This window comes from Lissotriton vulgaris, chromosome 5 (assembly GCF_964263255.1).
Source record: "Lissotriton vulgaris chromosome 5, aLisVul1.2, whole genome shotgun sequence".
Lineage (NCBI taxonomy): Eukaryota > Metazoa > Chordata > Amphibia > Caudata > Salamandridae > Lissotriton > Lissotriton vulgaris.
In genome coordinates this window covers 387761623-387833711 of record NC_141693.1, presented here as the reverse complement: position 1 = coordinate 387833711, position 72089 = coordinate 387761623, and positions in this window count along the sequence as shown.

Here is a 72089-nt window from a genome sequence, read left to right as displayed (position 1 = left end):
AGGTATACTATTTTTTGTCTAGAGTCACACTCTGAGTCTGTGTGCAATTAGGAATCGTTCTGAGAAAAGTTTTTTTGTACGTTTTGTGTTTGCAGACACATAACTGCTCAAAAAAAACTATCCTTTTTTGAAGTGTTGATAGAATTAGAAACCATTTATTTGTTTTGTATTTGCAAAATGAGTCATGGTTGTACACTAAAATGCAGTATGCACATTTCTGGAATGTGTGCAGTCATTATAGCCCTTCAAGAGTAATTAATAGTGCTGATTGTCTAGAATCAGACTTGTGTTTCAAATCTACAATTCCCCCGTCAGTATACATACACTGCTGCAAACATTTTGGGGCAGATTAACAAGCCCCTTGCGCCTCTTTGTGGTTATATTGTGTCACTTTTTTGCAGTAATGTTGGTGTAAATAGTGCAGCAAATTGCTTATATATTTGCAAAATCAGTCCGGGTTGTGCATGGAAATGTAGTAATTATATCCATGGAATGTGTGCAGTCACCTTACAGTTTCTAGACTAGTAATGTGTTTTGGTAAAATGCAAGGTCTAATATTTTTTTCTAGAATCACACTGTGAGTCTGTGTGCATTTAGGAATCATTCTGAGAGAAGCTTTTTTGTTCGTTTTGTGTTTGCAGACACATAACTGCTTAAAAACCTATCCTTTTTCAAGTTTTGATAGAATTAGAAACCAGTTATTGCTTTTGTATTTGCAAAATGACTCATGGTTGTACACTAAAATGCAGTATTTACATTTCTGGAATGTGTTCAGTCATTTTAGCCCTTCCACAGTAATTAATAGTGTTGCTTGTCTAGAATCGGACTTGTGTTTCAAATCTTCAATTTTCAGTCAGTATACATACACTGCTGCAAACACTGGGGCAGATTTACAAGCCCCTTGCGCCTCTTTGTTATTCTATTGTGTCACTTTTGCACTGTTGTAGTGACCCATTCACCAGTATGTACTAATCCATTCACTGTGCTAAAACTGAAACACTTATAAATTCAGCCAGGCACTCTCCTTGCAGAACTGTAATCCTTCAGTCAGTACCCAAGTACTGATGCAGCGCCGTAGGTCTTATGGCATGGACTGCTTCCAACCCCTATGCGGTATGCATGCAGTCTTGAATCCACCTGCACACTTGTCTTTCACACCTTCTATTCCCCAGTCTGTATCCTTACACTTTCACCAAGCACTCTGTCACTGCTGTTGCACTGTTGTAGTGACGAATTCAGCAGTATGTACTAATCCATTCACTGTGCTAAAACTCAAGCACTTATAAATTCAGTCAGGCACTCTCCTTGCAGAACTGTAATCATTCAGCAGTATGTACTAATTCATTTACTGCGCTAAAACTCAAGCACTTATATATTCACTTAGACACTCTCCTTACAGTACTCTAATCATTCAGTCAGTACCCAAGTACTCATGCAGCAAAGTAGGCCTTAGCACATGGACTGCTTCAAACGCGTATGCACTATGCATTCAGGCTTCTATCCACCTCACACTTGTCTTTCACATTTTCAATTCCCCAGTCTGCATCTTTACACTTCCACCAAACACTCTGTCACTGCTGTTGCACTGTTGTAGTGACTAATTCAGCAGTATGTACTAATCCATTCACTGTGCTAAAACTCAAGAACTTATAAATTCAATCAGGCACTCTCCTTGCAGAACTGTAATCATTCAGCAGTATGTACTAAATCATTTACTGCGCTAAAACTCAAGCACTTATAAATTCAGTCAGTGACTGTTCTTGAAGAACTGTAATCATTCAGTCAGTACCCAAGTACTTATGCAGTGAGCCAGGCCTTAGCAGATGGACTGCTTCAAACTCCTATGCATTATGCATGCAGTCTTCTATGCACCTGCACACTTGTCTTTCATATCTTCAATTCTCCAGTCTGTATCCTTACACTTTCACCAAGCACTCTGTCACTGCCCTTGCACTGTTGTGGTGACCCATTCATCACTATGTACTAATCCATTCACTGTGCTAAAACTCAAACACTTATAAATTCAGTCAGCCACTCTTCTTGCAGAACTGTAATCATTCAGTCAGTACCCAAGTACTTATGCAGCGAAGTAGGCCTTAGGACATGGACTACTTGAATCCCCTATGCTGTATGCATGCAATCTTCTATCCACATGCACACTTGTCTTTGTCACATTCAATTCCCCAGTTAGTATCCATGATGTTGCAGCAAATACTCTGTGTCTCCCCTTGTACTGCTCTAGTGATGCTTTCAGCACCTTGTACTAATCCATTCACTGCTCCAAAATCCAACACCTTAAAAATTAATTCAGGTACTCTTCTTGCAGATGTAGTTCTTGAAAACCCTATGCAGTATGTGTGCACTTCTATTATCACTTACACACTTGTTATTTATACTTAGTCATTGTAGATTGCATGTGTTTAGTAATAGAATAGTATATTTTATAGTTTTATTTTTATAACATTAAATATATTTTTCTAACAGATTCCATTTATCAACACTAAAATAAATTCATCATGCCTTCAAAAAGTGAAAAGAGGAAAGAACATAAAAAAGCTTATCATTTCAAGAAAAGACATCCACAAGATTTACCTGAACAACAATGTGTGGTGAAAAAGAAATAAACACCTGGTAAGAGAACAAAGGATTTTCTAAAAAAAAACTATCAAACACTAGGAATAGTGTGGAGAATATGAAAAATAAAAAGAATGTATCTGCAACAAAAAAGAAAAAGAAGAGAAAAAAACATAAATGATGGGAAATCATGTTCTAAAGAAACACTAAATAGTAAAAGAAGGAAAAATCAATTTTAGGAAATTAGAAAAAATAATGTTTTACAATGAGTTGTCTTAAACTTATTAAAGGATATGAAGAAATGTAAAAGAAAATCAGCATTTCATAAGAAGATGAAACATATTAAAAATTAAAAAGGGAAACATTTATTTTAATAATCAATAGAATTCGATCACTAGATAAACCGATCCATTTACTGAAGGCCGAAAGTAAGTGGAGAAGACTAATTAACAGAACTAATTTTTCGGATGTTTTTTTGAGTAAATGGAAACACAGTTCAAGGTCTGAGCCTTTTTTAATGAAGAGAGTTATCTTCAGAGTAATGATTTGTTGCATGCAGTTTACACCACTGGTCAAGCTTATGAGGTTAGAAATGGTTGTCCTATTGAGAAAGAGAAAATTATTCCCAGAAATGCAGAAGAGGTGTTAGCTGATGAAGTTTAAGGGAGACGTCCTAAAGCTCCAGTGTACACTTTGAATTGCTGTAGTATTTGTTGTCTATGACAGGAATCTATTGATTTTTTATGCAATTTCTTACGTGAGTATACTAAGTAAAGTGGTAAACAAAAGATTAAGATGTTGCAAGGACTATACCCTTGCAGAGTGACAGAAAATGCTGTTTTGCAAGGTCATTCTCTGGCTTGTTTTTCTAGAAAAGTGTGACAAAGCGCTTTTAACCATTTCAGGATGTTAGCAGTACATCATAATCAAATGAGGAAATTAGTCTGAACATTGTAGTAAGCAAAAAGTCCAGCACTAATGTTAAAAAAGTTGAACAGTGCTCTTTTGCGTGGATCAGTATCAGATGTGAAGAAACTGAGTTTAGTTACTTTGGTCCTGAGCAAGACAGTGCAGAAACTGATATATTATTAGAAGGAAATGTGGAATAATATGTACAACATTCTAGTACAAATAATTTTGAGCAAGAAATTACGAAGTTTAAGGTGATTTCTGGTGAAAGGCCAAATTATTCTAGTATTTGTTGTGGACAAACTCATTATAAAAATCCGACTAGGACTGTTGATCTGTATTTAAAAAGTGAAAGAGAAAATAATAATGAGTGGAAGAAATTTGAAACTTATTTGATGGTAGAGAAATGTTTTGATTTGGGTTCTGATCAAAATATTTGTAAATATTGTTATAACAAATTAGACAAGAATAAAATGCCTGCAAGAGCTGTGCTTAATAATCTTGAGTTGGTAAATATTCATTCTGAACTGATAGATTTAAATACCTATGAATCTATTTGTAATCAATGTGTGCATCCATTTCAGGCTATTGTTCGTATGGAGCCTAAGAGAAATTGGCTCCTTCAGATTTACAGAGAGGATTAAAAGGAAGAGTTGCATATTTGCCTCTAGATTTAAAGAAAAATATTTAAACCATTGGTGTAGAAAATGTACAAGATGAAACTTGAGTTATTCTTGTTAATGGCGTTCCTACTAAGAGTAAGAAAATCTGGGAAGAATTAGTGGATGTTAGGAAAGTGCAAAAGGCAACGTTGTATCTGGTAAAAAATATTCAGTACTATAATGTATGTGGGAGAAGAAGAAATAACTTTAGAAGAAGATACTAACTCGTCAACTGGACAAATTGAAAAAAAGTGGATATGTCCAGAACTGAAGAAATCTATGAACATTACAGTGTTCATCCACTTCATTTCAAAGATGTGATAGGGAATACTACTGAGTTATTCCAAATGAAGGAAGCAAAGGGAAGTCCCATGAGGGATGGGAAGAAAGCTTGGAAACTCGTTGTTTCCCTCAGTTGCTTCCAACAGGAAAAGGTGGACGATATGATGAATGACCTGTGCAGATTCCTGCATCTGAATACCGGACATCAAGATTGTATGCAGACGATCCAAGATTTCGACAATGTATTCCGTATATGTTTCATCTTTTGTTTGAGAGTGACTTGTCTGGACTTTCTTATGCAGTCAACCATATATTGAAAACAGGTGTACATCTGCAAAATGTTTTGGCAAAGGAATTTATGGATAAAGTACACCAGAAAGATAACGTTTTGGAATCTCAGCTGATTAATCTCATGGCATGTCTGCGTGGTACTAATGAGTACTGGTACCATCATCATGGAGAACTTAAATGTATGCTAAGGAACTTAGGAACTCCAACATGGTTCCTTACTCTAAGCTGTGCTGAATATGCTTGGGATGATTTACTTCAATTTCTTCGAGAGGCAAATCCAAATATTGTAAATATTGAATATAAGACACCTGGAGAATTGTGCTCTTTGGATCCAGTTAATGTATGCAGATATTTCAACCATAGATTTGAAGGTATGATGTCTTTTATCAACAATAAAAAAAATCCTCCTCTTGGAGAGGTTGTTGATTTCTTTTGGAGAAAGGAGTATCAAGCAAGAGATGCTCCTCACATGTATATGCTAATGTGGATCAAAGATGCCCCCAAATTCAGAACAGTTTCGGATGATACTGTGCTGTCTTTTATTGAAGAATATGCTGCAAGTGCTATACTCAAAAGCACAGAAGAAAAGAACTAAAGACATTAAGTCTTACGATTCCAAGCCATCGTTGTGGAAAATACTGTCGTCAAAAGTACAAGTCAAAGGAAAAGTTTTCTACCAAATGTCGTTTTGGTTTTCCACGTCCTGTAATATCCAAAGGAAGAGTAAACAGTTTTATGTCAGCTGTGCGACATACCTTAATAAGAAAGTCTCCAAAGAATACCTATAATTTGAGAAGAAGTAAAGAGTCAAAATATATAAATGATTAGAATCCAGTTATTCTGTCCATGTGGAATGCTAACTTGGATATTCAATACGTTGCGGACAATTCCATTGCTGTTGCTTGATATGTAACATCCTACATAACAAAATCAAAAAGACGGAATTGAAGTAAATGTGGGAAGAGATTTCCCACAAGAAGAGTCTAAGTAAGAAATTATACAGTTACAGTTTGAAGATGTTATCTCATCGAGAAATCGGAGAGATCAAATGCTCAGATAGCCTATCATCTGCAAGTCTATACTCCAAATCTAGAAGAGTCATTTGGGTGAGTCTAGGTCTTGCTGCAACACGAAATGCAGTACTTAAATCTGTACAAGAAATTGAATATTTACCTGAAAAAGAGCTAGAAAGTAGAGATATTGTGAAAACAAATATGTTGGATACATATTCATATTATCCAAATAGAAGTCATCATCTTGAGAACATTTGTCTCTATGAATTGCTGCAAAACTATACTTTTAAACGGAATATTAGAGAAAACATACATAATGGAATATATGCTGTGGATGGTTCTTAAGGATGTTTGATGAAACAAAGAAAATGGACATTTGATTAATCACCGAAAACTGAGTTGCGATAGTCCTGACAAAAGGGAATTTTACTATTTAGTTCTTTTGCAACTCTTCAAGCCGTGGCGTTCAGAATTGGAATTACTTGGAGATTTTCAGAGCTATGAAGATTTGTTCAACGCAACTAAAGATACTATAGAATATCCTGTTTAAGCTAATTATGTGAAAATGTTGAACGACGAAATTGAGCAAGAAGCTACAATTGCAGCTGAGATTGCTAGAGACAGTTCTCAAGACAGTCAAACTTCTGCTCCGTTGAGTCAGGATCCACAAGGAGAACCAATGGATCAAAATGAAACAGCAATTGCCGTGGATGAGGTGGAAACAGCAATGTATCAAGCTCAAGAAGATATTATGGACTTAGCAAACTTGGAGGAGCAACTAAATCTTGAACGGAAAGAAATATATCAACAAGTGAAAGAACAGATTGACCATGGGTTACTTCATTAAAAGAAAGAGTGCACATGTACAACGTTTCAACCAATGCAAATGTATGTGAGTGGACAAGCTGGAACAGGAAAACGTTTCTTAATTAAAGTAATCACTAGTTATCTACAGAAAAAAACAGAGTCTCATTTGTTTTGTGTTGTAACTGCCCCAATTGGGTTGGCAGAACACAACATTAAAGGAATTACATTGCATCGTTTACTTATGCTGCCTGTGGAGCATGAAAACAAATTGGAATATCACAAGCTATCTGGAGAAGCTTGATGTGAAGTTTCAAGAGTGCTTAAACTTCTGATTATTGATGAGGTAAGCATGGTCTCAAACTTAATGCTTGCTTTTGTGCATTTACGAATGAAGCAAATTCTTAAAACAGACTATAATGTGTTGTTTGGAGCAAAAAATGTCATAGTTTTTGGAGATCTACTACAACTTACTCCTGTAAAAGGACAACCAGTATTTAAAACACTTGCGCATGAAGATACCAGAAAGTCTTTGGGTAGCATTGGAAATGTTAACATTTGGTCATATTTTGAATATAAGGAACTTATTACAAATATGCGACAGGCAAATGATGCTGATTATGGAACTATCCTTCAAGATATAAGAATTGGAAAAGTGACTGAACATGGCAAACAAGCTTTACAGAGACGATTACTTTCCAATTTGTTTCCAAAATTAAAATATCGTTCCTGAGAAAATATATGTGAGAATTGCAGAAAACAAATCTGTAATCTGCTTAATGCCAACACTGTGTGAATGTTCTATATTCAATGAGGAAATTTTAAAGTTGGAAAATGAAGAAATCATAAAAGTGGAAGCTATTGATAAAATGGAGCATGAAGGAATCACTATTATTTTGACAGAAAAGTTGTAGATAAAAATTGGATTCTTTAGAGAAATCGATATCTAAAACTGCTGGTTTAGAAAAGAATCTATATGCATGTATAAACTGTCGGGTAATTTTACGATGTAATTTGAATGTGGAAAAACATTTAGTAAATGGAGCAATGGGTAATGTTGTTGAATTCCTGTGCAATGGTTTGAGGCCCATCACACTTTCTCCACCATTCTGCAAACGTGACAATTTGTTAAAGTAGCATATTTCTGCACCTCTGACTTAGAGGTAGGTTTAATCCCTTTGCCCTACTGTGTACTAAGCCCTTATAGAGGAGGTCATGCTAATCACAGGGGTACCCCAAGGCATAGTGTTCCCTAGTGTATGTAGGTGTTTTCACTGAATGGTGTCTTTTAGTATAGCACCTGCTCTAGGACTGGTTAGTCAAAGTCAGTTACCAGTTACCACCAGTATCTCTCTGAAAAAGTTGTGGGCACAAGATGGTTTTGCAAGGAGGCCTCTTTCTGCTCCTCTGTTGGTTCTTTCTGCACAGGTTTTGCTTCTTCCTGCACTTTTCTTCGTCTTTGTGGACTTCTGTTGCTTCTTTCTGCATTTCTTTTGTTTCTTTCTGCGCGTTGTTTCTTCTTTCATCACCTGTCCTAACTCTGTAGGCATAGTTAGAAAATAGCATTTATCAAAACCTTTGAAATTCACTTTAAAAACCATAAGTTTCAGGCACGTTATAGTTAGAAAGTAGCATTTAAAATACCCTTGACATTCACTGAAAAAAACATATGTTTGAGACATGTTATAGTTAGAAATTAGCATTTAAAAAACGTTGGAAATTCACAGAGGAAACCATAGGTTTCAGGGAAGTTATAGTTAGAAATTGGCATTTAAAAAAACCTTAGAAATTCACTGAAAAAAACATAAGTTTCAGGGGTGTTATAGTTAGCTGGACATCTCACTCGTACAAAACTATAGAAATTCCTCCATTATAGTTAGTTCTGCTAACTATAACTTGTGCGCCGCAATGCACTGCTGATGATGTCACATATTACTTCATTCATGACATGGTCAGCGACATCACCGATGACATCTCAAATGACATCACTGTCATCTGTGGAGTTCTTTGGCTTCAAGTTTTGCATTGGTCGAGGTGGTGGGGGCTTTGTGGTCGAGGGTGGATTTGAGCTTCACCTCAGTTCAATTCATTAGCTTTGCAATCTTTTTTTATCCTTCCTGTCCAGAACCTCAACAAATTTTACCTTTGTGCTACATTTGCAGGCTTTGCACCGCGTAGAAGGGTAAAAGCCTGTTATCAGTATTTCAAGGGAGTTTCTCCTAAAAGTGACTGTGGACCAAAATGTCCTTCATAGAGACACTTTTCCTGGAAGTTATATTTGGCTTCTCATGCAGTTTCTTTCCCAACACCTGGTTTATTTGAAGGATGCCCCAGTTCCTTTCAATTATCCCTGAAAAATGTCTAGATTCAATCAAGAATTTGAGCATGAACCTTGCTCTCTCATTTGTATTCCCTTCAGCTTTACTTGTTTCTTTCCTTCCCCCATTTTAGCAGAGTTCCCATCTATCCTTTTTCTTTGCTTTCTCACTGGCATTTCTGAGTACCGTTTAGGCATAACCCCTCTCTCTAAACCTTATCAGGGTCTAGCTTTCAACTTTCTTATAATTTGAGCGAAAGAACAGTTCCATCTAGATCTTAAAAGTTCCCCATAGGGTATACTGTTTATCCAACATTTTGGATGCTGATTGTGTTCATGTAAAGCAGTATTTCCTGCCATAGGCTTTCTGAATAGTTTGGCGCATAACTTGTTGCTATTGACAAAATCCATTAGATCTAAAAAGGGCACGTCCATGACACCTCATTTTGGACCCAGCCATATGCAAACCAATGTTTACTGTGCTCTTCTTGGGACCACTCCAGCCCGAACTACAAAGGTAGGTCCGCTCTGAACAGGAGCAGAGGCAACACAGAACTTTTTTTTGCCCTATTATGGGGTCATCAGCTGGGCACACTTTGGTTGTATTGACACAGTGCGCACATGAGCCTCGTCTGGGCATGCCCGTCCAACTTAGGGCTAAATTTGAAACACACATAAGGTGATGGGAGACTGGTTACATAGTGGTTATGGCTTAGTTCTGGGCTCTTCAGATGGGTACAACTTGGTTACAGTGACACAGTGAGCATTGGAGTGCTGTCTGGCCATACACATCCTACTTCAAGCGGGATATAAAACAAAAAATTATGGGAGGCAGCTTACCGTAAGCATAACCACTGAAAAAGCTCAGGTAGCACATCAAACCATCATTATTATGCCCACCATTCCACCTCAGTTTGTTCCCGGCATATGCAAATCAGCCTTCACCCTCTTCCTCCTTTATCACCCAGAAGCATGCAGATAAATATTGTGCTTCTTCAACTATGAGTTGTAGTTTAAGTCTACAAGTAATTCATTATTTATGACTAACTACATGTAAAATCCTCCAGTTGGTCTTTCAATGTGTTTTGGTTCCTTAATACTGTCAAATATTTCAATAACAAATTGATTGTCATCATTAGGGTTACATTTGTATCTCCAAAGTGCGTTGTAAAATGACACTGCATTTTTTCAAATAATGTAAATACTGTTTCCATAACTCGAGCAGTATTAGTTTGTATCATAATTTAAAAAATAATGCAATAGCAATGTGTGTTACAACTCAAATGTGCTTATTAGGTTGCATACTATTTTTTTGATGTATTCATATGATTATAGTTAATCTCTGACATATGGTATCAAGAAAGGACCCACTACATAACAACATATTTGTGTTTTTCCCTTTCTAATCCTATCCTGTATTGCCTTACAGGATTGTAGATTGTAATATCCTTAAAGTTTACAGTTTTGTCGATTTCTTATATACTGTTCTTCTTTACTGTTGGTTGGGCTATGTTAGTAGACCAATCGTACATATAACCAGTCACATTGTCTCTTTCTTCTAACATGTAATATCTTAAATATTATGTAATTGGATAGGGCTGTAGGACAGTACATCCATGTTTCACTTTCCTAGAATCAGTCAGTGTTTTTGAAGGTTTGCATTGTACTTCAAAGAAGTTGGTTTGTGCGTGGATCATTGGACACAGTTATAACTTATGGGTAATACTATGCCAAGAAGCGGTTTGCCAAATGTAGTGGCTGAATGAGGATTAAGGTGGAAACACATCACACCTTTTATTTCCGCTAATTGTGAGCATTCCCATTTTAAAATTATCCATTGTGGAGGCAATGTTAGTGGTCACCTTATAGGTGTTAGAATTGAGAAAGAGTTGAAAGGAAAGTTTACATCATTAATGACTATTTCCGCACACCCATTGTGTACTTTCCATTTATTTGCTAAAGGATAAAATGGAAGTACTCATTTCTAATTGTGGGAAAGTTTGAGAAAATGTGCAGACATAAAACAGAAATGGTGTCTGCCTTACTAAGAGATCACAGCATGTCTTCAACACATCACCTAAACATTGTCTTTTCACAAGCTGACTTATATCATGCTGATGGTGTAAATTTTACCTCTGATTGCAATAATAAATCAATTAATAATATCTAGCAAATCCAAGTATATCTAAATTCAAAGTACACACTTGTAGTCAATGGTTCTTTTAAGAGTCAACCTAAGAGGAAGATGAGTAAACTTAAAACAGTATGGCACCTTTTAAAAAAAAAATACGGTTGGGGTAATGCGGTACTCTCTAGAGACATGTTTGATAGTATTGCGGTACTCCATATTTAAAAAAAATAGCATAAAGCCATTTGTACATGTTATTCCCTTCATTTCTGTACTATAGGGAACTAATGCTACTTAACAGTACAACACAGATGTTGGTTTTAAAGTGGTGGTGGAGGTTTTTTGCAAAACAAAGGCAAACTGCAATGTAAAACAACATGACTGCCTTCTTGGTTTGGATAATAACACATTAGCCTATCAGTTAATCCCTTGTCATCGTAAAGTACAAATGGCAACAAGGTACTACTACATCTACAGATATCAAAATAACAAATACCTTATAACTTAACATTTACATACTCCAGTTCCCTGCACTTCCCTATGGAATCATCTTGTCCCCCTACAAAATAATACTGCCAAATTTAGCAAAGATCCAGCTGACAGTATTCATTCTATGTGAAACACACAAGTATACGTAAAATGCACTGGATTTGAAGCCTGTTTTGGGACCCCATTCTTTCTTTGCACCCACTTGACCAAATGCTGAAAAATGTTAGTCTTCAAAAAAAGAAATGGGGGTAGCACGTCCGCAAACTTTCCTGCACATTTATCAAACGGGTGCAGATATATTAAGGGGCTAAAATCTGAGAAACCTCTATTTCTGATCCCATTTGCTACAACTACAGAGTGGCTACTATAAATATGAATATATATATATATATATATATATATATATATATATATATATATATATATATATTCAGTGAAAAAACCATTGGTTATAGAACATATATAGTTAGGAATTTTCATTTACAAAACCTTATTTTACTCGCATAAAACCATTGAAATTCCATATATAGTTAGATGCGCTAACTATATATCGCGCACCCGCAATCCACTGCTGATGATGTCACATATTACATCATTCATGACATGGTCAGTGACATCACTGATGACATCACTGATGACATCTCAAATGACATCACTGATGACATCACTGATGACATCTCAAATGACATCACTGATGACATCACTGATGACATCACTGATGACATCTGAAATGACATCACTGATGACATCACTGATGACATCTCAAATGACATCACTGATGACATCTCATTTGACATTACTGATCACATCACTGATGACATCATTCATGTGATAATACGATGAACCTCTTCAGACTCTAATATAACCTTAGATACACTCAGTGTAAACAGACACTCACAGACTGTCACTCATCCATGGAGTTACTCACACACCTAGTCAGTCATGCAAAGAATCAATCACACCTCCATTTCCTCAACTATACAGTTATACACACCTTACTTATTCAAACATATACTAACACATATTTACTCTCTTATTCAATCCCTGATACAAGTTCACAATGATCCATACAGCCACTCACACATTCACTGGCTCTTAGGCACAGTTATTTATATATGTCAACTTTCATATGTACTGTGTTTTACATATGTACTTACTTTGACATGTAGCACTGAGATATCCATTCACTCACCAATACACTTATGCACACAGTCAACTGCCCATACAGCTGTTTCCACATGCACTTTTGAACCCATACATCTAGTGAATCAACTGCTCACACATCTATGCACAGAGTCATACACCTCCCAGCCACACACACTCAGTCCCCCATACAAATACTTGGGCAACCAATCAATAACCCATATAGTTACACATATAGCTACTGAACAACACATGCAGCAGTTTACAGAACAACAGACATAATGATGCACAAATTAAGACAGTTTAGTCACTAACCCATGCACTCAGTGAGACACATTTAATCACTCACTCATACAGTCAGTCATGCACCTACTAAATCCTTCATCCAGACACTTATACATCCACTCATTCTTCAATATGTAAGACATATTTTAACTTTACAGAAACATACAGTCACTGGATGTTGTCATCAGTGATGTCATCAGTGATGTCATTTGAGATGTCATCAGTGATGTCATCAGTGATGTCACTGACCATGTCATGAATGATGTAATATGTGACATCATCAGCAGTGGATTGCGGGTGCGCGATATATAGTTAGCGCATCTAACTATATATGGAATTTCAATGGTTTTATGCGAGTAAAATAAGGTTTTGTAAATGAAAATTCCTAACTATATATGTTCTATAACCAATGGTTTTTTCATTGAATTTTCAAGGTTTTGTAAATGCAAATTCCTAACTATATATGTTCTATAACCAATGGTTTTTTCATTGAATTTTCAAGGTTTTATAAATGCAAATTCCTAACTATATATGGACTATAACCTATGGTTTTTTCTGTGAATTTCATTGGTTTTTTAAAAGCTAACATCTGTAGCTGTAAAATGTATTCTACTTTAAAAACCAAAATATTTTTTAGATGTTTATTGATAATTTTAATTGAAATTTTTTTTTTCTTCGCTTCCGGTAAGCGAACCGGGAAGCTTTCCGTTAGCTCATCTTGATGCCGCGATCTAGTACGCGAACCGGTAAACGTTACGTTAGCGGGACTGTGACGCGTCGCGGAAGCGCGACGTATAATTGTCGCGAATGCGTCTTATGACGCGCCGCTTTAGCGCTCCCAAAAGTGCTCGGGACCGCGAACCGGAAACGATGCGGAACGCGGCGCGCACCGCGTAACGTGAGCGGAACAAGTCATGTGACTTGTTTATCGAAGTTTTCATTGGTTCATTTCACTTTTGGTTTCCAAATGATGTATGACTAGGTCACGTGACCTAAAAATAACACTTTTCATTGGTTCCAAACTTTTGCTTTTCCAAAATCACGTAAACCCCTTCTTCTTTCCTCACTCTGACTTTCATCTTGGTGAGAGAAAGACCATTTTCCATTTTGATTACAATGGCTTCTATCTTTGCTTCAGCTGGTGGACCCCCACCACCACCTCAACCTCCTCATGACAAGAGAGGACCACCATCTCAATTCATCTCAAACAGAGAGGAAGAAGAAGACGACTTAGAAGAAGAGGACACTGATGAACCTGAATTTATTCCGGAGTTGCCCCGTGTTTCCAGAAGGAAAACAAGTTTCATTTGGCAATTTTTCTCAATTCCTCGAGGGGAGAAGAAAGTTAATGCCAAATATGCCACCTGCCTAATTTGCAAAAAAAGATTATCTCGAGGCACAGAGAAAAAGTATAGTATGGGCAACTATACTATGCATCGCCATATGGTCAGGTGGCATCCATTAAATTACAGCCGGGCAGAGTTAAGGGATCTGCAAGATAATCCCCCGACAACTCCTGTGGCCAAATCAACTTCTAATATAAATTTGACTGTAAGAGAGGCACAGGAAACTGTGCCAAACATACAGCCAAACTTCAAGCACATGAAGTTTACGTGCATTCATTGTGGTGCTATGCTCTCATGTGGCAACATGAGCGTAAACTTAATAAACTTGGTGTATGATAACCATAACTGCCCTAACCCACCCAAGCAGTAATTTTTTCTTTGCTCCTGTTGAGCCCTTTTCGATGCCTGTTTTTTTGTTGTTTCCCCTCCATGAAAAACACAAAAAAAACATAAAACTGTTCTAAAAATACAAAAAAAACAAAAAATGTTCAGAAAATAAAAAAAAATTAAAAAAACAACAAAAACATTAAAAAAAAGTTCTTTTCAGAACTACCTCCCCTTTCAAATATAATTGCTAGAATGTTTAACACTCTAGCAAGCTCTATTTCTTTTGGTTCGCTTCAAGTTCGCTGACCGGTTCGCGAACTTGAAGCGAACCAAAAAAATATTTTTTTTTAAAAAAAGAAGAGTTAGTATAAGGGAAGTAAACAAAGAGTAATGTTAAAAGAAAGACAGCTATAGAGAGTAAATCAGAGATAGTGTCAGTGACATCATCAGTAGTGCATTGCGGGTAAAAAGAGTAGAAAACATTTACCTTATAATTCTTGTTACCTTTTTTAAATATTTTTTCATACTTTCAATCTGTAAAAGAGAAAACATACATTTCCAAAAATATTACTACATGTATTTAAAAATTACAAAAGAAAAGGGAAAAGGTTGAAGAAGAAACACTTTTTCAACAATTTTGACATTTACAGAAGCCTCTGCTTCTTTACGTCCCCTACACAATCCTAAAGATATATATTTTAAATAAACAGTTTCTTCATGCTGATGAACTGAGACCTATTTTTGAACATGGTACTTCTTTTGCACTGCTGATGTCTCACAATAGTAATGCAATAGCAGCGCAAAAAAGATGTAAAGCCATCATGAACATTTTTCTAATATTTTAAATGATAGTTTCAGGATGCAAATAAGATGTGTGCTTTGAAGAGCTTTCTTTGAGGTGAGGCCTATTCCTTTTTTTAAAAAAAACTGTACCCGGAAATACAGCACTATAAGCATTAAAATTGACACTTACAGAAGACTCAGTTTTTCCATATCTACCTCACATTTCTAAATGTATATCATAAGTACAAACAGAAGAACATTAATTATACATGTTTTATGGTTTATTTTTGCTGTTCTCAGAATGTATCAAATTTCACTTAAATCAGTGACTTGAACGTATTCATCATGTAACAGCGGGGAAAAAAACACAATCAAAATGACTGTGTTTAAAAAACCCATACAACCTAAGAAATCTGATTTCAAAACTCCTTAAAATTAACTTACTTTCAATGACGTCGAAGGATCTCCTATGAACAGCATTCACTCTGTTGTGCTATAAATATTTTCAGCCCGCCACTTTCTGAAAGAAAACCTCCATCGATACGAAAAATATGTTACATAGAACAAAACACTTCTCTCATTCTATCACATGTTTCCACTAGGCCAAATCATGTTGCCGCGATTCGCTACTCTTGTAATTCTTCCAATCAAATCCCGACATTTTCTATTTTCGCAACTTTCTAAAAAAAAAACATTTGAGATTATTTTCACAATCCTGGACTACTAATATCTTACCCTTCTTTGTCACTCATGTTCTCCTTTTCCTATGACACTGATACTGCTTTCCATGAAGCAGACTTACTTGCATCAGGTTTATATAGTTGGATTTTTAAATTGACATTATAATTAAAAGTTTTGGACCAATAATCTAGACAGCATTGCAGACTTACATTCCCTCTACTTCATGAACCTTTTGCAATTCTTCACAGGAAATCCCGAGATTCTTTCATTAAAATTTTGGTTTTAAAAACACCAGGTAAGAATTTTTAAGGTCAAACGGCAATTTTTTTTTGAAAGTTACAACGGAATCATTGCAGAATGACCAGCCGTTTCGAGGCTTTAAATAAGCAGTATAATGTCCTGATGTTGTTGAAGGACCATCGTGATAGATAATTGCTACAGTTACAAAAGTCCTTCCAGATATTGAAAGCTGAGAAGCCACAAATTTTTTTATTAAAGTTGACAATTTTGATCCATCAGGCCTACATCGTTGAATCATTAAAATGACATACTGTCCATATCTCCGTATAAATAATGTTGACATCATTTCAGAATTACATTGGCTACACTCCATGTTGTGATCAGCTGCTTTTACTAGCTTATTAAAGGACACTGATTTACTGTCTGGCAAAGTTAAATATATAAATCTTTCTGAGTCTACACTAGTAGTACTTGATACCCTACAATTCTCGCAGTCATGCTGCCATTGATAAGAAAGCCCAAACAAGTGATCTACATCTACACCCTCATCTTGCAATACATCAAGCATATACATTAAAAACTCCTGACAATCTTGCTGATTATTTTCAGAGAAGTCTGTTTGCCCTGAACATTCATCTAACAGATAACGAACTTCAGACACACTTTCTACTTTTGTTCGATCACTGCTACATTTCTCGAAAACAGAATTCAATAAACAGCATAAAATTTGTTCTGAATTCAACAGAATCTGTTCTTTTAAACTCTCTAGTGAAAAGAGAACATTAACCACTACATTTGCATAGCAGTTGACACCAGAACTGTTTTCAAATTGAAAACCGACAACATCTTCAACAGAATCCACTTTCTTTCTGCTAACAATTTTCGGTTCATTAACTTTTAGTCTTTTTGCAACAACCTCCCTACTATTACTGATATTTCTACGTTTGCGGCCTACCACACGTTTCTCAAACAAAGGATATTGAGGCAAATGTGGCGCATACTCTCTTCTTAACCTATTGTATTCCTTAACACAATCTAGATCCGCACAAATGTTTGTGACATCACAGTCAATCAAGTACAATCCTGATAAAGTTCTTACTCGTGACAATGCCACATATGCTATACCCTCCTTGAACACAGAACTGCCAATATTCACCAATGCACTGTCTACACTTAAACCTTGCGATTTATGAATTGTTACCGCATATGCCAAGCAAACAGGAAACTGTTTACGGCGAACATATAAGTCTTTAACAAGCAAAAACCTAGCAGAACAACGACCAATTAGCTGTACTTCCTCAATGCCATCAAATTTAATTTTTAAAAATTCTATTCCATCTCTATTTCTGTACTTCTGAAAATCAACAACATTACCCATTGATCCATTTACCAGACCTCTTTCAACATGTAAATTTCTTCTCAAAATGATTCGGCAATTTAAACACACATTCAAAGTCTTTTCAAAACCCGCTGTTTTAGATATAGTCTTCTCTAATGAATCCAATTTTGATTTCAAATTTTCTGACAAAATAATTGTTGATCCCATGTGCTCTATTTTGTCAATAGCTTCAAGTTTCACAATCTCTTGCTTTTCTAAATTCAACATTTTGTTGTTGAAGATGGCACATTCTGCAAGAGTTGGCATCAAACATATTCCGGATTTCTTCTCAGTAATTTTCTGAAAAATATTCTCAGCCACAATCTCTTGTTCGGGATATAAATTTGAAAGTAATCGTGCATTCAAAGCTTCTTTTCCATGCTCGGTCACTTTTCCAATTCTAATATCTTGTAGAATATTCTTGTAATCTTCATCTTTTGCCTGACGCATATTTTCATGCAGTTCAGCATAATTGAAGTTTAACCATATATTGACGTTGCCAATGCTCCCTGGGCACTTCCTGGTATCTTCATGTGTGAGTATTTTGAACACAGGTTCTCCTTTTACTGGTGTCAGCTGCAGAAGATCTCCGAAAACAATGATGTGTTTGCCACCAAATAACACATCATATTCAGTTTTAAGTACTTCTTGCATTCTCAAATGCACAAAGGCAAGCATGATATTGGAAACCATGCTTACTTCGTCAATGATAAGTAGTTTCATTTTCCTCAAGACTCTTGAAACTTCAAAGCAAGCATCCCCAGATAACTTGTGATATTGTAATTTGTTGTCATGCTCCACCGGCAGCATCAGTAGACGATGCAAAGTAATACCTTTAATGTTATGTGCTGCAAGTCCAGTAGGAGCGGTGACAACACAAGACAGCGATGACTCAGTCCTTTCCTGCAAATAGCATGAAATTGCTTTAATAAGGAAACTTTTTCCAGTTCCCGCTTCTCCACTCACATACAGTCGGACAGGCTTCAACGATGTACATGAGCACTCTTTCTTCTCATGACTTAATCCATGCTCAATTTGCTTGGTAACTTCTTCATATATTTTCCTCTGCTCAACATTGAGTTGTTTTTCCAAGTCTTCTAAGTTAACTGAATCCTCCTGAGCATGTGCCATGGCTCTTTCCACTTCATTCATAGCAGTGGCAGCTTCATTTTCGATAATAGGTCCTCCAAGTGGATCTTGACTCAATGAAACAGAACTCTGACTGTCCTGAGAACTGTCTCTGGCAATCTCGGCTGCAATCGTTGCTTCCTGCTCAATTTCCAAAGTTAGCATTTCTTGATATTTAGGAAAAGCAGGACATTCTATGGACTCCTTGGCTGCATTGAAAGAGTCTTCGTAACAGAGGAAATCTCCAAGCAGTTCCTCTTCTGCATGCCAAGGCTTGAAAAGTTGCAAAAGTGCTAAATAGAAAAACTCCTTTGTTTCTGAAGATTCGCCACTCAATTTTCGATGGTTTACTAATTGGCATTTTCTTTGCTTGACCAGGCATCCCTCACTTCCAATTACAGCATACACTCCTTTCTCAATATCTTCTTTGATGTTCCTCTTGAATATATAATTTTGTAGAACCTCATATAGACAAACATTCTCAAGGTGACTGCTTCGATTTGGATAATATGTATCCAACATGTTGGTCTTCAAAATGTCGGTACTGTTTGGTTCCTTTTCTGCCAAATATTCAATTTCCCGGACAGGTTTTAGAACCCGATTTCGCGTTGCAGCAAGACCAAGACTCGCCCAAACAATACTCCTGGATTTGGCATAGAGACTTGCTGAAGACAATCGATCTGAACATTCGTAAGCTCCGATTTCTCGATGCAACAACATCTTCAGACTGAAACTGTACAACTTCTTGCTGAGGCTCTTTTCATGGGAAATGTCCTCCCACATATCCTTCAGTTCTGTCTTTTCTTTTTTGGTGATGTAAGATGTCACATACCGAGCCACAGCCATACAGTTGTCACCCACAAACTGTATATCCATGTTAGCATTCCACATGGACAAAATCACTGGGTTGTAGTCGTTTATGTACTTGGACTCTTCGTTCCTTTTCAAATTGTATGTATTTTTGGGTGATTTCCTCGTCACATTATGTCGCAGTGAAGACATCAAACTGTTCACTTTTCCTTTAGAAATCACCGGTCGTGGAAAGTTGAAACGACATTTGGTGTAGAACTTGTCCTTGTTTCTGAATTTACGACGACAGTACTTTCCACAACGATGGCTTTGGAAACGTAAAACTTGTTCTCTTAGGCTTTTCTTCTCCGTTGCGTTTGGAACAGCACACGTAGAATACTGTTCTATGAAATTCATCACTAAGTCATCCGGATCTGTTCCAAATTTAGGTGCATCCTTGATCCACAACAACATATGTGTATGAGGAGCACCTCTTGCTTGGTACTCCTTTCTCCAGAAGAAATCCAACACCTCTCCAAGAGGTGGATTCTTCTTATTTGTGATGAAAGACATCATAGCTTCAAATCTATGATTGAAGTACCTGCATACATTCACAGGATCCAAAGAACACAGTTCTCCAGGTGTCTTGAATTCAATGTTTTCAATATTTCCATTTGCCTCTCGTAGAAATTCAAGTAAGTCTTCCCAGCCATACTCGGCACAGCTCAGAGTGAGGAACCATGTCGGAGTTCCTAAGTTCCTCAGCATACATTTTAAATCACCATGACGACGGTACCAGTACTCATTAGTACCACGCTGATACGCCATGAGATTAATTAAGTGAGAATCCAAAATACTGTCTTGGACATTGACTTTATGCATAAAGTCCCTTGCCGAGATATTTCGCATCTGTATACCACTTTTTAAGATGTGGTTAACTGCATATGACAGTCCAGACAGATCGCTTTCAAACAGGAGATGAAACAAATATGGAATGCATTGACGAAACCTAGGATCGTCTGCATACAATCGTAAAGTCCGGTATTCAGACGCAGGAATTTGATGAGGTCGCTCATCATATCTTCCTCCTCGACCTGTGGGAAATAGCTGTGGGAAACACCGAGCTTCCAAACTTTCCTCCCAAACACTAATGGGACTCCCTTTAGCTTGTTTCATTTGAAACAACTCAATAGCATTCCCCATGACTTCCTTGGAATGCAAAGGATGAACACTATAATGTTCATATATTTCTTCACTTTTAGAGGCCTCTACTTTCTCAATTTGGCCAGCACACAAATCGCTATCCTCTTCATCACTTACTTCCTCTTCTGCAACATATACATTCTTATAGTACTTATTATTTGTCTTCAAATACACTGTTGCTTTTTTGACTTTCCTAACATCCACTAAATCTTGCCATATTTTCTTATTCTTTGTCGGAACCCCATTAACTAAGATAACCAGAGGTTCCTCTTCCACTTTTTCTATTCCAATTGTGTTAATGTTTTTGTTCAAATCTAGAGGCAAATAAACAACTCTTCCCTTTAATCCTCGCTGTAAATCTGCTGGAGGCAACTTCCCTGTCTCTGGCTCCATTCTTACAATAGCCTGAAAGGGATGGATACTTTGAATCAAAATACATTCATAAGTATTTAAATCCTTCAATTCAGAAGGAACCTCAACCAATTCCAGATTATTATGTACTGCCCTAGCAGGCATCTGGTTTTGGTTTAATTTATTACAACAATAAGTACACACTCGTTGATCCGATCCTAAATCAAAATAATTTTCTACCATCAAGTATGTGGCAAAATCCTTCCATTCACTATTATTTTCCCTTTCACTTTTTGCATATAAATCCACTACTTTAGTCTGATTCTTATAATAAGTGCGTCGACAACATACACAAGTGAAATTAGGCCTCTCACTTGATTTCATCTGAAAAGTGGCAATTTCCTTCAGAAAATTATCTGTACTGGAAACCTGTACATTATCTTCAACATTACCCTCTACTTCAGGGTCAATTTGAACATTCTCATCTTTACTACTAAAGTAACAAAACTCAATTTCTTCACAAATATTCTTCACATCTATTTCTGAACCATGCAAAAGAGCAGCACATAATTGTTTAAGCATAATTGCTGGACTCTTAGCATAATACAACATTCTCACTAATTTTCTTACTTTATTATGATGCACTGCTACCATCCTGAAATGATGAAAAACACTCTGGCATACTCTCCTGGAAAGACAAGCCAGTGAATGACCACGCAAACCTGTCATTTGTCTCACTCTGCAAGGATCTAAATTTTGCAACAACTTCATTTTCTGCTTCAAACTTTTCTTATTAAATGTCCGTATAAAATCACAAAGCAAATTGATGGAAACCTGTCGCACACTGCAAATAGAACTACACTTCCAAATGTACACAGGACCCTTAGGACGTCTTCCTAAAACCTCATCACTTAGCACCTCTTCTGTCTCTGTTGTCACAAGTTTTTCCTTTTCAACTGGACAACCATCCTTCACTTCATAAGCTCGACCACTGGTGTCAACTGCAAACATCAAATCATTATCCTGAAAATAACTCTCCTCATTAAAAAATGCCTCAGAACTTGAACTATGCATCCATTCTCCGGAAAAAACTTCACAAAAGTTACTACGATTTACTACTCTCTTCCATCTACTGTTTGTTTTGAAATCAGAAATTACCTTGCTTAGTTTCCTAATTCTATTGATTACCAAAATAAACAACTTCCGCTTAATTTCAAAAGCATGATCAATAATTTTCTCTACATTTTTCTTCTTCTTATAAAATGCCGCTTTCTGTTGGCCTTTTTTAATATTTCTTAATAAATTAACTATTATCCTGTTACGGAACATTCGATGTCGAATGTCCCTAAACTGTTGTTTCCTTCTACTATCATGCACAGAGTTATCTCTTCCTCTACCAATAACATTTTTGATGGGTCTTTCCTTTCCATTTAAATTACTCTTCTTTTTCTGAACTGAAACATTTTGGCGAAAAATACTTTTTTTACTAAAAATACTTTTTAAGAATGATTTTGTGCTCTTACCCGGAGCTTTCTTGGTGTTTTGATAAGTATTTGGGGAAGAGGACTGCTGCAATAAAACATCATCCTGCTGTCTTTGACGTTTTCTAGCTTTTCTTATTCTATTTTTTGTAGGCATTTTTCAAATTTAAAAAAGATCTGCAGTTGAATCTGTGGAAAAATATAATAAAAAATGTTATTAAGCACTATTACCAAACAGTAAATGAATAACAGTCATCAAAAACTTAACGTCCTACTTATTATTTAACATAGAAAATCTTTTGCACCAGCACTGCATCACAAGGACATTTTCAGTCATTTCCTCTTGAATGCAGATAAACAATTGATTTATGTGCCGTGTTTATAAACGATTTTTTGAAATCAATTACATTTCTGGATATGTACTGCTAGAGCTTTATAGGTTGCTTTGGGTCATATTTATAAGGCATATGAGTGTCTATAATGTTATTTTTCCTTTTTAAATGGAAAGCGTTGTTCATGGTGCAAGTTTCTTATAAATACGCTCCCACCTGCGAAACGGAACTTTGCGCGCAGAAAGCTGATTGGCTCTCCGGTGTCTGTCAACATTCTAAACAGACCGGAGCGGCCGCCATCTTATCTCTCGGTAGGATCGAGAGAGAAGAAGAGGTGAAAAACGAAGGGGGAATTTAATGAAAGGGGGCAAGGTATACCCCTCTTGACCCCCTAGGAATGATGTTGGGGGTTTTAAAGGGTCCCGTGGGGAAAATAAAAAAAATATATTTTTCACGGTAGAAGCGCTTTCCGAACACCGAACTGGGCCGCAAACTGCTGGCAAAACGGGAATAGGTATAAGGGGGTGCGGGAGACCATTTTGTGCTTCGTTTTAATTAAATTACTAAGTATAAGGGGGTGCGGGAGACGTATCCTAATCCCTTATATTTTCTGAGGGTGGCTGAGAAGGCTCATATATGTTGATACATGTGTTCCAGCGGCTCTGCGTGAACTTTTTTTTTTCTTTGCTGCGTCACGTCTGTTAACGTTCGATTGGAAGGAAATCGGGAAGTGTTGACAACCAATTTGTCAGTGCGATAAAATATTTCGTTATAAATGAATCCTTATTGATAAACATTGTCTGCGCAATCTTGTCTTTTTTACAATGCCACAATTTTGTCGTGCACGGCAGCCATTTTAGATGCCAGGCCGGTCCCAGGCTATCACCTAGCCCCAGCTGTAGAGAATCCACACATGCCAACCCTCCCGATTCAGGCGTCAGACTACTGATTTCAGTGCTACTCTCCCGCCTCCCGATTCCTGCAACCAAAAACGCGGGGGTATATTACGAACCACTAGCGATAACTTCTTTAGAGACAAAAATTATCGCCGCACATCGCCGATTTTTATCGCAGATAAACCTTGCTATTAGCAAGGTTTATCGCAAATGCGATAAAAAACGGCCGCAATGCATGAATATTGCTGAAAAGTCAGCAATATTCATGCATTATCCAGCAAATGCTCTTAGCCATGTTATCCACCTCTCATTAGATAACATGGCTAAGAACTGCTCGCAAATGCGATAAGAAGCGGCCGCAATGCATCAATATTGCTGAAAAGTCAGCGATATTCATGCATTATCCAGCATATGCTTTTAGCCATGTTATCCACCTCCCATTGGATAACATGGCTAAGAACTGCTCATGGTCCCATGAGGAACGCTTTCCATTTAAAAAGGAAAAAATAACATTATAGAAAAGAATCGTTTTTAAACACAACATATAAATCAATTGTATACCTGCATTCAAGAGGAAATGACTGAAAATATCCTTGAGACACATGAAAGCGTTTTCTGGAATGCCCTAGCACCATTTTTTGGACATTATTAACATGGCTATGTAACTCCCATAATCAAAATCTAAATTTGCCAAGCACAGGTGGGAGCGTATTTACAAGACACTTGCCCCATGAGGAATGCTTTCCATTTAAAAAGGAAAAAAATAACATCAATTACACTCAAATGCCTTATAAATATGACCCAAAGCTCTAGCAGTACATATCCAGAAATGTAATTGATTTCAAAAATGGATTTTAAAAACAACATATCTGTTTCAGCTTACATAAGAGACCATGGAATGGGCTTCATATACAACAATAACTTGTATTACTGCATGCCAGAATGCTACACCGATTATGCAATTACAATTTCTCAAAGTAACAAAATCTATTTCTATATCACTACAGACAAAGCCACAGTTTAAAAACACATCTTTCTTCATCATTTTCTCCTTAGCAAGGTTTATCGCAAATGCGAAAAAAACGGCCGCAATGCATAAATATCGCTGAAAAGTGAACGATATTCATGCATTATCCAACAGATGCTCTTAGCCATGTTATCCACCTCCCATTGGATAACATGGCGAAGAACTGCTCGCAAATGCGAAAAAAAACGGCCGCAATGCATGAATATCGTTGAAAAGTCAGCGATATTCATGCATTGTCCAGCAAATGCTCTGAGCCATGTTATCCACTTCCCATTAAATAACATGGCTAAGAACTGCTCAGAGCCCCATGAGGAACGCTTTCCATTTAAAAAGGAAAAATAACATCAAAGACACTCAAATGCCTTATAAATATGACCCAAAACAACCTATGAAGCTCTAGCAGTACATATGCAGAAATGTAATTGATTTCAAAAACTATTTTTATAAACAACATATCTGTTTCAGCTTACATAAGAGACCATGGACTGGGCTTCATATACAACAATAACTTGTATAACTGCATTCCAGAATGCTACACCGAATATGCAATTACAATTTCTCTAAGTAACACAATCTATTTCTATATCACTACAGACAAAGCCACAGTTTAAAAACACTGCTTTCTTCATTATTTTCTCCTTAATTCATACTATTCTCTATCTAAAATAAATAAATCTTTTCTCACCTTAGCAAATACTTTTTGAGTTTTGAAAACAGTCTCAGAAATACACCAAATTGTCTTCAGCAGAAGAAAAACGATGCACTCCAGAAGCTGCAGCTATTGAAAGCACAGAAATACAGATATTCATTTCACATATCTCTCATATTAGCCAATCATAACTCTTCCCTCACTTTTTTCAAATCAAAACCCTTCCCCCCTCTGCCCTCTCTGCCTTTTTTCCATAGCAACCACCTCCTGGAAGACCTCTCATGTTTGCAAATTCACACAACAATGTTTCAATTGAACTCTGAACTCTCAGTGCACCTGCGTATCCAGTGCAATCTTTCATTAAAAGTTTCTTCCTTGACCATTCAAATTACATCTTTCAAAGAACACATCCATGCACCCTAACTTTATGTTTTCAGAAATGGAAATACACCAATCACTCCTAATGAATCATTAGCATTGGAAATCCACAGTTTTTTTTCTTTACAAACTCCTACTGTTTCAACTGCCCTTTCATTACCACACTTCATCTGACTGCAGCACAACCTTCTCCCACCATGTTTAACGTCTGGATTGTTGGACATAGTTACATCCACTGGGCCCAAAGGTATGCCGAGAACAGAAATTTACACAACCTCAATTTACAAGATGTGGAAATTAAGTGGTTGGGCCAAAGAGGATTAAAATGTCACCAATTGATACCATTGGTGAAAACCTTTAAGCATTTGCCAAAACCTGACCTGTTAATTGTGCACTGTGGAGGTAATGATTTGGGCACTGTGACAGGAGTAGGTCTGGAAATGCTATTAAAGCACACCTTTGAGCAATTAATGGCACTTTTTCCTCAAACTGCCTTGGTATATTCCAATATATGCCAAAGACAGAAATGGAGGTGGTCCAACCAATTTTGTCCACAAATTGAGAAATCGAGGAAGCATGTAAACAAATCTGTTTCAGCTTACATGAGAGACCATGGAATGGGCTCCCTGTACAACAATAACTTGCGTTACTACATGCAAGATATCTACAGAGGAGATGGAGTTCACTTCTCAGATGAGGGCAACAGAATTTTCATTCTGAATTTAAGAATGTGCATTGGTACCTACTTATAAGTACCTAAATGTACCATAAACCCAAAAGCTCTTCTCAGAGCTACCCTTCATCTAATCACTCACAATTATTATTTTTTTCTAACTTTTTTCGCTAATTTTCCACAAAATACGCTCCCCGGTTCGCTAACCGAAAGCTAACCTCGCGGAATTTTTTAAAAAAATGTTTTTTTTCCGCACATTTAAACCTCCTCAGCCACCCTCAGAAAACCTAGGGGGTCAAGATAAGTCTACCGTGCCCCCTTCTACACATTCTGAACATTATTTGCCCTCCACCTTGTATCTTAATGCGACCGAAACACAAAATGGTGGACTCCCGTGACGCTTAAGGTTCGCTAACCGGGCCGCTTTCCGGAAAGCGGTCCTAAAAAAAGGTGGGAAAGTAATTAGCAGAAAAACGACTAGAGACACTCTCACCAAATATAGATTACCTCATACTACATAACAATCCCTTTCATTCTCACAAATTTGATTGAAATTTCATTTAGCCATTTAGCCTGTACACCTATCTAAATACCCTGAGGTAAATTACTTCACAAAACACATCTAAACTATTAGAATTGACAACCAATGAAAACTTTACTTTCATTTACAATTTTTATTACCTGACAGTTGATTGGTTATATACCTGAATATATATAAAGGAAGAGAACGAAACACAGCCATTTTCACTGCTACTTCCTGAACTACATTTCAAGAGCCTTTTCACCTCCCTGTAAAGTTATTTGATAATTTGTAAGTGGCACTTTAAATTAATTTGTAAAAATGTTTATTGATAATTATTTACTGACCCCCTGCTATAGTTAAAGATACAGATAACCTCCTCTGTTACATTTATTGATTGACTTACACTTCTCTGCTATAATTATGAATTTACTTACTTTAACTTCACTGTTAAAAAAACAGAACGACATGTCTGAACTTAAACCCAACAGTGCCCTAAGTCTTCTAATATAATTTTTTTTTATGCAATTTACAGCAAAAAAATGGAAGGGGAGCAAGAAGAAACTAATGTTTCCTTTGAGATTACATCTGAAGACATTGTAACTGAAGAAAATGTGGATGAAGATTTTATGGATCAATCTTTTGACGAACAATTTATTCAAACCTTACAAGAGACAGAAACATCCATGTTCGACGAGATACCAGATGATATAATGCTGGAAGTTTTAATGAACTATGAAAATAATAAATAATTTTTTTTTAAATCAAAATAAATAAATAAATAAATAAAACGAACAAAAACAACAAATAATTAACATACAGTATTAGAAAAGTCTATCATTCTTTTATCCTTAAAGTACGTTGCCCAGAACGCTTTCCGGTTCGCGAACTTGGCGCTTACCACGCAAAAAAAAAAATATATATATTTTTTTTTTGGGACCCTCCTAGGCCCTTTTAAAACCTCCACATAAAACCTAGGGGGTCAACAAGGATCTACTATGCCCCCTTATGGTAATTTCCCCCTTTGTTTTTGCCTCCTCTTGTCTCTCGATCCTACCGAGAGACAAGATGGCGGCCGCTCCGGACTGTTTAGAATGTTGACAGACACCGAAGGGCCAATCAGCTTCGCTTCGCAAAGTTCCGATACGCGAAAAGTTCGCTAACCGGATCGCTGCCCGGAGCGCTGTTACAGATATATATCTTGATTTAAACGGTAATTTCTCAAAATCCACTGAAGCACATATATTGAGACCTAGCAAAGGCACATCGGGCTAACAGTCCCTACAATTTTGCCAAGTTTCGTGAAAATCCATTCAGCCGTTCGGCCTAAAAGTGAGTCCAACCGCCCTATGGAAATTAACATGGGAAAAACGCGTTTTGGGACCCCCCTTTTTTCTCGGCCCCCCCTTGACGACCCCCCCCCAAATTTTCAGGGGCTGCTCAGAAACAAAATGTGCCATTTTCCTGAAAATTTCAGCCGATTCCGTCCACAAACGCTAAAGGTATTAGACATAGAATTTTCAGAAATGCCATAGGGAAAAAATCCTAACTATATATACCTACTGGCGACCGCCAGTAGGTAATATATATATATATATATATATATATATATATATATATATATATATATATATATATATATATATATATATAAAATAAAGGATTCAGGGAGTCATCTGTTTGTTAAGTACATCCTCAATGTGGGGCAAAGAGGGAGAACAAACTACATTACATAATATTTGGACAGTTGGGCTTGCAAAGGCTCACGAGCGGCCCGCGAGATTACGTTTTAAAAAATGGAGCCCTGTGACTGGTGAAGAGGTTAGATTTTCCTGTGCGCCTTCACCATCTTATTGAGCAAGATTCTGCTGTGATTCCTGATAAAGCGAGCGTTCTGAGTGGCAGGCTGTTGGAATTTTAGAAACAAAATTGCCGCCTTTATTTTAGCGCTGGGACACCCCCGTCGGGGGTAGCCTAGTGCTTAACAAATATCAATTTAAATATTAATACAGTTTACTGCGAAAAATTGTAGGTGTTTTTTGAAATAAAGTAAAAAATCTATATAAGAAAAACATGATTTAGAGAGGAGGTCTCTAAGGGATAACTACTGTGATAAAAATAAATGTATATTGTCCTTAAAAATGTTTTATGATCAAGCGGGACTCTCTTAGAATTGGGAGTAGTAAAAAGGAGAAGGTGAGTTCTCAATACTGTCTTCTTGTAGAAATGCATATTATGTTCCTTGTTATTGAGAGGCTGCCCGGGTTAGTAAAAAGTGTCCACCGCCATCTGTGCAAGAAGTACTGTAAAGGTGAGGCGGTGGGACTATAAAAAGGAGGAGTGACTGATCAGAAGGAAATTGTTTGTGACTAGGAATTAGCAGAGGGCAGTGGTTGGGTCTGGGAGCAGAGTGTGCAAAGAGGTTGCTGTGACTGGATCAGATGAGAAGATAATGTTTCTAAGGGTCAGGGGATGTCTGGGTTAGAAGTAGTAAGTGATGTGAAGGCAGGTAGGAACCCTCAGAATCCCCAATTTCAGTTGGCCCACAGAATTTTCTCAGAGCTACTACCTGCCTGCCAGTAACATCTTGTTTTATGTAGCGCTTCATACCTTATTTCGAATAGGGTGGAGTGGAACTGCATGAAATTACATGAAGATTTTAAGCAACTACGTGGAAGTCTGTGTAGTGCATCTCAATGAGCTCTGCCCACCCCTACATTTATCAGATTCTGCTATTTACACCCATTAACTTGGGAAGAGTTGTGAGTAGAGTTAAGGCTCTTCCCACACCCTACTATGCACACCCACCATCAAAGAGAGGGGCATTAGCAGGGAGGATAGTCCTTCGACACAACATCCTATACACCCCCATTTCCCTAGACAGAGGTTTTAGCAGAGAGCTCAGTCTCTCTCCACACACCATACTATGCACACCCATCATCTGAGGCAAAGGTCTGAAAGAGAGTCCAGTTTATCCACACATCCTACTATGCACACCTGTCACCTGAGAGAGAGTTCTGAAAGCAGACACCAATCTAAACAAACAATGTACTCTGCATTCCCTTCATCTGAGAAGGATATCTGTAAAGGAGAGTCCAGCCCATCCACATCCTCTACTATACACACCTGTTATCTGAGAGAGACGACTGAAAGGAGAGTCTGCTTCAGACACACACCGTACTAGGCACACCCATCATCTGAGAGAGAGGTAGGAAAGGAGACGCCAGTCCCTCCCCACTCACTATTACGCACATCCATTATCTGAGAGAGATGTCTGAGTGGACAGGCCAGTCACTTTTATAAACTGTTATGAAACAAGGGTTGATGGCATGTTATCATTAATTTGCGAAAAATTGTACTGGTTGAGGGTTTGGATAAATGTGACTGTGGGTGAAAGATGTAGAAACGTTTAGAGAAAATAGTGAAGAATCATTGTTAGCAATTCTTGACCAGTATGTGAGTTTTCCTTTTCTGGTTACTTTGTCTTTTTGTTGGAAGAAAATAGAAAACACAGATTGTGAAAAAAGAAATCTACCATGTAAAAAACTATATGAAGGAGAAAAAGAAAATGTGTTCACTTTTGAAGAAATATGAAACAATAATGAAATCAGCAAAAAACTGATGTTAATTGGGGAAGTGATTATGTACTTATTGCCTACGGGTTTTTTGTTGTCTTGCACAACCTTGTTCTGAGCAGGTCTACTTGTCTCTACTGAAAATATTATCTGCTTACATAAGCAGTAAAAAAAGCCTTTACTAAGTGAAACAGGATTATGGTCTTGTTTAGCATTAAGTACCTGAGCAGGCAGAGTGTATCCAGGTTGAAATGGTGTGGAAGCACATGAAGAGCTCTCCAGTTCAGCAGCACAAACTAACTCTGCCTAAGCTATTTTTTGTGAACTACTTTCATTAAACTGTATGCATGAGAAACTTTACTGAGGCTTTTTTGCCATCTGGCCTCAACACAAAAAAAACTGCTCAATGTAAGGTTCTTTGGCAGCCTGAGATGGCTGCGGTGCTAGAACTACTCCAGCCTGCTTATCATAATAGATGAAGACATTGTAAGTTAGTGAATTTGTTTGCGCAATAGTTTATTAATATAGATGTTCCTGTTTTGTGATGTTACATTTTTTTGTCATAAAAACGTTTAAAGTTAGCAATGATTTCTTTGCTGATTAGTTTTTCAATGGTACACATAACTGGCAGGCCATTTTGAGGGATTGCAGAAGTGTTCCTGCATGTATATGAATTCATACAATATTATGCACTTGTTTTATGCTACACATACTTGGTAATGGAGAAGCCAATTATTTGAAAACCCTACTATGCTGATTTGTCATGCAAGACTGGGGTCTGAGTAGATATATCTGTCCTTGCCCACACAGTAATATAGAGCCCTCTCATATAAGAGAGAGGTGTTGGCATAGAAAACATTACATACATACTGTACGATGAATTGCTGTCAACTGCTGGAGATGTGGTAGTGAAGAGGGGAGTTCTTTTGCGCATCACTATATATGTTTATCACTTTGATGAAGAAGTTTATGTGGAGAGGTGTGCCCATGTGCACACCCTGCTACATATGCCTTTCTCCATTGGGAGAAGCTGAGGGAGAGATGAGTATGTCCCCACATTTAAATACGCACAGCTGTTGACCAAGACACAGTTGTCATTAAAGAGGATACGCTATTTCTATACATTGCTATAGACATTTATCACTATGAACAAAGTTTTGAGCAGAGACAGCAGTCTCTATCCACAGACTACTACACACATGTTTTGATCCCGAGAGGGTTTGAGGTGACCTAGCAGTCTCTCGCCATACCCTAGTCTCCACGATTGTCATCAAAGACAGACCTCTCAGCATATAGGTCATTTCCCCCCCCCCCAAAGCCTAGTTGTAGATTTCTCATTTAATAGCGATGTCTCGGTGAAGAGGCCACTGCCTCCCTACACCCAACTACTCAAAAACCAAGGAGAGAAGTCTAAGGATAGTTTTTGTCATTTTACAGCTCGGTGTGGATGACACTGTGCTAATCCTATTCTTAAATAATTTTCTATACAAATGGAAAAGACATTGTCCCTTTCTATATTGGAATTGATGGCACTGTGCTAAACGTTTGCTTAAAACTTGATAGCAAAGCAAACATTTGAGGTGAACAAGTTCAGAGTGTCACTAGAGTTGTAGGTTGCTCTATACAGGATCTGCTCTCCACCTAACCAGGGTAACTATCCACAGTTCTCTGCTCCTTTTTTGAATATTTTATGTGGTTATCTATTATTAAAAGGGTATTGTTTTGACTTATACTTGGAGCTTCCTTGTGTCTTGACAAAGGTAAACATCTCTGAAGAGCTATAATGATAGCAAAACATGTATCAGGGGGTGCATTTATTCATTCCAGGTTTGTTTTGCTGGTATTTACCAATAACGAACTGTAATGCTGTGCCTGGAGTTGTGAAAGGCTTTTGTCATTTCAATATGGTTGGCACTGTGCTAATATTATGCTTAAAAACTTTATATAAAAGAAGACATTTGAGGTGAGCAAATTCATAGTGTGTCAGCCAGACAAACTCCTCAGGATTAAGGCAATGCTCACTCGGGTCCACCTCCTGATCTTCCCAACTGCTTCTTGCTGGTAAAATACAGACAGTTGGAAGGATCAAGCAAGGGAAGAAAAGGAAGGAGACATCTGGGAGGGTGATCTGAAAGACCCAAAAAAGTCACTGTATAAGTCCCTGCTATTACGATATTAATAATTACGTAGTATCCAGAAATGTGATCAAAACCAACTTACCTGAAAAGAAAGTGAGTTCAGCTGAACCTGTTCTAGGAGCCTTTAATGGGATGGATTCTCCCTTTGACTCTTAATCGCTGAAAAGGCAAGAAAAAAATATTTTTCTCTCCCTTTTCCATTTTAGCTACAGAAAAACGCAGGTCACCTGAAAACAAGTATTATTCTTTATTCCTGTATGCTAACTCACTCCGTATTACTGTTATATGCACAGTCTACAGGATTGTACAATCTTTGATTGAAGCAAAGTTTCCTCACTCCACACTAATCTTTTGTTTATTTTGAACAACATTAAGCAAGTCTTTAGCGGATCCCGCCTGCTCTTTGGCAACAAAATTTGTACGAACGCTTAGACCACCTGCATTCCAAACTTACCCACACTTGCCCTTTGTTTGTTGTGCAAGCGTGGGTTGTCGCTGTTTGAACTGCACCAACTGTGCAGGCTCAACTGCTGTAGACTCTCCCACTGCTCCGACTGAAGTGACGTTCTTGGTAAAATCGTGGAGCCGTGTTGGATTTCTCTATCACTTCTGATGTTACAGCTGACAGGACCCTTCTCACTTTGTCTTGTGCTTATATCAGGACTTGCGAGTTCTCCATGGCTTCAACTGGTTCTGCTGATGTTGGAGAATAACAAGCAAGGAAGTTAGGGCACGTTCATATTTATAAAGCAGTTTTACCTAATGTTGTACCTCCTGTGAGTCAGAAATCACAGCAATCATGGTGGAACTTCCTACAAGTCATATATCACTGTGGCAATCACTACGTAACTTTCTATGAGTCATCAGTCACTGAGGCATCACAGTGTAATTTCCTATGAGTCATTAACCATTGTGGCAATAATGGTGTACCTTCGGATTAGTCATTAATAACAATGGCAGGACACTGTTCGGACTATAAGTCAGTGGCCTAAAATGTTGGTGAAATGAATGAACCAGCTTAATTATAAATTAATCAATGGTTCTCACCATACGTTAACATATAGAAGAGTAATATAAGGTATATCTATCTAGTGAATTATCGACATACCAGCACAAAGAGCTCTTAGGATGATACGTTTTTTAGAGCTAAATCGTCAAGAGATTTACTTACTACAAACAATTATGGTAATGTGCGACCATGAGTATGCTACAATACTGTAATGGTAGTTTCAGAGAGGAGCAATGAGTGCTATTTGTGATGGTAAAAAGTCTGGAAACAAGAATGGAATCTTTTTAATATGGCTTGTTCTTTTGTTTATTTATTATCAAATGCATATGCATAGTGATAATATGGCCAGAAAACGTACTGTATAAGCGTCACTCCATATTGTTATTATTGACACACGAGGTTCTGTAGAGGAGTGGTTAGAACGATGATTTGTACAAATGCTGGATGAGTGGAAATCGTTCTTAATAGGACGGTGTAAGATAGCCCCCAAAAACTAGATGAATCTATGAAAAGAATCATAATATGGACATGACATGAATAACCCTGACGATATGTGTCATGCGATAGCTAGTTTAATTTGATCAGGGCGAGGTGCTTACTTTTAACGGTCTACAAGGGCGCTTACATCGTATTCACACTGTGTTTCACCAAAGCAAGTATAATCTGAAGAAACAAGCATTTGCAATGCAATAGGTCTCGCATTAATTACGTTTGAGCTATTGGCATTGCTAAATATTGCAACACCAATTGCAATAAAAGTCTATAAATTGTAGGTCAAAGAAATGTGTATTTATTTTTGTACCAATCGTGTCATGCTGCACTTTAGATTAATATGTTTAAAAGTAAAGTGCACCATACTGCGTTTGCTGCAATAGTTAATTGTGGATGCTTTAAGAATTGATGTGTGTACTGATGGCTGGTGGTGTGTGTGCCTGTAGAAATTGTGCACTGATGGCTGCTGATGGTGTGTGCCTGGGTAAAGCGTGCACTGACGGCTGGTGGTGTGTGGGTGCCTGGTGAAAGCGTGCACTGATAGCTGGTGGTGTGTGTCTGCATGGTGAAAACGTGCACTGACGTCTGGTGGTGTGTGCCTGGTGGAAGCGTGCACCGACGGCTGGTGGTGTTTGTGCCCAGTGAAAGCATGCACTGATGGCTTATGGTGTCTGAGCCTGGTGAAAGTGTGCACTGACGGTGTAGTTGTGTGTGCCTGGTGAAAGCATGCACTGACGGCTGGTGGTGTTTGTGCCCGGTGAATGCGTGCACTGACGACTGATGGTGTCTGTGCCTGGTGAAAATGTGCACTGGCGACTGGATGTGTTTGTGCCCGGTGAAAGCATACTCTGACGACTGATGGTGTCTGTGCCTGGTGAAAGAGTGCACTGACGGTGCAGTTGTGTGTGCCTGGTAAAATTCTGCACTGACGGCTGATGGTAGTTGTGCCCGAAGAAAGCGTGCCCTGACAACTGATGGTGTCTATGCCTGGTGAAAGCATGCACTGACGGCTGGTGGTGTGTGCCTGGGGAAAGCATGCACTGACAGCTGGTCGTATGTGTGTGTGCCCGGTGAAAGCGTGCACTGACGTCTTGTGGTGTGTGCCTGGTGGAAGCGTGCACTGACAGCTGGTGTTGTTTGTGCCCGGTGAAATAGTGCACTGACGATGATGGTGTCTGTGCCTGGTGAAAGTGTGCACTGACGGTGTGGTTGTGTGTGATGTTGTGTGTATGGTTGTGTGTGTGTGGTTGTATGTGTGGTTGTGGTGTTGTGTGTGTAGTGTTGTGTGTGTGTGTGGTGTTGTGTGTGTGTGGTGTTGTGTGTGGTGTTGTGTGAGTGCTGTTGTGTGTGTGGTGTTGTGTGTGGTTGTGTGTGTGGTTGAACAGAAATGCTGAATCAGAAGAAAAGGGCAACGTGGCAAAAGGGTGCCAAAGAAAAGAAAGCGATTTTATTACCCTACTCATTGAGCGCATTTGCCTAATCCCAATAAGTAGTGCCACAAAAAGGGATGTAAGCTGAAAGGTGGAGGTTGGAAGGGCACCTGGGAGGTATGATATTATAATAAGGGGTGTTGTAAAGAGGGCCAGAAGGAGGGAACAGTGAGGCGAACTAATGAGACAGTCCGGTGGGCACGGGAGGGAGCAGGAAAGAGGCAACATTTAGGGGAAAGAACTGAGATAAGAATAAGAGAGAATAGAATAAAACTGTTAGGACAGTGAAAAGGACATTTAAGAACAGCCGAGTGAGAAAGAGTCAAGAAACAGGGTCCAAACTTTAGAACAAGGAGGGGCTGAAGGATGAAAAAAAGTATATACCTATTTAGAAGCCATTCTAGGGAAAGACTCATAATTACAGCGGAATCCACAACGAGGCACATCATTAATGAGCTAGAAGGATTATACATTTAGCAAAATATGACATAATGAGGCAGAACCATCCTGCAATGAGGCTACAATAGGCACAAATCGAAAGGAGGCTCTGATGGCCGTTTGTGTGAGGCAGAGAGAGGTAGAGGGTGGAACAAATACACACAAATATGTACAAGGCGGTGTAGGAAAGCATTTAGAACCGGAAGGAGGCACAATACCCAAAGAGTCCGATAAACCTTTTAAGTGGGCAGACAGAGTTAGAAGGGGGTACAGAGAGCCACAACAAGACACATACCCTCAAGGAGGTACAGCGAGCCATGAGGAAAATCAGAGAGCCACAAAGCATCAAGGAGGTACAGAGAGTAGCACAAAGGCATAAAGACCCCAAGGTGAAGCACACAGACCCTCAAGGAGGTACAGCGAGCCATAAGGAAAAAAATCAGAGAGCCACAAAGCATCAAGGAGGTACAGAGCGCAAAGGCATAAAGACTCCTAGGTGAAGCACTGAGAGCCATAAGGAACAAGTGTTGCATGAGTAAACACTTATAAGTTTTTAAAGGCGAGACCGATTGGCTACGCCAATGCTTGTTTAACTACATGTGAATGACATTCCCAACTATCACAGTCTGTGTTTTTTTTATGGGTTTTATACTTGGTGTACAAAAAGGTATAGATACTGTCTTTTAAAAATAAAAAAAAGAATTGTAAATTCACGGGGTCCTACCTTGATGTCTCCAGGGAAACATACGGTATGATGAGTGCAACTATAAGTAAAGTAAGTATGAGCGGAAAATCCGTTCCGCTCGCGGATTTTGCGAATTTTCGGTAAATTTGCGATCCGCAAACTCCCGCGAATTTACCGAGAATTCGCAAATCCGCGAGCGGCGGATTATTCCGGGGGCAAAAGTTGAAGCCTGGCCTGTTGTAACTATTTACGATGGCGCCGGCAAGCTGCCAGCGCCATCCTAAAATAGTTACTAAGTTAGCTTCAACAGGAAGCTCTAATAGCTAAAATAAAGCAGGTGCTCGATTTTATCTATTAGAGCTTCCTGTTGAAGCTAATTTAGTAAGTATTTTAGGATGGCGCTGGCAGCTTGCCGGCGCCATCGTAAAATATTTACAACATGCCCTTCCTGTGAGCCCAAAAACAATCGTGAGCGTTGTCGAGGCAGGTGTGCCTTCTTCACAAATCTACCGTGGAAAATCAGCTGTGATGCTGGATAGAGGCTTTTGCATCCTTGACTTTCACAAGCGCAATACCCGTGCTGTTTCTGTGACCAGGAGCTTATTTCTCTTCATCTGCTGAACTGATCTTTCTCTGACCTTTTACACACACAAGAAGCATGTGTGAACTCGCATGGTAGCCCTGCCCGTTTGGCCCCGCCCACACACTCGCGGTTTGCACCGTCTTCCCGCCATTCACCCACTATGATGGACAGCTCACTCAAGGGACCCCTGCGCCCTTCTGGGCGATTGCATAGTAACACACACATGGTCGCTCGAACTAGTTGATGCTCAAATTCAGTGACTCATTCATCAGCCAAAAAACAATCGTGAGCATCGTCGAGGCAGGACAGGTGTGCCTTCTTCCCAACTCTACCGTGGAAAATCAGCTGTGATGCTGGATAGAGAGAGCCCTTTGCATCCTTGACTTTCACGAGCACAATACCCGTGCTGTTCTTGTGACCAGGGGTTTCTTTCTCTTCATCTGCTGAACTGATCTTTCTCAGACCTTTCAAACACACAAGAGGCATGTGCACTTGCATGGAAGCCCCGCCCCAAATCCGCGGATCCGCAAATCCGCAAAATCCACGGATTTTGCGGATCCACGATCCGCAAATCCGCGGATCGTGGATCCGCAAAATCCGCCCATGCTTAAAGTAAAGTATGAGTTGGTTGTGAGATCGATTAACACATACCCAAAGGGAGCTGTTTATATGACTGGATAGTCTAATTGTGGTACCCTGTGCCTTTCAATTGTGGGGTCCCGCTCTGTTTTTACAGATTCACCAGTCAGGTGACCTTGCTACTAAAAAGTTCTGGGAGCACATGCCCTGAGCCCGATATTCACCTTGTAACCAGTGTCCGGGCCGCTCTGTATCTCAGCATGCAGGCCTGGGGCAACTTTACATGTGCCTCACACTCATGTACCACTGTGCCACTGCACCTGCAGTAATAATGATAGAGTACTTCGACACAGGTAGACAGCTCCTGGTGTCACACAATGCCGGAGAGGCGCTATAACCTGCTTTAAAGCCAAACTGTACTCTTGTCAGAGGCCGGGAGTGGAGAGTGCAAGGGGCGGGAGTGGCAGACCTGTGATGAGATGGCCTGGAGTCTATAGGAGGAGGCTGCTAGAAGCGGAGCAGGGGCAGGTGGTGTGGGAGGAGGCATGAGGCAGGATTGAGTGGTAGTGCTTGGAGATAGCTGGAAGCGGTCTGGGAGGAGGTGCTAGAGGATGTCTCGAGGCGCAACTCAAGAAGGGCCAGTGCAGAGGCCGATGTGAGAGTCAGAGCAAGGCAGGCCGGGGGGTGATGTTATTAGTGCCTCGAAACTCCCAGAGGCAGTAGTTTGGCAGTCTCAGTTGCTGAAGAAAGCTACCCCAGAAGATGGAGGGGGCGGTGAAGTGGCAAGTGTGGGTGGCTGGGTGAAGCAGCCTGGCAACTTATGCGATAGGTGCCGCAGGGCAGTGTTTAGACGGCGGTGCCGGGGCAGGTGTGTCAGCAGCATATGTGTGAGGCAGTGCTGGGGCGCCTCGTAGTTCCCCGATGCGGTGTCCAGGTGGTCTAGAGAGGTTAAGGAAGGCTACATCATAGCCTGAAGGGGCAAGTGTGGCAACTGCAAGCCGAGGTCTGGGAAGAGGTACCTGAGGCGCCTCGAAGCCAATCGAGGCAGTGATGAGGCGGTCTCTGAGTTAAAGGAAGGTTACCTCAGAGCCTGCAGGTGTGACTGCTTCATGAAGCGATCTGCGATGCGGCACTGGAGGTGCCTCAAAGCCCCATGAGGCAGTGGTGAGGTGGTCTCCGAGGCTAAGGAAGGTTACCTCAGAGCTGGCTGCTTCGTGGAGCAAGTGAGTAAAGACAGCACTGTGCTTCATGCAATGCAAACCCGAGCACAGCATGGATGCTACAGGGGGATTCTCGCAGTCTATAGGCACGACCCATGCACACTAACATTACAAACCAGACACAGGCTGGATGGAGGCGTCCGGCGAGTGGCGCGCTGAAAGTTAAACCATTGGCAGAATCAGGAGCACAGGCAATCCGGAAACTCGGAACAGGATCAGAAGAGGCAGGACCATAGAGAACAGCTTAGATGGAGAGAGTAGCCGTCATCATAGAGAGCAGAATAGAGGATGAGCAGCACACTGCTCAGTAGTTCGAGAAACAGTGCCCATAGAGATATAACACGCGAGCAAAGCATTGTGTCTACAGAGATTGTATTGGGAGTCGAGAATCACATCATTAATGTGCTTATCATGATTGAAAGGAATATTGATAAAAATGCAGCTATCCTTAGATATGAACAGAGGGGGACAACCCAGCAAATTTTAGAGCCGAGTCAAGGTCAGACTTGGTATGTAAATAACTCGACGGTCATGGACTGGGTATGGGGAAAGTTGGGCTGGGCAGCAGCTCTTTCAAAGAAATCTGGAGGTTAAAAGTTGTAGCGCCTAGCGACTGCAGCAGCGGCTGGGGGGGGCAGAGGACAGGGAGGGGGGAGTGCAAGCAAACCAGCATGAGTCACAGCAATTAAATTAATGAGCCGTTACAGAGGCAGCTGTGGCCACGAAATGAAAAAACAAGCAGTTGTTGCTTAAATGCTTTCCTTTGCCTTGAGCTTCGAGCTAGGTGCGTTGAGACCCATTATTAAAAGTGCAAAGAGAGCACAGTCAGGCTGACAAATGGTGCGCATACCTGTGATCACTTTCGTGGCCGCTTTGATGTTCTCAGTGGCCGCGCAGCTCACTGAGAACAGCAAGGTGCCTGCGAAAGTCCTCCCAAAGGCTTCAGGCGGACTAATGGTGCACGCGCCCGGCGCACATGCACTGTGCCCGATCCGCCTGCAGACTTTGAGAGCATTTTTGAAAGCCCTTACTTAACTCTCGCAGAGCAACGCATAGGCGTTGGCCCAGCGAGACCTACAAAGGATTGGAACATAGTATCACTCTCCACAATTTTCTAATGGATACTTTTTTTTAAAAATAGGCGAAGAGTCGCTTTGGTACTTACTTTCTATCTTTCAAGGGGACTCCTTCCCATATTGAAACTGTGGCCAACCAAAAGGATAACTGCCTTAAGAGTGAGGGACTTCCATGCTGATAATATAACATAAGAGTTGTTAAATATAATGGCTGTATCTAAGGATGAAGTTTAAAGTAAACTTACTAGCCCTGTACGAGTTTCCCACTTACCTGTAGATAACAGCAAGATTGTCTGTAATATGGCATCCGCTCGGTCAAAGTGTGTTTTACTAGCAGATCTAATTATACCATCCGCGTTTTGGCGCGCGTTTCGCCAGAATAGACGATGAGTATTAGAAAGCGGACTTCCTACGCAAATAGGGAAGAAAACGGACTACATCCGTAGATGGGTATCGCAAATGGAGAAGAAAACAGACTACATCCATGAATGTATATCGCCATTTATGAATTGGGATATACATTTATTTACAACCAAATACAGACTAAAACACCTTGATACTCTGCGTTGTCCCAAAATATACGGTTTGGGGGTGATTCGTCAAGCGGGCCTGAGAAAAAAGGGGGGTCCCAGAAGTCGTTTTCTCCATGTTAATTTTCATATGAAAATTTGCGACGAGCTACAGCTCAAGCTGCTGAATGAAATTACCCCAAATTTGGCAGAAGAGTAGAGCTTGGTTCAGAAAGCTACCTCTATTTTAAATGGTGTAAATCCTTTCAGTAGTTTTTGAGAAATTCAAAAAATAAGAGTGAAAAAATCGATTTCCTATAGGAAAATGTATGCAAGGCTACAGCCTACACTACTGCACAGAATTACTCCAAATTTGGCAGAAAGGTAGTGCTTGGGTCAGAAAGTGACCTTTAAAAAATGGTGTAAATCCTTTTCGATATTTGCTGAGAAATTAGAAAAATAAAAGTTTCGATATCTGGGTGGAGCCTAAGTCACGTGCGCAAGCTTAACTGTGATTGGCTGCTAGCACTCCAAACCAGGAAGTGTTGGCAGCCATCTTGTGGCTCAGTAGAAGTGAGTCACCAAAAATGGAGAAACAAAGGTATAAAACAAGAGAAGGGGGCAGGGTAGAAAATCCCTGACCCTCTAGGTCAGCTCAGGGGGTCCCAGAAGGACCCCCAGGGCCCAAAGAATCATTAAAAAAATAAAAATCGGCAAAAAATTCACACTGGGATCGCGGTTCTTGCGTTTTATTTAAATGAGGTCTTTGGGTGGGCTTGGTTCCGGGGGTATATCTTAAAAAATAATAGCAGGGGCTCGCAGGGGTTGCGGGGGTCTGTGCAGCCCCTGGGCTTCACTTATGTTGGGAGGGAGTTTGCGCTGACCCACTCGTGGAGTCTTCAATGTGCTTGTAACTTTGGCGTCGTTTGACGAATCTTTATGAAATTATCCAAAAAGTTTTTCTTTTTTTGATTAGCTCCTATGTTGAAAGTTTGGAGGTGAATGGTGTAGGAAGGGCTGTCCCTTTGCGAGTTAAATCCGAGCTCTCCGTCTGCAAGCCATCATGCTGGTGTGCGTTTGTGTGGTGACGGTGGGTAGCTCTCCCTGTACGAGCTGAGCCGACGGCCTGTAGGTGTCCCTCAGCGAGGCTGCTCAAAAGCCCACTGGTCTCCGTGGGCTAGCCGGATCACAGCTGTCACTCTGTGAACCAATATTGGTAATATAAGGCGGCTCTAAAAGAGCCCTTGTGTTTATTAGTTGGAGCTATATATAAGTGTGGATGCACAGCTTCAGGTTATTCAGAAAAACTCAAAATCCCTGTTCTGGGAAGTGTACTCCATCACTTCTGTAGATATCAGCCATATCAAAACATATGTTGTTGTTGTAGATTGACCCCATTCTATGGTCTCAATCTGAGGACAACATTGGTTTGACCATTTCCACTTCTATCTTTGGCATATATTGGAGTATACAAAGATAGTTTGAGGCAAAAGCAACATCATTTGTTGAAAGGTGTACTTCATTAGCATTTCCAAACCTACCCCAGTCAATGTGCCTAGGTCGTTTCTAGCACAGTGTACAATCATGAGGTAAGGCTTTTGGAGAAGCAAACAGGTTTTAACCTAAAGCAACAATTTGTGCCACTTAAATCCTCTCCGTTCAAACCTTTTAATGTCCACATTTTATAAACCTAGGTCTAAGTCAATGCATTTCTGATCTGCATACCTCTTACACCAGAAAACAAAGCGATGTCCTACGATCCACACTAGCATTTTGAGGGTATGGCTGGGAGGAATGGATAGATGTCTGTAGCTCATGCAGTTCATTCGTAGAGTAAGAGATATGTTTAAAGATGGGGAACTATTTTTTTTTTGCCATTCAAAACGATACCTGATTGGGAGATGAAAAGCATAGTTTTTTAATAGTGGGGTGCACATTCGTTTTGTGGAAAAGGATCTTGGTGATTGGTTAAGAAAAAGCAGTTTAAACGTGGAGTACATATCATAGGATAAAATTTGCTCAACTCAACCACACCTGCTACTTGCATTTGGAAGGCACTGTTCGAACTTAAAACAATCATGAACTTTTAACCTGCACGTGCCGTTAAATGTTCGAGAAAATGTTGCAAAAAAATATAGTTAGGTTTAAAAAAATTATGAACCTTTAGCCTGCACGTGTTGTAGAATGTTCTAGAAAGTGTATTGATAGAATACGTTGCACTTCTCACTTCTATGTGTCCTTGAATATTAAAAAAACTGTTTACATGGAAAAATTTTAAAAAACAATAGAGAGAAGTTTTGAAACCTAAAAGAATCAAGGAACTATTCTAATTTGTTCATTACATGTATTTATGTGTGGAGCTGCAAAATTACAGACACAACAGCACCAGGAAGAGGAAGAAGAAGAGAGTGGGGGGACAGGGGGAGATGGGCACAATGGCACACATGCACAATTAAGTACAGCACAACTATAGACAAACCATGGCCAAAATGAAACACATCGACAAGGAGGACAAGTCACACAACCCGCCAACATCACACTACTGAACGAGCATAGAAGTGAAAACCACACTGCCTGAAAGGGAGAAGGGTGAACAAAATCTCACATGAAGGGACATCTTACTATCTCACACATAATGCAGCAAACACACATAGGAAGCAGAGTACACCAACATCTAACAGAATGTTGTCCAAACACAAACATTCGCACAATCGAACACATGACACAAATGCACTTGCCTGCGGAGGATAAACGTCCAAAAGCATCAGTACGAAAGAGGCACATGAGAATGCATAAGTACAAACCCACAGTCTTGATGGGGTAGCAACTCACGTATGGAAGGCAGCCAGAGAGTGCGTGACACACACATTGGCATACCAATGAAGACACAGCACATTTGGAGACAAGTGAAAATGTCGAAACTTTATAAAAAAAACTGTGTGTCAGTACGACCAAGGGTAGTGCCACGATATGCAGACAAATGCAGCAGCATGCCTGAATAAGAAACGTAGGAAAACGTCCATGTTCACCTCGGGGCAGTCCATCACCAACACACGTGTCAAGCAGCGTTGGTTGTCAGCCCCTCTGACATAATTTAACGCCAATGCAGCCAGGTGCTCTGTTGTTTTGGGACATGTGACCAGATGTACAATGTGCAATGATGCAACGTAACACGTGCAATGTGGCACATCGAGTCGTGGTTGCAGGAACATTGTCACTCATCCTTGAACGCGAGTGCAACTGCGTAAGCCAGTGTCTCTAATGAGTGATGGTGATCCACACTACTGCCAAAGGCAGTGCACCAGGACATGCAGCAGACATGCAAGGTATAGGTGGACGTGAATGGAGTTGACCATGTGTTCGGGATGCCCTGCCATTGCTTTAGTGGCTCAGCTTGTAGCTGCACTGGCTTGCTGTGTGCCAGTCTTGTGGATGAAATGGCACAGCTTGATGCAATGAGCTGGGTATTTCTGCAAAGGGTGCAGGGCAGGGGTGTGGTGGGAGTACTTGTGAAGGCCATTTTACGCATGCTAACTACGACGAAGGACTTTTGAGTGTGGGATGTGTACTTGTTGTTCTCAAATCGGGAGTGCGTAGTGTGGGAGACGGATGCAAATATTATGATATCTGTCAGGGGGGCTGGCCACTTGCAAGTTCCTTCTCGGAGTAGCAGATGTGCTAGCGCAAGATAGCTCAGACAAATAACCTTTCATCCCCACAGTAACTTCTCTAGCTACATTCATACCGGATGTGTACAAAGGCCGGTCGTGGGTGTTGTGGGATTTCTGCGACCCTGGTCATTATGGATGAGACGCCCAGCATGTGGCACATGGGCCGGTTGACTGTGTGTTACGTTGCCAAACAGCTGCTCCAACCTCCCACCAGCCCCCATACTTTTGTACAGTGCACTGTTGTATCCCGTGCACTCCTACAGCACACCATTGTAATGCGTATTCACACATGTGCTGCGGCATTCAAACCACACAGTGACAGTGCCGTTAGGAGGTGGTGCATGCCACTTTACAACATCAACTGCTGCGGCCCTTTTCGCAGGCCACACCAGAACAGCGAGACACACTTACTGTACTTCCTGCACACGGACATATTCAAGACACCCTGAACCCCTTGCTGGACCAGCACACCCCTTGCTAACCTGTGTACACCAGACCAGTACACGCTGGTTGTACATGCAGGAGGATGCATGTGTAGCTACGTGTCCAGGCTGACTGCCAACAGTGAGGTGACATGGTAACCTCCACTGAAGACAGTACACTGTGATGTTGCAGAGCCCGTGCCAGTCATGCTAACACAATGACCACACTGACACACTTGCTCAGATGTGGGTTCGGGGGGCGTTGGCGGTCCAGGGAATGTTGCGATGAGTGTTGTGGCCCTCATGGGTATTCCTGTATCATGCTAATTGACTCTATGGCAACTGTGGGTGTTCCTGTGTGGCTCTTGGCTGCGTTCCCTTTCATGCTGCAGGTAGTCGTCCTGCTTAACACCAGCAGAAATCAGGTGTAAAATCCCTGGTGCTAACGCGGCTTATCGCTGGAATTTGTTTAGCATTGCAGTTGTTGTGAAAGTTGTGATGTGATTTTTTCGTAAACAGAAAAAGAATTCACTATTACCAATCAATATAAATACAATGGGATTTCATCATTGATAAGAACGGTGATGGATTAAACCCAGATCTTTTGACTGGGTGTGAGTGTTTGATTGGTTCTGATGCTCCGTCCATTACCACCCCCTTTTGTACCGCTGTTCCTTTGTAAGCGGACGGCTCGTAGTTCTCCCTCTTCGAGTCAAGCCCAGGGGCCGCAGCTGTCCCCCTGCAGCCTGTGTCCAAACTGTTCATAACTCACACTACATAAGTATTGAAAAAACATTTTGTGATTCAGTCCGTCAGCTGGCAACTGTCCGAGGCATTTCTGAAACCTTACTGGAGTTCTTTCTGTGAGAGATACCCCTTTCACGCTGCCTCTCCCACATCAGTAGGTAACGCACGTTCTTCCCACATTACCAACATACCCCCAACAACCTTCTTGGGCCCGGAAGTGTCCCTGTGCGGTTGGACAAACAAGAATCCTATTTGTGTATATATTTACATAAAAAACATTTTAATTAAAGAAAACAACAACAAATGAAACTGAAGGGAGTCATGTGCTGTGGTCGCTGCCACAAAGTTGGGGTCACTGCCATTCAGGACTCAGGACACAGTTACACATGTGGGATCGGCTTGTGTTAACAGGGTTAGTGGCACCATGTGTCCAAAATTCGAATTGGGAGCTCTGCAGCCCGCAGTGTAGACTGCTAATGAGTGTTCGTTAGCACTTGAAAATGAATTGGGTGATTGTGCTAAAGCTATAACTGATATAAAAAAATTCTAGAAGAAAGGATACTAAAAGGATATTACATAGATTTTAGGCCTGTGATAGTTACTTGCCTAGTGGACTCTGCAGTTAATGAATCAAGAAATCATTTTAATTGTGAGTCCTACTGAGCGCAGTGTAGGCATATCATCAAAAGATGAAATAAGTATAGAATACACTGTCAAAGTGTTGCATTTTCTGAGTACAATCTTCTTGTTGGAAATTAGCATTTAAAATTTGAATTGTGAGGTCTGTGACCCGCAGTGTAGACTGCTATTGAGTGTTCGTTTCCACTTGAAGATGAATTCGGTTATTGTTGTAAAGCTATAACTGATATATAAACAGTTCTTGAAGCAAGGATACTAAAAAGATAGTATGAATGAATGAATGAATGAATACATATTTGTAGAGCGCTGGCTACCTGGAGGCATCCCAGCACTTTTAGACCCATAACGGAGCAACACCACTCAGCAGAACGGGAAGGTCTTCATGTAGGGTTTAGGACTGTGATAGTTACTTGCCTACTGGACTCTGTAGTTAATGAATCAAGAAATTATTTTAATTGTGAGCCCTCATGACCACAGTGTAGGCCAGAGGTAGCGGTGAACAAGGGCCCATAGCCATGTGGCGTTGAGTTGAGGTGCACAGTTAGTGGCACCAGAAGCATTGGGACTGTTTAATCCTGTGATGATGCTTGGTGCGTTTTGGCCGCACTGGGAGCAATGTGTCTTCCCAACTGGACTGCGTCATATGCAATCGGGACTCTATCTGAAATGTGAGGCCTGCTGACTGTAGTGTAGGCCAGAGGTAGCGGTGAGTAAGGGCCCAAAGCCACATGCATACATTGGTGGCACCACCGTCCTGCGTAGTGCAGGTTCAGTGGCACCACGTGTCGCCAGCCTTCCATATGCAAATACCCCTCACTAATTGAAGGGAGTCTGGTGCTGTGGTTGCTGCCCGGAAATTTGGGTCACTGCCGTTCAGGACTCAGGACACAGTTACACATGTGAGATCGGCTTGTGTTGAACAGGGTTAGTGGCACCACGTGTCACCGGCCTTGCATATAGAAAAATGCCTCACTGATCAAAGGGAGTCTGGTGCTGTGGTCACAGCCATGGACATGGGGTCACTACCATTCAGGACTCAGGACACAGTTCCTCATGTGGGACCGGCTTGTGTTGAACAGGGTAAGTGGCACCGCGTGTCGCCGGCCTTGCATAGGGAAAAATGCCTCAATGATCAAAGGGAGTCTGGTGCTGTGGTCATTGCCACGGACATGAGGTCACTGCCATTCAGGACTCAGGACACAGTTCCACATGTGGGATCAGCTTGTGTTGAGCACGGTTAGTGTCAGCACTAAGTATGGGCGAATTTTGTGAATTGGCGGTTCGCAGATTTGCTCAAATGCGCAAAAAAATCCACGAATTCGCGGATTTCCCTTTGAAATCGCGGATTTTTTGGCAATTGCACTATATTCAACAGGAGTACTTTCTACTGGCTAATCAGTAAGTGCTACCTCGTTATTTAAATGTATCATGCTTATTCTACACTACAGCTGCGTAAAGTCCCAGAAGAGTTGTCTCCAGTGACCCTGTGTGTCTGTAACTTTGCCACCGCGCCCTTAGGTGCCGAGGTCCCTCGAGTGAGCAGTCCATCACAGTGGGGGAAAGGGCGGGAAGAGGCTGCATAGCCTAGTGTGTGTGGGGCCGGGCTTCTGTGCGAGTTCACATGCCTCTTGTTTATAAAGGTCAGAGACCGATCAGCGCAGCAGATGAGGAGAAAGCAGTAAGTGCTACATTGTTGGGTAAATGTATCGTGCTTTTCCCACACTACAGCTTTGTAAAGGCCCAGAAGAGTTGTCTCCAGTAACCCCGTGTGTCTGTAACTTTGCCACCGCTCCCATAGGCGCTGAGGTCCTTCGAGAGAGCTGTCCATCACAGTGGGGGAAAGGGGGGGGAAGAGGTTGCATAGCCTAGTGTGTGCGGGGCCGGGCTTCTGTGCGTGTTCACATGCCTCTTGTTTATAAAGGTCAGATACCGATCAGAGCAGCAGATGAGGAGAAAGCAGTAAGTGCTACCTCGTTGGGTAAATGTATCGTGCTTTTCCTACACTACAGCTGCGTAAAGGCCCAGAAGAGTTGTCTCCAGTGACCCTGTGTGTCTGTAACTTTGCCACCGCGCTCATATGCGCTGAGGTCCCTCGAGTGAGCTGTTCATCACAGTGGGGGAAAGGGCAGGAAGAGGTTGCATAGCCTAGTGTGTGTGGGGCCAGGCTTCTGTGCGAGTTCACATGCCTCTTGTTTATAAAGGTCAGAGACCGATCAGCGCAGCAGATGAGGAGAAAGCAATAAGTGCTACCTCGTTGGGTAAATGTATAGTGCTTTTCCTACACTACAGCTGCGTAAAGGCCCAGAAGAGGTGTCTCCAGTGACCCTGTGTGTCCGTAACTTTGCCACCGCGCCCATAGGCGCCGAGGTCCCTCGAGTGAGCTGTCCATCACAGTGGGAGAAAGGGCGGGAAGAAGTTGCATAGCCTAGTGTGTGTGGAGCCGGGCTTCTGTGCAAGTTCACATGCCTCTTGTTTATAAAGGTCAGAGATCGATCAGCGCAGCAGATGAGGAGAAAGCAGTAAGTGCTACATTGCTGGGTAAATGTATCGTGCTTTTCCCACACTACAGCTTCGTAAAGGCCCAGAAGAGTTGTCTCCAGTGACCCCGTGTGTCTGTAACTTTGCCACCACTCCCATAGGTGCCGAGGTCCCTCGAGTGAGCTGTCCATCACAGTGGGGGAAAGGGGGGGAAGAGGTTGCATAGCCTAGTGTGTGTGGGGCCGGGCTTCTGTGCGAGTTCACATGCCTCTTGTTTATAAAGGTCAGAGACCGATCAGCGCAGCAGCTGAGGAGAAAGCAGCCTCCTGGTCACTGGAAGTACAGGGGGATTGCGCTCGAGAAACTCGTGGATGCCTAGACCTCCATCACGGATTACAGCTATTTGTAGACAGTAGATTTGGGGAGAAAGCACACCTGCCTAGCATCGACCATGCTCACTAGATTCTTGGGCTGATTAATAATGCGTTACTGAATTTGAGCTTCAACTCGGGCACCTGCTTTATTTATATCTGTAAGTGCTTCCTGCTGAGGTTTAATTTTTGTGACAGGAGCCTCGTTGCCTATTTGTAAATATTCTCTGACCCTGGTTTGTGGGTCAGAGCAGGGTCAGAGAATAGTTGCAAGTAGGCAATGCGGCGCCGCTCAGGAAGCACTTACAGGGTTACAGCAGGTGCCCAAGTTGAAGTTAATTTCTTTGTAACCCTTTTGTAAATGGTTACAAAGAAATTAGCTTCAACTTGGGCACCTGCTGTAACCCTGTAAGTGCTTCCTGAACAAAATTCGTCCCGCTTACGGATTCGCTGATTTTGCCGGGATTTCGCGAGATTTGCGGATCGCGAAATTGCTGAAAATCCGCAAATTCCGCGAGCTGAACGAATTTTCGGCCCATACTTAGTCAGCATGTGTCGCGGCGTTCCATATGGAAATATGCCTCACTGATCGAAGGGAGTCGTCTGCTGTTGTTCTCTCACAGAGTTGCGGGTCACTGCCATTCAGGACTCAGGACACAGTTCCACATGTGTGATCGGCTTGTATTGAACAGGGTTAGTGGCACCATGTGTTGCCGATCTTCCACAGTGTAGGCCAGAGGTAACGGTGAGCAAGGGCCCACAGCCATGGGCTAACGTTGGTGGCCCCACCGGCCTGCGTAGTGCAGGTTCAGTAGCACCACGTGTCGCCAGTCTTCCACAGTGTAGGCCAGAGGCAGTGGTCAGCAAAGGACCACTGCCATGTGGCATTGACTTGAGCTGCACAGATTGTGAGTATTTGGTCTTCTTAACACATTATAGTCTCTTACACAGTTTGTATCGCTACTAATCGAATTTTGAGCCATGCCAGCCGCAGTGTACGCCGGAGGCAGCGGTCAGGATGGGCACACAGCCACATGGCGTTGAGTTGAGCTACACAGTTAGAGGCACCTGGAGCACTCAGCGTGTGTGCCCCCTGTGATGATAAGTGGTCCGGGAAAGCCACCCTGGGAGCAATGTCTTTTGTCTAATGAATTCTGCCTAAATAAGGCCACGTGGCGTTGACTTGTGGTGCATGGAGTTAATGGTACCTTTGGCGTTCAGCATGTGCGCAGCCTGCGATCATGCATGGTCTGTGCAGGCCGCACTGGGAGCAATGTGTCTTGCCTACCGGAGTGCGTCATCTGAAATCGCCACTGCATCTGAATTGTGAGCCCGAAGGCAGTAGTCTGTACAGGCATAAGCCTGCGTTGCTGTGCTGCTGGGTTCGCAGGGGGCCTGTGTCGAGGAGGCCCACGGTCATGGCGGCAGCCACGTGGCAGGGTGAGGGCCGCCTCTCTGGCAGATGCTTTGGCCTTCCCCCAAGTTAACCACATCCAGAGCCCCAGCCTATTTATTCATACTCCTACGCTGGAGTGCGTACATTGTACCAGCCGACTCAGCTTCCACTTCCAGGGGGGGACAACACTGCTACATGACCGAGATCTTCCCCACTGCCTGAGCTAACATGGTTGCATCCACTGTGCACAACACTACAAGTATCCGTAGTATATGTCCACATGGAGAGGTTTGTGCTTTGCATAGTGAGGTCTGTCCAGCACATAACCGCTAAACTTGGTATTGTATACATTATTATTGATGGGTGACTTGCTTCCTTCACACATACTTGGTTGCCACATCTCCCAACATTCAGCTCTTGTGCGGTTAAGGGGCTGTGAATTTTTGGGAAGGTCTATTATCCTATTTTGCTCTTCGTTGGTGGTAGTAGGGGGGGTTGTCCAGTGGGAAGGTTCTGGTGGTGGTGGTGGTGGCGCTGGGTGTTGTGGCCTTGTTGGGTGTCAGAGCTGCATGATCAGTAGCTGTATCACGTGTTGGTCTTTAGATGTGGCTGTGAGTTGGGTCCAATTCACGTTGTAGATAGTCGACCTTACACCAGTTAAAGGTTGATGTTAATGTCTTACTGCTAACTCGGCTTATCGCCTGCTTTTTGGATCGCATTGCAGATTTGGCTGGTCGTAAAAAATATGGGGAAGTGGTGTTTTAGTTTTTTTTTTACAGGTACGCCTACTTTGCATATCATTAGCATTAGTTGTGGCTCTCATTTGTGGCGATTTTTTTGGCAGAAGGTATGGATGGAAAAGTGTTGAGATTTGCAGTTTTGACCAGGTTGACAATGGGATGATAATTTAAAAACACAGAAAAAAAAGATAGGTTTAATGAACATTATAATTAGAAATTAGAATTTAAAAAACCTTTGCTAATATATATACGTATTTTATTTTATTTACAATACACTGTTACCAAATTCAGTATTAGTGAGAGTGATATACATTTTCTGCTTGAACCTAGCCTGAACAAGATGAGCTTTTCTGTTAAGTTTTCCCTCAGTTGACTTTACTCACATTGCAATTATCAGTCTCAAGTTTAATTCTGTGTTGAAAACTTGTCACACGCTCATCATAGAGAACTAGCAAAAATTAATTTCTTCTTTTTAAAAGTACCAGAAATATTATTTGTGTGGGTTAATGAAGTTGGATTGGCGTGCCCCATGCAGTCAGAAAATGAAAGACAAGCCAACCTTTAGTTTTGAAGAATTGGAATAAGAATTGGTTAAGCTAAAGGATCACTGACAAGGTGATTGTGAGATCAGAATAAATGTACAGGCTTTCTCTGATCAGTAACAAACTGAAAAAAATGATGACCTATACATACATACCTGAATGAAATGGGAAACAACCTTTACAACGCAGTCATTACATGGCATCACCTTTACATTAGCAGTCATCACATCGCAACATCCTTTACATTGCATGTCATTGCAACGCAGCCATTACATTGCATGTCACTACAATGCATGTCATTACAATGCATGTCACTACAACGCAGGCATTACATCGCAAGTCATTACAACGCATACCATTACAATGCATAGTACCCTTACACTATCCAACACCCTACTGTTGCACTAACTGGAGTTACAATAGTAATTTTTACCCCTATACTATCCAAAACCTTCCCTACTGTTGCAGTCACTGGAGTTAGCATAGTAATTTCTACCCCTACACTATCCAACACTTACCCTACTATTGCACTCACTGGATTATATTATCCAACACTTACCTTAAATGCAATACAATGGTATGCATTGTAGTGGTATGCATTGTAAAGGTATAATTCGAAGTAATGGAATGGATTGTAAAGGTAGTTTCTGAAAATGCAATGTAACGGCATGCTATGTAAAAGAATGCATTGTAAAGGATATTGCGATGTAAAAACTCTGTTGTAAAGGCATGCCTTGTAAATGTGTGTGTTGTAACGTCATACATTCAATGAAATAGAGTCTGCAAGGCCAACACACTTTTTGTGATTGTTCTATCCCAAGGATAAATAAAAGGGGAAATTGCAGGAATTTTCAGCAGCTTTTTCCCATAAGTTGATTGCATCTCCAGATGTTTTGAAGAAGTAGAAATAATGTTTCCAATATCTTTTTTTGCTGTAGTTTGTAATCATAAAGCCTGGATATTTTATTTAATGTGATTTATCATGGTTTTGAAATGCATATTACATTAGCTGCATTTCCCATCTTTCCTCTTCCAGGTAAATGCTTCATGATATTTTATGACTGCCAAAGAAAGTACAAGAACAAACATCAAAATGTACATAGAAAAGTATACAAATCACATAATTGTGTGCCAGTAACAGCAGAAGTAGAAAACTCCTGATTGTTCATACAGCATTGCTACTGTTCAATTACATATAGCTTGCATTTTGGAAGACTATATTTGTTACAACTATCTTACCAGGGTAGACCCCAGCGAGCAGTAGGAGTATCATTGGTGGTAATAATCCTCGCCACAAAAAATATACAATATCCCTCTCAAATTATTCATTCATTAATTCTCAAATATCAGCTCTAAAATATCTTTGAAAGGCAATCACTATTTTCAGCCCGCACACTTTCCAGTTCCTGAAAATGCAGACTGTGCGTATTGAAATACGAATGTTGAACTTTCAATAAATATTTGTTTTGTTCAATGGATCAGAAACAACATCCTGCCTAAGTTCTAAAATGTGCGGCTGTCACACATTGACAGTTTCTACCTTTCATGCCCATTTAGCAGCATAAAAAAGTAATGATGGCCATGTTGATAGAAAAATAGTTGTGGAAGAACACAATTATGCATGCTCCTATTGTGAAATGGATAGCCGCAATGTAAAGAACATCACAAAATATATCTTAAGGAGTCGCAGGTGTTAAGCCAAAATATTCAAAATGGTACTGATATTGAACGCAATATATTAGTTATGGACCACTATTATGCCATGGATGGTCAGTGCAATAGCAAAATATTTAATATATGTAAATGATGGGTCTCAATTAGTGTAGGAACAGTCATAATGTGTTCAGGAATGACAACTTTACATCAAGTATAGTCAATGATATTCCAAGGGCAGATAACACTTTGTTGCCTAAATCACTTTTCAGAAGTCAGCCTTACTGTAAGCCTACTCTTCCATAGTCAGAATAAACCTCCACACATCCATGTGCCCCAACAAAGACATATTTACTCAAATATTCTCAATCTCACACACTCACACATTCACAGCTGTACACATATATTCCATTTAACCAGCCCTCAAAACCTTACATGAAAGGCAGCATTGGTGGTCCCTGCTCATAGATCTTTTTCTCCAAACTTCTCACTATAATTATCCAGTCCAAGCAGGATCACCAACGAGAGGTGAGATGAGGGAGCTGCAAGCCTTGGGGCAAAGCATCCACAATGTTCTAGAGTTCCTGATGATTCATAAGATTGTTAGTTTCTGGCTACAGCTCAAAATCCTGTGTATTAGGGAGGCGTAATCCCTAAATAGACTGGATCACGGGTCACTTGAAGGATGCCTACCTTCCAAGGCTCAGCCGGGGTGGAGTCTGAGGCAGCACACAGAGACAGACAGAGTTGAGAGCAAGGAGCTACACAGGCAGGAATGGCTGCTTTGCCTTCAGTACCAGACTTTGCATCCTCCCCTCTCTTGCTGACTCTCTAGAGGGTGAATAAAAGTGAAGCTGGTGTGGACCTGAGGCTTGGGCTTCACTCCGGTCATGGCTTTGTGCGAAATCCTCTCTCTTATGGGCCCAATAAAGCTGTGACCTTTGGCAGTGTTTCCCTTCAATCATCGCTCTCACTCAGACCTCGAATGGGCATGGGGGAATAGGATGAAAATTGAAAGTGGCCAACCTTGCACTCCCAGGGCCTGATTCACATGGTAGACTTTCACGTTTGTGTAAGTTTTCATTTTTTCAGTAGTCACCAAACTGCATTTTAATAGTAAGTGCTCGAATGCGAAGTGAACTCCGCACTTAAAAAGATAGGCCTGTCCTATATGTTATTGTGCATGGTTCTCCACACTTGTAAACGTATTCCTTAGTCCCAAAATCAGCCAGTTCATCTCTCATGTCTATCTGGAAAAATATTATGTCCCTTGAACAAGGCATAGTTCCCTCCTCACTTAAAAAGCCTTTAATGAATCCAAAAAACTGTCCAGAAACAATTTGAAAACTAACGTCCTATTACACGTTTACCTATCCTTGCTGAAATTTTGGAAAAATGTGTTACTGAACAACTAATCCAATGCTTTGCAGAACATAATTTAATGAGCAGCTTCGGATATCATTCTAGACTTGTCTTTGTACTGAAACCATGATTCTTAATATTGCTAATAATATACTCAGGATAATGGATAAGGGTAATGCTTTCCTACTGATAATACCAGAGCTCTCTGCAGAATTATGGCATTATTGATAGCCTTTTCTTTTTGGTGCTCCAATTCCCCTGCTGCCAGCTCCACAAAACCAGCACACCGCTCCCAGCCCCAAACAGCTGCGAGTTCGAGTCTGCTGCCCCGAGGCCCACTGGGCTTGGATCTCTCTCTAGAGCGTTTGCTTTGCTTGAGTGTTCTGTCTTGCTTTAATCCTACTTTGGTTTAAATTTACTTTGTTTTGTTTTAATTTTAATTTGGTTGCCTGTCCAGTTGTATTGGCTGCCTGTCATTTCAGCCCAGCTTAGTCTGTTTTAGGTACTTTAGTTGCTAGTCGTTCTGGGTCAGTAGCCCAGCTGTTTTCCGCTCTTGCTCCTTCTGTTTTTCCAGCTCGGCACGTTTCCTGCTCCAGCCCTCCTGCTTTCCTGACAGCTCCTCCCACAATTGAGGTCACTTATAGAGGTCGCTGTGTGGCCGTACATGCATATGCATCCATCTGTGCCCGGACCATGTCCAACACCAGGACCCCTGGCCCTCCCATCATCCACCGCTACACCTCCAAGGAGCTCCTGGCCATGGACCCTAGATGCCACAACAACAGCTGCTTCTCGTCCTCCCCACAATCAACCAGAGGACCTTTCACCTGCCACCACTGCCGCTTCTCCTGCTACACCGGACTACCTGCCTGCATCAGACCCCATGCTACTTCCGCCCTGAGGAGCATGAACAACCTGGAGCCACCATAGTGTATCCTGCTAAATGCTCGTCTCTTCTGCAAATACGTCACTGAAATCTGGTACACCACACCACCCTCCCCCCTGACATGGTCTTCATCATTAAAACGTGGCTGAACCCCTCCTCAAACTGCAACATAGCCACCGCCACGCCCGACAGCTAAAAGATAGCACACCAGGAATGCACTAACAAATAATGCAAGGGCATTGCCATAATTTTCAAGGAAACCATTCGCTGCAACGTCACCATTGACAACTTGACACCTCTAATGGTACACCTGAACTTCAGACTACAAATCGATGATAACACCACAGTAAGAGGCACCCTCACCAACAGACTGCCAGGACCACATCCAGCCTTCTGGTATGATATATGCAACCTCAACGCCCCTGGCCATCGAATCTGAGCACTACGTCCTGCTTTGCAATCTTAATTTCCACACTGATGACTGCAACACCACCAACTCTAGTACCTCAAAAACATTAGACTCACCCAACTAGTCACCGAACCCACGCACAAAGCCAGAAACCCACTCAATGCCATCCTCACCATTAGGGACTTAATAGAATTCACTCACGCCACTAAACTCACCTGGACCGAGCATGCCATTGTTCACCCACCGCAACTGGGGCAAGGTTACTGAGAGATCATTGATCAGGCCCTCAGAACCACATAATCTGAAACCTCAGCAGATCTTGCCCAGGCCATCCAGAACTTCTCCGCCTCGATCAACAACATCCACCTCCTACCCATCTAGAAAAAATGGAAATTCAAGATCCTCACTCTGGCATAGAAGGCCCCACTCAACCAAGGGCCATCCTACATCAATCTTCCACTGAACTTCCACCTTCCCGCAAGACACCTGTGCTCCTCCTCTCTTGCCCTCACACAAATTCCCTGCATCCTTCTCAGCCACAGCGATGGCCGCTCCACCTCTTACTTCACTGTCAAGACCTGGAACGGCTTGCCCCTACACCTCACTACAGCATTCTCCCAGATGAACTTCAGAAATAAACTCAACCTGGCTTTTTGACAGAGACATAGCACCCTCAGCACCTAGGTACTGCTAGGGGTGACAGTGCTGTGCCTTATAAATGTTGATTGATTGATCACAGGCTACTGCTGCACACACTCTATCCAATATGGCAGCTGAGAACATATCCAAGACTGGTTAACATCATATCAATAGAATTACTGTCAGACGATCAATATTATTCAAAACTTACTCAACTCCTTTCACTACAACTATTGGCATACCCCAAGAATCTATATATGCTCTAGTTATCTTCAATCCATATCTCAAGCCTCTAGGTGACTTCCTAAAAACACTGCCTCTAGTGTACCTTAAATAGACTGATGATAACTGTTATACATAAAAGTAGATAATAATGCATCACTGGAAAAAAATCTTCACTTAAAGCTGAACCAAAAACTATTACAATTACTACTAGTAATGTCCAAAGTAACGCAGCTAAGAATTGGCAGTATGACCTACAAGAAGCCTTTTATTACTAGCAACCCTATCTTTTAACAATCCTAGTCTCTACTATGGTTGTATGTATACTTATATATGTTTTATATTCTTTGGGATAATGATCATGGTATATACAAATCCACAAAAATAAATAAACAGTTGAGTTTTACAGGCACTACCAAGATAATCTGCTTTTCATTCTGGGACGGTATGAGTACTGGCCCGGAGAATGTGTTTTTTACATACCAATACATTACAGGTGCTGATGTGAGGAACAGTGTTCTATGGCCACGGAATTACAGTTACTAGACTGCAGGTTGTGTACATAGTGGCATTATAGGCACTGGTTTGCAGCTGTTGTTTGACTTCTGTGGCAATGTGGGTTTCGAAATTCCCTTTTAGTATACACTAGGGGCCTGATTCACAGAATGGATTTAAGACTAAATCCTAAACTTACTACTATTTGGTATTCACAGAATGCACTTACTACTTTCAGGATTCACAGAGTGAACTTACTACTTTCGGGATTCACAGAATGAACTTACTATTTTCAGTATTCACAGAATAGATTTAAGACTACTAACTCTACGTCCGCACTCGGGCCGGAAATTCAGGCCCGAGGTGGAGCTTCTGGCTTGGGGGTGGAGCTTACGGCCCAGAGGCGGAGCTTGCGGCCCGGAGGTGGAGATTTCAGCCATGGCTAAATATCTTTCCCCACCATTGTGATCCCCTAAGTGCCTTATATAAAGACTTTAAAGATGCTTACATTGTAGAGGTAGCAGTAAAAAGATTCAGCATATTTAGCTCCATGTTTGTATCCACCAAATAACCATGTGAACAGTTTGATTGAGCAGTCCGAGTGCTCCATCCATGCTGTGGCTGTGTTGCCTTCCTTTTCACTCCCTCTCCTCCCAACACATATTCTACATGCTGGGTATTTGCTTGGCGGCCTTTTAGGGCAAATAAGGTGAATATTAGGAGAAAGTGTCAAAGAGAAGAAGAAAAAAGAAAAGAATAGAGAAAAAGGAAACAAGGGAGAAAAAGAGAGCTCAGAAAGAAAGCAAAAAAAAATAATTAGAAGCAGTCAGAGAAGGATGATGTAACATTATAGAAACGTTGCTTCCCGGCTGATTGAATTTAGGACAGTTGGCTGTTACTACTTATTCCCAGTTCGATCAGTAATCTCCTGTAAGTATGCTTTGGACTAAATCTCGGACACAAAACTGCATGTAGTCCCCTTGTACATGATTTTTAGCCAAGCGGGAGTCTGCAGATACACATTGGCTCCCAGTTGCTGAAAGGGGATGCAGAGCTACCTCAACCTCCATCTGCATTCGGCTGTAGCGTGGGCGAAGTCAGATCTAGAGAAGAAAGTGATTCCATCAAAAACCCTCTTATTTGTAGGTCTGGCCATGTCATACAAAGCTTGGCGCAGGAGGAAGTTCCAATAATGAGCATAGTGTGAGGATGTTGAGGCGTAGATGAGAGGCCTTTGAGGGGGTTAGTGGGGATCTATGCGCTCGCTGGATTTCTTTGTCCCAGTCCCAAGTGTGTAGTTCTGGGAAGGCCCCTTTGAGGAGCGTGATCATATAGCCCCTGGGGTCATTTACTTCCGCACCTTCAGGAATTCCTAGAAAGCGGAGATTGTTGAGCCGCTGCCTATTTTCTTGCTCCTCCATCTTCCATATGATGTCCTTAACTATTCCCTCGTGTTCGTCTCCTTGGGCTTTCAGCATGGTGAGGTCTATTTCCAGATTTTTGATCCGTACCTCTATGGAAGCCATTCAATCAGCAATCTCTACACAAGTTCTGCTGACCTTTCTGATGGCCACTTGTAGTTTTTTAACAGCCGAGCGTGATCTGCGGCTATCTGATTTAGTATCCTCCTGGAAGCTCTTGATGGATTGTAAAACAACTGCCAGTGTAGGCACATTCTTCGTGCCTTCTTCCCCTTCTCTGTTGCAGACATTATTGCCTATGATTGTGCGATGGCCTCCTGAGGTGCCCGTTGTGTCTGACATGACTGTAAGATGTGTGGCAGAATAGTCCCATCTCAGCTCTGCAGCACTCCCTCTGTCAGGGGTATTACATCTTCTTCACTGATCCCCCTTTTTCTTTTCTTGTTTTTTTTTCTGCCTATGTTTATTTTATGAGGATCTGTATTTGAGCTGCTGTACCATTTTAAACCAACTTCCTTGCTAGAAGTAGAGCTATTTATATCCGATATTTCTGATTCATCATTTAGCGAATAGAACTTTTCAAGGTTCTCTGGCGTCTTAGGAGAGAGATAAGGGGGCTTGCAACTTGTGCCTTGCATTGTTTCTGTGGATGCTTTTGGGCCTTTGATTCGTTTGCTGCCTCTTGCATCCGATATATCATCAGAACAATCCCCATCTGTCCAAATTGGTAAATTAGCAGGGGCCCCCTTTCCGGGAGCTAGATAAGTTAATAATACATGGTCAGTTTCAGGGAAGGGCAGGGGGGTAGAATGTGGCACAAAGTATGCAATAACCTCCTGTGTTGTAGGCAAGGGAACATCTGGTTGTGCCATTTCTTTGAACAGATTTGGCTCCATGTGTTTGATCAATGTCTTTTCATTCTATTTTGCCACAACTTCCTTAAAAGCTCCCCCTTGAGTCTTGGGCCCGACCCCCCTGTTGGAAAAACACTGCTTGTAATTAGTTGTTGGCAGTGGCCGGGATCTTTATGAGCCTTAACATGCGCTTTTCTTACAGTTTCTGCTTTTCTGCGTGGCTTGCACCCTCATTGTTCTCCCCCTTTTCTCCACTTGTGCTCATCTTGCCCTTAGTCCCTCGGGTATCCAGTCTTTTTTGCTGATTGTTAGCAATCACAGGATTGGACTGTGGTGCGATTGGAGTTGAAGTGCTAAGCCGCTGCACATTTTTACCCTTTAATGACTTCACCTACCTGCCAGTTATCCTTAATTGGTTTGCTAGTTCCCTTGCTGTAATGTGCTGATCATGTTGCTGGAGTGTCAGGGAGGGTTTCCTTGAAGCTAACCGGGCGCTACGGATCACCAATGAGTTTCTGCATCATAGCAGCATTCAGAGATGATCGCAGGGCAAGGAGAATCAGGGATGTCTGACCCACGCCAGCTCCCTCGAGGCTGGGACGAGATGTGAGGATATTCCACGCTTCAGCAGGACAGGTAAGGTGAAATTGCAAATGCTGGGACGAATTCATTAGCTGCGTCCGATTTCTTACTATGATTTCTCACTCAGGGATTAAGCGGAGAGAGTCTAGGCATGTTTCTCAGGGGGTCTGATCGGCGGAGCATCGCAGAGAGGTTGTCACTCAGACGCCGTCTTGCATCGGGGTCAGTTTTTTCGGCTATTCACTTTTCAAGTTCCTGAGATGGGGCTCCTGTAAATAGGGGACAGATATCCAGGCAGGGGGGAGCTGATTGTTTTCACTTTTAGGGGGTTGAAATAAGGCTGCGCTGCCTGTGACGAGGTTGTTTACCACTGAACCATGGATCACTGCTCATTGACCAGTAGCTTAATGCTTTCGCCACCCCTGCTTCCAGATTTGCATCACACTTGTACTGTTCTTCATGGCAGGAGGGATAAATCAATGACAAACATGCAACTTGCTAAGAGCAGACATCTTTCGAACTTTTTTAATGTTGAGGTAATGATAACTAGTCCAACTTTCAGACTATAACAATATATTTGAGGGTGTGATTCGGTACTCCCCTTTTGACTCTCCGCTTTTCCATTATGTCAAAAGCTGGGTGTAGGTCTATTTCTATCTTTTTTGTTTTTTAGTTTGAAAGCTTTATTGAAATAAAAATGTCAATACAAGAAGGTAACATCAGCACAACAAAATGAGAGGTGGGGAATTCATGGGAAGGATAGAACACAGTCCGCTGATGTCACAATGAAAAAACCAAAGCATTTTAAATTTTTTAAGGAGGGGAAGGGAAAAGAAGGGAAGGGCGGGAAATAAAAACCATGTTAATACAATTGAAGAATAAAATAAAGAAAGCATAATGATTGGTGGTACAGTAAATGCACAAATATCTAGAAGATATGTGGAATAAGAACATTATAAAAACATGAATAAGAAAAAAAAACTACCTTAGTGAAATCTAAAGCATGTAACAATAAGGAGGAGTACAAGTGTTCAGGGAGGCTTGAAATTCTCTGAAGAGATTGGGGCATAATTCTTTTTGGCGGATTGATCTAAATATAGGGTAAGAGGCAACCAATATAATTCAACATTGCGAGAAGGTTTGCAGGAGGACGCAAAGGCCACATCCAGTCTATGGGAATGACATAGTAGGGTCCACCAACAAGTTAAGGAGAGTTTGGACAAAGACTTCCAATTGGAAGCAATATGTTGGAGTGCAAGGGCTATCATAAGGTCGAAAATACCATGTGAGTGTGGGGAAAGATCAAAAGATTCTGAAAGGTTACCCAAAAACACCAAAGAAGCAGAGAAAGGAGTAGATAAGTAAAAAATATGAGAAATGTGAGACCAAATCTGTGTCCAGAAAAGTCGGACTGAAGGACAGAGAAAGAACAGATGAAAGAGATCAGCATTGGGAGCATTACAGGTCCAGCAATTGGCAGAATGAGAAGAAAGAAAACGAGAAAGAGAAAGGGGAGAAAGATAGAGTCTGTAATAAAAGAAGAATAAGGACTGAGTGAGAGATGCAGTACGGGAAGTCTTCAAAGATTTAGCCCAAAGTTTATCCCAAAGAGGAATTGGCCATGAACAACCTAAATCTTTTTCCCAAGAGAGTTCTAGTTTTGATTTGGGACGAGCAGGATCAGGAGTTGAGAAATATCGATAGATAAGAGAAGCCTTAGGAATAGTAGAGAGAATAGTAATTAGGGAGGAAAAAGATGGAGGTGATACATCTGATGTGAGAGAGTAGTATCGGTCCAGGATGGTTTCCATCAGGAGGTAATATTTCTTCGCAAACGAGGTAGGACAGTGAAATTGTGATTGAAATTGGGGAAAGGAACAAGGAGTTGAACCATCAAAGAGATGGTGAACCCAAATGATCCCCTTCGATCTCCATGTAGTCCAGGCAATAGGTCTATTTCGTATTAGAATGAGAGAATTATACCAAATGGGCGACAATAGAAAGGATTCACGAGAAACAAAAACTGTGGATACCAGGGACCGTAAAAGAGAAGACATGTTTAAATAGTGGAGGATTAAGACATGGAGCCTTAGCAGTAAAGCGAATTACATCCTGAAAAGAGTAAGGGAGTAATAAGTCATGCTCCACAGAGAGCCAAAGTGGAGAAAGAGGGGATATGTCCTGTGATAACAAGCGAGAAGCTTGACGGAGAGAAAAGGACTTCTGATAAAGTCGGAAATCAGGAAAATTAACCCCCCCATTTGATTTAGAGTTAAGAAGAGCTGAAAGAGATATACATGCCTTCTTCTGCTTCCAGAGAAACTTAGACAAAACTGAATCAATACGACGGAAATAAAGAGCAGGAATATGGACCGGGAGCATGGAGAATATGTGAGTCAAGATCGGGGCAATCATCATCTTAACAGAGTCAAGACAACCCCACCAAGAAAGGTATAGGGGATTCCAAGAAGAGAGAAGAGAATCAATTCTAGAGATGACTGCATTCATGTTAAGTCGGACAGAAGATGAGATCGAATTAGAAAAGAGAACACCAAGATATTTTCTTTTCTTATTATTCCAAGCAAAGCCAGTGGAAGCAAAGAAATGTGGAAGACAGAATTTAGTTATAGGAAGAATCTCTGTTTTATCTGCATTTATTTTGTATCCTGAAACCAGGGAGAATTTCTCAAACTCATCTAATAAGGAAGGAACAGAGGTAACTGGATCTGAAATGAATAGAAGGATGTCATCCGCATAGGCAGAAAGTTTAAGCTGGTGATCACCATACGGAAATCCAGAAATGGAAGAATTGTTACGAATAGAGGATATAAAGGGTTCAAGTGCCAAAATAAAGAGAAGAGGGGAAAGAGGACAACCCTGACGGACTCCACGCCGAAGAGTAAAAGGGGAGGTAAGTTGACCATTGACGAGAACTGACGCTTTGGGCATAGAATAAATTAAAGAAATATAGGATATAAATTTAGGGCCAAAGCCATGCCATTTCAGTGAAGCCATCAAAAAGGACCAATCAACACGATCAAAGGCTTTTTCAGAATCAACCGATATAGCTGCAAGTGGAATAGAAAGAGAGGGGGCCTTGCTTAAAACATTGAGAAGAAGTCTGGAATTGTCTGATGTAAGACGGCCCTTGACAAAACCACATTGCTCTTTTCCAATGAGATGTGGCATGAGTGGATCGAGCCGAAGAGCTAATAATTTTGCGAAAGGTTTATAATCTACATTAACTAGAGATATTGGCCGATAATTCTTACAGAATTTGGGATCCCACCCCTCTTTAGGAATGAGGCAAATGGTTGCATCTTGAAATGAGCCTTGAGCCAGACCAGCGGAACAAAAGGACTGAAAGAGAGAGAGAAGTTTGGGTAAAAGAAGATCGGAAAAGTGTAAATAAAATTCAACTGGGAATCCATCAGGTCCTGGAGTCTTGCCCTTGGTTAGAGAAGACAAAGCAGTGGACAATTCAGAAAGGGTAAGGTCGGTATCAATGCTCGAGAAATTAAGTTGGGAAACATCTCATTTAGGTAAATTCTCAAAATATGTTTGGAGGAGGTCTGGGGTAGGAGGGTTTTCAGGAGAATATAAAGACTCATAAAATGATTGAAATTGCTCCAAAATTTCTTTATCTGTGTGTAGAAGGACATTAGAAGGGGAATAGATGGAGTCTATGAGGGTACGTTCTTTACGCGACTTTAGATAATTAGCAAGTATTTTGCCCGATTTGTTACGGCCCCCATAGAACTTTGCACTACCCCGAAGAAGAAAAGAAGAGGCTGAATCTGTAGTGAGCTTATTAAACGCAATTTTGGCTTGGAGAAGTGCAGGGGACATATGGTTAGGAGAGGAAGTATAAAATTGATGTTCTAATGATTTAATATGTGCAAGAGCAACCTTACGTTTTTGAAGAAACTTTTTCTTTTTTTTTAAACGAAATCGATAATAAACCCGCGGGCTGTGGCCTTAAAAGAATTCCAAAGAACATGAGGAGGAGTATCAGGATTCAAGTTAAATTGAAAGAATTCAGAGGTGAAAGAACGAAAGGAGGAAGAGAAAATGGGGTCGGTAAGAAGAGAAGAATTAAAGCGCCAGCGAGAAGATTTAGGAAAATCAAAATCAGTGATAATAGGAGCATGATCAGAGATGACAATAGGTTCAATAGAGGAAGATAAAAGAGTTTGAGATAAAGATGAAGAAAGAAAAATATAGTCTAAACGAGAGAAAGAAGCATGTGGGGGGGAGAAGAAAGAAAAATCAACAGTGTCCGGATGGGTGAGCCTCCATGAATCCACGAGATGAACCTTTGTAATAGTACAAGAAATTGTTTATGGGGTTTGTGAGGGGTGAAACGAACCGAGGACTTACGATCCAAAAAGGGGTCAATAATCTGATTACAATTTCCGCCTAATAGGAAGGAATCATCTTTATGTTGGATACATTTAGCAGTAATTGAGGGCCAAAAAGAGGAGTCAAAACATGTAGGGCCATAAACATTAAACAAAGTGATTGGGATGGCATTAATAAGTAATTTGGCTAAAATCCAACAACCTTCATCATCCTTTTCTTCAAGAATTACTTTACATTTGAGACGTTTATGGACCAAAATAGCAACACCATTCTTTTTATGAGAGGCCGGAGAAAATAAAACAGTGCCAACCCATAATCTTTTAAGTTTCAAAGATTCAACATCTGAAAGGTGAGTTTCCTGAATGAGAACAATATCAGGATTATTAGAGGCGAGGTGTGAAAGTACTCTATGCCGCTTAATAGGATGGTTAAATCCTTTCACATTCCATGAAACAACTCTGAAGATCAAAACATTTTAACTGTTCAAACTTGAAAAGTGCAAAAACATACTGTACAAGCAATAAGCCAAACAGTAAAGCATTGAGAAATAAGCCAACCATGAAAATAGTAGTAGGAAGAATAAGGGAGAAAAGAAGAGAAAAAGGAAAGGATAGGAGAAAGAGTAAGGGAAAGGAAAGAGGGTCCGCAGAAGGGAAGGGAAAGGAAAGAGGGTCAGCAAAGGAAGGAGAAGAAAGAAAAGAAAAAAGGCATAGAAGACAGTACAAATCCGTAAGGATGACTGTAAGAGACATACCTGAAGGGGGAGATACACAAAGGGAGGTGGGGAAGTGGTGATGCGTTACAAGACGGGTGAACTAGGAACAGAAGCATAACCGCACCGAGACCTCACAAATTACAAAGGGTGGAACATGATGATGAAGGGAACAACCGATACATATCTGCGTAGGGGAAGAAAGAAAACAATTAATACACCATGGAACCTGTGACAAACATCATATAACGAAAGACAAGATATAAGTATACAAGAAGTCAAAAATAAGAAGACCAGTTGAGAACATGTTTGGAGGAGATACAAGAAAAAGAAGAAGACCAAGCGAAAACAAGGAACCTTGAGCAGGAACAAAAGAATGAAAACAATTAGAGATCATTACAAAAATACAACAATAACATTTCAGCCACTGTTTGAAGGAGAGGCCTCCATTCCCTCCTCATTCTGCAGAAGGATGAAGTTTCGTAATTCACCAGGGTCTTGAAATGACCATGTCTTATTCCGATGAGTAACTCGGAAGGTACAAGGATGGAGCAAGCCATATCGTGCTCCAAGGGAGCGCAAAGAAGGGCGGGGAGCTAGAAACTCCTTACGCCTGGAGGCAGTAGCATTAGAAAACATCTTGAGACAGGTAGACTCGTTGACCAAGCTAGGATATTTGTCTCTTGGCCCTTGCCGCCGAAAGAATTGAGAGAAGATCTGTGAACTTCAAAAAGAGGATAATAACACCACGAGGTTTTGTAGATGGAGTAGTTTGTGCTCCCAGTCTATGAGCTCTTTGAATACTGATGGATGTAGAAGGGGGCATATCTAGAAGTTTCGGGAGGAAGGAAGTAAAGAAATTTACTGGATCTTCACCCTCAAGATCCTCTGGCAAACCATAAATACGAAGGCTATTTCTTCTGTTGCGATTTTCCAAATCTTCCGTATGATGCTGTAGAGAAAGTACAGTCTTTTCCAATGCTACAATGCGTTGCGTGTTGGATTGAACTTCAGGGATCTGTTGTTCAACTGAGGATAGTCGGGCATCCATGGCCTCCCATTTATCTTTTAAAAGTTGCATATCCTTGCTTGTCTCCTCGATGAACGGACGCATTGCACAAATTTCTTCCAAGATTTGATCAATGGAGGATGAAGAAGAGGAGTTATCTGGTGTGGGAGAATCTTGTTTAGGTCGTTTGCTGGATGTAGCAGGAGGTAAAGGTCTATTGGACAACGAATGTCCCGAAGGGGAGCGTTGAGAAGAAGAAGTCGCCATCATGGCAGCTTGAACAGGTGTAGCTATACCAGTTGAAGAGCTCACAGGAGTAATGACAGAGGGAGTAAAAACAAACTTAGGTTTGCATAACCTCACCATAGGAAGTGTGCACTCTAATCCATTGACAAATCACAATGCTCTGAGAAGTAATCAAAAATGCGCAGAAAGCAAAGGCTGCAGTAATTAGAATAAATGTGTCTCAGAGAGTCATTCTAGAACAATTAGGCCAATATATTATACTGCAAGATGCTCCAGAAACGTATCACACTTAAATATCCTTGACTAGCTCCAGCAGTAAGAAAAAGGTCAGCGTGTAAAACCTTCAATTGTTGAGAAGTAGAAACATGAATAAAGAAGTGAGGCTAGGACAAAGCGCAGGGCTTCACCAATTTAACAGAGAAAGATAAGTCATTCATATCCTTAGTGTGAAGAAATGAAGATGACACATATGCTCATGCGTTATAGAGTGGAATGCATGGGACCTCAGAGTTATATTGACTGTAGACACAGTATAAAGCCTCAATATTCAATGAGCTGTTGTATGCAGTAGCTTCTAAAAAGGCTGTGACATTGGTAAAAAGGGGCGGCAGTGCGCGCAGATTGAAAAGAGCATGTTGAAGGCACAATACCCCGGGTCACATGGAGAGTGGCAATAGTATTCAGTTGCCCATCAGGAGTCTCTCGCAGGTACACCAGAACACCTCCGGTGTGCCACAGGGACCGTGCATCTCATGAAATCCGGCAGGGCATACACTAAACACAGAGAGCATCAAGGTGCAGCAACATGGGATATCCAAGTGTGACATGGATAATTATTCAGCAAGAGTCTCCTGAAAAGGTGCACCAGAACAGCTCCAGTGGTCTGAGCTAGTTGTGAGCTAGGAAGGCCAGCAGCGCTGAATAAGCAGAGCGCTTATAACGGGCAATATATGAAAAAGCTGAAAAAACTGAGAAAAAAAAAACGTGACGTAAGGTGCATTAGCTGGGGCACATGAGACTTGGCAGCTTCCAACATTTATTCATTAGGAGTGCATTGCAAGTGGCACCAAGCACTGCCAGTAAGGTAAAGGACTCACAAGCCAGGACAGCTCGTAGCACTGAAGAAAGAATTACACATGTGCAGGCGGCGCCATGACGCAGCTATCCAGCAGCGTTTCCTCAGAGCAACAGAAATGCACAGGAAAAATTTTGAAACTCCGGTTGCTCACCCCAAAGCTCTCCGGTGCAGGACAGGGCACTGTAGGATAAACGTATCCTGTCAGTTCAGTTCTGGGAGGCGGAGGTCCAACAGTGTGAGAAGGGCCGGTAATGGCGGGTCAGTCAGGCGCGACCTCCACGTCGCGTATTGAGATGCCGGCGGCACTCCGAAAGCCGCAAAGCCGCTCCGCTTGTTCCCTGTGAGGTCCGGAATCAAAAACCAGCAAAGAGGCGCAGGAACAGTCCCCTTCACATCGGGGAAGTCGTCTTGAGGTACTTAGGTGCGGCAGAGCTCAGCACCTAGCGAGCCATCTTGCGTGGCACCCAAGCCACGCCCCCCCTATTTCTATCTTTAACCTTCATAAGTCTTTGATATTAAGGGAGGGAAAGAGTAAGGTCAAAGGCAGATCTAAAACCTTGGTCCCTCTCTGGATCCGAGACATAACAAGGTTCAGTCTTACCCAATCACCACACTTGTGCACTGGGACAATTTTGACAGCAGCAGTCATGTTTACAAAAACCTGTCCAGAGGCTTCATACCTGCTTGAATGAGCCTCGATGTTGTTTTATGTTCATGAAGTGCAGAGAGTGCACTCTCTCACTAGAATCATAGCAGTTAGTCTTGGACATTTCTGCAGGGTCATCCCCAGATGATTTGCCTTCCTCTTCCTGGTTTCTAAACTAGTTTTTTCTGGCTTTTAGGATTCTGCGCAATTTATCATTGCTAACCAGTGCTAACGTGATTGTGATCTCTTCTTAAAAAGTGGTAGAATTGACCTACACCCAACTGGCATATTTGATTTACAGTCATTGAAATACATCATTGTAAACCCAAATACGAACATTCAAAAAGTATTAGCACAGAGAGATTAATTCTGGATAATGTACATGGATCGTTTTTCACCCAATGCTTTGAATGACAAGCTAGAAATGATCTGTTTTTTACATCTTGGGCCAGATGTATCAAGATACCGTTTTGCGAATCCTAAATAGCGATTGTTTGCGAATCGCTATTTAGAATTAGCAAAACGGTATGTATGTACAAAATCGCAAATTTTTTGCGATTCCTTATTATTATTTATTTGCAATTTCGCATTTTGCGAATTCGCAAATAAAGAATAATTTTCAATGCATTCCTATGGACCAGGAGGCCCATAGGAATGATAGTGCAATAATTCTCAAATTGCGAATTCGCAATTTGCTAATCGCAATTTGAGAATTATTTCAAGGTTGCAGGGGTGTCTCAAAGACACCCTGCTGCACCCCTCAAATCTACATGTGTGTGCATGTGGCACACATACATGCCCTATGGGCATGTATGAGTGTCACATGCCACCCTTACAAATGCCAATTAGGGCATTTTTAAAAGAAATCGCAAATTACCACCAACTACAAGTTGATGGTAAAATGCGATTTTTTAACACAAATTCGCAAACCAAAAATGTGTCATACATATCATTTAAGGAATCGCAAAATTTGCGATTCCTTAAATGCTATGGCAAAATAAGGAATCGCAAATAATTGCGATTCCTTAAATTGCGATTTTTTCTTACATATCAAAAATCGCAAAACGGCCGTTTGCGAGTCGCAAAGGCCGAAATTCTGCGAATTTCAGCCTTTGCGAGTCGCAAAAGCCTTGATACATCTGGCCCCATGTTTCTTGAATGGAGACATAGGCTAGCACATAGTACTCGTTTGAGCACACACTGGTAGTCGCTTTTTTTTAGAACGAGATGAGATCTAGTCTTAGGCATTTTGGTATTATCATGAAATGTGTTTCAAATGGGACTCGTTAACTTTATCACCAAAGTTTTCGGATTACAATAAGAACTGGAGGCTCCAGTATGGATCATAATTATGTGTATCATTCCAAATGAAACTGAGAGTTGTTTAACAGTGGATCACACAACTTTAATTCAGCTTTAATTTATGGGATGCAACTCCATTTAGAATTGTGGATAAGGTGTTCATCATATACAATCTATTTGCACCATGTCCAGTTCAATATTTTTTGTAACCAACAGCAATGACACAATCCAAGGTTAAAGTTGGAGTGATCTGAAGACAACTGTAAGGGTGCCTTTCTGTATATTATTTAATCTGTATATGCTTTCCACGTGTATCTACCAATCAAGTATAGCAAGGAGCAATTTTCGTTTTTTATCTGTTGTCTCCTATTTGATTTTAAGAATATTATCTAGTGTGTATAACTAGCAACAGTTCATTCATTGTTGATGCACGAAGCATTCCGAAGAGCACATTTTACCAATGAAATTGAAATAGACTACAGAGGCCGTGGATCATTGTTTTTGCATAACTTAACCCAAATGCATTTACTGTGGAGTGTTTCATTCATAGGAATGAAGACAGTTTTTGATTTGATTCATGATAACCAGGGTCCCGTCAACCACTTGTGCGTGTGCACTCACAATTTCACCTTGGCATAATGGTTTCTCTTCTGTGTTTATCTTGGTATATGTCACAAGGTCAAGTGAAATTATTTACTGTAAACATGCGTGCTTCCTTTCGTCATATGGACTGCAAGAGGAAGTCTAACAGAGGTAGATTGCATGGGTATATAACGCAGGTGGTCTGGATACGGGAGGGAGGTAAATGTACACTGCACGTTTAATTGTTTGTTTGAGCTTCTGTTGCTTGACAGATAGTGGAATGATGGCTAAATAGCCTCATGTTTTTATCAGCACACAGCGTTTTTGTTTTGGATAGCAGACACGTCATATCGTGGAATTTGCCTAGCCTCTTAGATTTTATCGTTTTTCAACTCATTGGTCACACATGTGAATATATGCATGTTTTCGGGTGTAGCTGCTGTTTTCACACATTTGCATAGCAACATTTTGATTGTTTCAATTTTCCATTTCTTTGCCTGTTTAGTAGGGTTTAATCATTTTCCTTCATTAAGGGTTGTCCTGCACAGCTCCATTAGTGCCATTGTTGGCTTATGCACAAAGAGTCTTTACATGGTGGGAGCACAAGTTTGTTTCATAGTTGAGCACACCAATAACCAGAAGGCATGTGGCCACACAAGGCTAACTTATGTATACAACTCTTTTTCATAAGCAAGCAAGCAGCCATCAGTGAAAGGTACAGCAGTGGGTACTGCTGTACCTTTCACTGATGGTTGCTTGCGTTTGCATCTGCATGCAATGGAGTTGACACTCTTTTGGTAAAGCTTGATAGGATTTGTGTTTTCTTCATATACTTAGCATTGCTAATATTGTGAACTGGTGTGGGTGTTTAAAACACTGGTTGTCTCTATGAATTGTTGTCCATTTATACAACACCAATGCTGGAGAATATTTCAAAAAATAATTATTACTCTTCTTTCTATTATACCTGTGGGCTTTCATGGTTGTGAGCTTTGCTTTGAGATAACCAGTTGGTTACCTAGGTTCTTTCAGAGTCCTTCGTAGTGACGTGCAGTCTTTGTTTTAAAGAAGCACACATGCACTGTTTATGTTGGTATAACTTAGAAAATGTAAAACATTTTGAGGGTTTGAGGGCATGGTACAACCATAGTTCTTTAAAAATAAACTTTTTGCCAGCCGTAAACCTTCCTTACCAATACATATGTCACCCCTAGGATAGGCCATGAACATCCCAGAGGGCCGGATGAAGCGTATTTATAAAGTCGGAGATATGCTTTTAACTTTTACATGCCCTGGTAGTGAAAAACTCCTGAAGTCATTTTTCACTACTGCAAGGTCTACCTCTCCCAGAGAATAACATTGGAGTGGCCTGTTTACAGGCCACTCCAATGTTAGCAACAGCTGGATAAATCAAGTTTGGTGTGTGAAGAATTGCAATTAAAAGCCCTCTTAAAAGGTAAAGTCAGATTGTTTATAACAATTCTGAAAATGCCACTTTTTAGAAAGTTGGAATTTTCTTGTCCTAACCATCGGGTACCTGCAGCCCGTCCCAGGGTCACATGACTATTTATAGTGGGCAGTTAGTCGTTGTGTATTGCTCCCAGACAGTGAGACAAAGGGGAGCCAGGTTTTGGCAGGGTGGGCAATCTTGAGTTGCATATCACAAAGGCATGAGCATACTCACAAAGGGATTGTCACTAGTCTATTGTTACCCTGGACAAGCTGTTGCCAGGGTAGGGAGTAAGGGAATGTCTGACACCATAGGGGGTTGGTGACCTCTAGCAGCCTCTCCATCTTCAAAGGAAGGCCA